Below are 71726 nucleotides of genomic sequence, written 5' to 3' on the forward strand. Positions count from 1 at the left end.
TGATGATTTTAATTTTAATGCTTTTGATAAGTTAACCCATGTCAAAATAAACGTTATTGGAAGAATTTTGTGCAATGCTTAATTTGCATAGAAAGTCCTGTCTTTCTTAACACTGTCATGCAAAAGGAATGAAAAATCGATTCCTGAGCAACCAATGTGAGCTAATTCAGTACAGTACCTTCACTGTAGACAGCACCTTGTAACGTCGGACGTAAGAGGCAGCGACTAAAGAAGACTCCTAAGGGACAGTTCGGAAAACACACTTAGAAAAGAATCAACTTACGTAAGATATATCTTAAGAGTCTTCTTAGCGTTCTAAGAGTGTGCGGGCCCTGGTCATGTGGTATATTCAGGTAGTCAGCTGATTTCATTTTTTGGCCACATTAGTTTCAGAAATCAATTTAGTGGTGATGCAGGACAATAATTTGATCCTTCTGAAATCTGTCCGAAGGATATGCCTTCTGACATTTTTTTTTTTCTAATAAGAAATTAGAAGAGACTTATTGCATCAGTTAGTGGTAAATATAGCGTGGTGGTTTTATTTGGCTGGGCAGGGTATTTCCTTTTATACATCTTTATCCTGGATTCATATAGGTCTTATCTGCAATGACTAACAGACAAATATCCGTGCCTATGACCAGAAAAGGAACTTCACCTGAACAAGAACAGCACCAAAAGAGGTATGTAAGGACTAAACTTGATTGCTGCGAACATGACCAATAGGAGATGTAGGAAGGTAACTTCTTTAGCTTTCACAAATAATCTACTGAATGTTACTCATGAGAAGTTCATGCTTTCAGTCCACTTAAAGACAAGACAGTGTGACTTTTAATAATCCACTGAAAACATGTAAAAATTGTAAGTGGAAGTCTTATTTGATCCAAAATTATCTTGTTTAACAGGAAGCTATTTATTGTTGAAATACCAAAATGTTGTTAAATACAAGTCCTTTAAAAAAAAAAAAAAAAACTGTAAACTTGAATTTGACTAAGAATGCATTCAAGCTTTAGCTGTTTATGTTCAGAAACAAAAAAGTGAGAGAGAGCACACAGCCCTGAGATACACCTACACTAAGGTGGATAGGGTGTCTGATATTGCCCGATCTCTCTCTCTCTCTCACACACACACACACACACACACACAAACACACACACACACACACTTCACAGTTGTTAGAAGTTTTAGGAGATACCTGGAAATGTACTGTAGGGGAAGGGATTAAATTGGGTGATATCTGAAATGACTCTTCTATTAAGAAGATTCTCACATAACTTCCCAGGCTGTCATGATGCTGGCAGTCAAAGTTTAGCCTTACATTTATTGGTTCATCCACTGATCTATTCAATTTGTAGACTGTAGATGGTCAATTAACACATTGTCTTAAAACAGACAGGACCAGGGACAGTGCATTGAACCATACTTATTAGACTCTGCAAAAAGAGCAATCAGTTTATCTGCATGGGACTAGATAAGATAAGGTCTAAGTCGCTTTTATTGTGCTTTTTGAGCATCATATGGTGAGATTCATAACACAATGGTAACACTCTGCATCACAAGTTTCGTTCCCGGGTAATAAGTGTTATTTTTAATTGCTTATGCCTCAAAAGGTAATAAAATGGCTTTTTAAGACCTTGCTTCTGTGACCAGAATGTACCTAAATTAATTATGAAAACAAAGCAATTTTACTAATTGTATCTATTTACCCAGGCACTGCTTCTGCCTAATATTGTTTGTATCAGGTTTTTGTTGGGCAATCAGAATCACCTGTAGTCTATATGAAAGCAATTTGTTGATTCATTTCCCCAGAACTGGAAAAGGTACTCATCTCTTCCCCTGGCTCACATAATGTACCTTAAAAAGGGTCACAGTGCATCTAGCAATGTCTTAGCGCTGTTAGACGTGTGATGAGTACAGCTGGAAAATGAGTGATTTAAATATGGTGATGTTTCAGATGGGTCTTCAATAAAATTGTACAAGTTTTCTATCTTTGTCTTTGGGAAAGCTGGGACACAAAGCACCCTAACAAAGGCAGGACAGGCCTGTCTGAGGTACTGTAAGTCTTCGTCAGACAACAGATAAAGAGCCTCCGAAGAAGTTAACCAGGAAGGAGTAAGCAGGTTGAAACAGCTTTCCCACACTGTTTCAGAGGAACATCCTGAATCACACTGTGTCTTAGTTCTTCAGTCTTAACTATCTCCATGACACAGTGTGATGCGGGATGTCTCTCGAGGCCCATATCATGAATGCTCATTCTAATAAATTCAAGGAGAATACAGGACCATATTCAGGGAAGCAAGGCTATTACTTCCACCAGGATATAATAGACTTTAAACATCATTAACAAAGAACAGTTCTCTGTGAAGGGACCATTAAAATGTAATTTAGTTTGCCAGTTGGATAGTATGGCATCAGTCACAAAATACATAATTTTACAAACTTTTAATCGATTTTTGCATTTTAGGTCAATGCAAGAACACACAGTGTAGTTAAAAGACATAACAGGTTACATAAGCACTCTAAATGTTTGTCAAAAAAAGGACACACATCCATGGTAAAAACAAAAAAAATACTAACATGATAAAAATGCATTTGTAGCTGTTTTAAACCCCAATGTGTGGAAAAGTCATTTCCAAATTGTCCATAATGTACGTCAGAGTGTGTGTTTGCGCCTTGGCACCCCATCCAGGTGTACCATATGCCTTTTGCCCCAGGTTCCCTGTGACCTTACACAGGATAAGTGGTGCAGATAATGGATGGAAGGTGGAAAATCTATGTGGTGCAAGCTAACAGCTGAGTCTTAGTGCACTTGTGTGTACTGAAAGAACTTGAAAAAGTGAAGCTCCGCCCACACTGCGAGCAGTAATATGGTTTCTCTCCTGTATGAATGCGTTGATGTTTCTTAAGAGCACTTTTCTCTGTAAAATTCTTCCCACACTCTGGACATTGATATGGCTTCTCTCCTGTGTGAATGCGTTGGTGTTTCTTGAGAGCACCTCTCTCAGTAAAACTCTTTCCACACAATGGACAGTGATAGGGTTTTTCTCCAGTGTGAAGGCGTTGGTGTGACTGGAGTAGGCTCTGGTGAGTAAATCTCTCCCCACAGTGGAGACACTGGTAAGGTTTTTCTCCAGTGTGAATGCGCTGGTGTCGCTGGAGAGTACTCCGTTGTGTAAAGTTCTTCCCACACAGTGAGCAGTGATACGGTTTTTCTCCAGTGTGGACACGTTGGTGTCGTTGGAGATTACTCTGGTTAGAAAATTTGTCTCCACAGTGTGAGCACAAATATGGTTTCTCTCCAGTGTGGATGCGCTGATGTCGTTGGAGAGTACTCCGCTGAGTAAAACTCCTTCCGCATTCTGAGCAGTGATATGGCTTCTCCCCTGTGTGGATACGATAGTGTTTGTCAAGAGTACCTCTCTCAGTAAATCTCTTACCACACTGTAAGCACTGATGAGGCTTGTCTTGTGTGGACATCCATTGGTTTGCTTCAATATGTGTTTCTGGAGTAAGAAAAGAAACGTTAGAAGTCAAATGTAAAATGCAACTAAATAGTTGCAAAGTTACAGGTAAACATTTTGCTTCTGTTTTGGCAAGAGATTACGTTTGAATTTATGCAAAGTTTTTTTGTGATTAGGTTAATTGAAAAATAGGCTATAATTGAATCATTGAGTTAAACTTCATGCATGCAGCTACATGAGGACGTGGGACATCTTGCAGCATTTAAAAGCAAGTTGGAAGCACGGAGGCAGAATGCCAAAATTAATTTGCAAAAATCTAGTGTAAAGAGGACAAGGGATTTACTGAACAGCCTCTCTGCAGAGAAATAGAACCCAGAACCTTATTATATGTTAACAAAAAATCAACATAATATAGTCAACATAAAGTAGTTCTCTTTCTATTCTCTTAGTAAGAAGAAGGATATGTGAACAATCAACTTGAAGGTTTTAAGGGTGAATTGTAGTATAAAAGATTTAACAATGAAGACAAAGCCGTTCTTCTTCATTCTTCAGTGTACAGTATTTACTGACAAGGCTGTTCAATGTTCATAGCTATCTATGTGTACCTAACTTAACTTCTGTACTGAACAAAAACCTGATTGAAAGGTACATTGACTGTGTCTAGAGAATTGCAATGAAAATGTTTGAATACTGTAAATATTACAGGAAAACAAAAATTTCCAAACCATGGTGAATAATGTCTGGGAGCATTGAAAACTTTTTGGCCTAAGAATATATTGTCATATTCAAAATGAAAAACTCTTTTCCGGATTCATAATGTTAGGTCTGAATTATTAAGGTTCAGACCAATAAATAATTAAACTTTGGCTCTCTAGACACATGTGTTCCTATCCTAAATAATAAATGTTGATTGTTTTATCATCCAGCACAAGACTGAAACTGGAAATTGTACAAAATACCAGAAAATGAAAACTCAACTGAACTGTCCCAAAGGAGTAACAATCATCAAGGAGAGTTTCGCTGAATTGCATAAACAGCATGTTGGTGAAATAAATATCAGCCAAAGACACTCAAAATAAGAGTAACTGCCCAATTAAGGGGATTAAATAATGAACAAGCCTGCTGTGTCACCCACACCCCAACCCTAAAAATTGTCTTCATGATTAATGTTTTCCATTTTTAAAAGAGATGACTAATAAAATTGATTATTTATGGATTAGGCAAGTATACAGTATTGCTATTTCATGTACAGTACTCTACCTAAAGCCTGAATTTAAAGTCATGCAGTATATTTTCTTCCACTCCATTCCATTACATTGGAGTAAAAAAAAAAGCAAGGCAATTATCAGTAGAGAAAATGAGTTAATGCTCTCAGAGGCATTCTTATTTAAATGACTTGGCTGTGCATCTGTATTTCACCGTGCAGCAGTGAATGCTTGGCAGGTCACTTTTTACTGAAAGGATTCATACACTTATTTATTCAGTTAGCAGACGTGTTCGTCCAATGTGACTTACAAATGAAGTAGAATCCAAAGTAAGATTTATAAGTCTAACATGGAGAAGCTGAACATTATCTCTTTGGCACTTTAATTTACAAATTTCCAACCATTGCTGCAGAATCTTAATCTTCAAACTACAATGAATTTGTTGTTCAATAGAGACCTTGTCTCCATGTCAATAACATTTTCTTGCATAGTCCTAATTTTTCTCTCCAGAGCTCGAAACATAGCTTTGTTAACATTGTCTTCCAGCGATGACAAGTTCACCTTAGCCTGTGTCATTCTTTTGGTACAGTCTGATAAATCTTTCTTAATTTCATCAATAGCAGCCAAAATTCCATCCAACCTAGCTAAGACATTAGACTAAGATTTTTATTACTGTTAGTATTGTCGTTAGCATTGGCAAGCGCATCTCCACTTTGCCTTTTGAGCCTTCATGCTAGAGTTTGCATTCTCACTAGCCACTTGCTTTTTAACCCAAAGTACAGTAAGTTAGTTAGTAAGTAACTTCAATTTCTTCTGTAAGATACTGGAGCAGCCACTAGTTATATGTTACAAATATTACAACTACTGAAGTAAGGATTAGTCAGTTACAGTTTATGTGATGTAAAACTAGACAAAATCACCTAAGGTCCACAGTACTAAAGCTACTTCAGCTAGGGGATGATAATTAGAAAGTTTAAATAAAATAAAATTATGTTTAAACATCACCATTTGCAGTGCACTTTTTCTTCCATATGTAACCAAATGCAACGCTGAGATTTTTGCCATATTCCTCAGTGTACCACACCAAAAGCTCCTGTCCTTGTCTAATGGGTCGACAGCAACGGTAGAAAATTCCACCATGATACTGAAATGCCACAAGGTTCTGCTCCTTGTTATCGCACGAACAATTGACAAACCTGAGAGCCATAGACAGAGAAAGTGGGGAAAAGAGATTGACTTGTGTCAAGTGAGATATGTTTTCCCCTGTAAAAAAGAGCAAATAAAGAATTCTCACCTCATCCAGTTAGCATGCACTTCTTTTCTGCCGTCGATGTACTGTTCACACTGACCATCCCTGTGGATCTGTAAAATATATTGCATATGACACGTTTACATTTTACTATCACATAACCAATGCCTTAAAAACGAAATACAATGATATTTTCATGAAAATACAATATTGTTCTAACAAACACAAAGAAGTTAAAATTTGACTTTTCTCACTTTAAATTTTAAATTTATTTACTTTGCATCATCCTGTGTTTGCTTTCTTTCTACTGCATATTTCAAACTTAAAGCATTTTCTTTAATTTTCAAACAATCCTAAACCTGCCATTGAGAAGTCAGCCTTCACTTATCTAAAATAGCTTAAAAAAACAGCCAAAACAGCTCCCCCCCCCCCACACACACATTAGCAATTAACATATTCGCCATACTTTTACTGCAACTTATTTTTATTGTATAACTTTTTATATTTTTAATAACTTACCAGCCACTTAATTAGGTACACCTTGCTTTTCTAAGTATTTTTTCTGCTATTTATACAGTATGTTTTGTACATAATAATAAACAATAAAATGAAGAATGGTCACATGCTGAGAAGGAAAGATTAAATTGTAAAATAACATTTAATATTTTCATGTTTAATTAGGAAAATGACTAACCACCCAAGAGTAGCCACTGTTCATGGCTTCCTTACAGTCTACTAAGTCTCCTTGATAAGGCCCAAAGTGCACACCAACTGGAACAGTCTCTCCCATATTAAACACTCCCAATCCTGCATCACTAATACTGGACTCCTGGACTGCCAGACCAAGTGGAAGTGTTTGCCTAGCTCGATCAGGGACTCCCAGGGGAACAGGGGTATCAGGGATAAAGAGAGCTGGACCGTGAACCTCACATTTGTTAATGAAGAACAATCTGCAACCCTCACAGTCTGGAAGGCAACAAAGTAAAAAAAAATAAAAAATACTTCAGAATGTTAACAAGGAGGAAATATTTTTAACAATTAATACCAGGATGGGTTTGTTTACAGTACTAATTGTAACAATATGTATCTAATTCTATATATTTTTTTCTCACAAGCAAGATCACTGAACAATTTATAAGAGCATGGTACCAAGCAAACAAAGGTACACTGCAGCATGGGGGACTAAAATTACTACATACTACAATCAGCTCACACCAGGGAAGCATGGTCATTAGCTAGCTAACAATAAAAATACAACTCCATAATGTTGGATTGAATGCCACTGCAAAGCTGCTAGGATGACATTCATCTGCCAGCATTAAAAAATCCTTTGTACCTAATTATCTCTTTTGTTTATGTTGTGTCAAACTCTCACTTTCTGTCTCAACAGTTACAGATGTTTGCTTTGCAAACAGAAAACAATGCGTTGTGTGGAAAATTTGTGGGCTGAGATAAAAAGTGGTGAATGGGATTTATCCTTGTGAAGGTATAAATAATGTAAATGTGGTTAGATTTTGAGAAACAGAACCAACTAAGCTCTTTGAAAATATATACGAGTGGGCACAAACTGTGGGAACAGGAAGAAATTATTATTATTATTATTATTACACAATAGCTTCAGAGTATATTAGGCTTTTAATCCTTAAAAAAATCCTACTGATTCATACATTTCAGTTTAACATATTAGGATAATAAGACAATGATTTAATAACCAAGTAAAGCCAAAACCACCAGTTTAAATTGATTATAAATATTTGTAATTTCTATTACAGCAGAGTCACAACCTACCTTTATTAAAGTTATGTTTATTACTGAGCTGTTTATAGGTATTTTATAGGCATTATACTATTGTAAACTGTATTTGTATTCGGATAGATTAAAATAAAAAAAAAAAAAGTTTTACTCTATGGTTTTAATAACCCTAACATTATTTTAGACAGTAATGGTTCTGAAATACATCTGTGGATCTGTAGAACTGTAAAATTAATTTTATAGTTAAAGTGGTCCCTTGATGATAGATCAAACACTCGGTCGAAAGCCCCATGTTGTCTTACAGAGGTATTCATCATCTTCTGGTTCCTCCTTTTTGAGCTGCTTCATCTGGAATCCTCCATCCATCTGATCATCAGGGGTGAAACAGTTTACAGAGTTCAGTGTACCTTCATCTGAAATGGCACAATTTTGGCACAACTTCATTTCAATAAATGGAAATGTGGGTGAAAAATGCAAGCCATCATTTTAGAGTTGTTGTAGTGATACAGATTAACACTGCACTTTTCATTTCACAGTCTCTCTTTCAGTTATTCCCCAAAATATCTTGGTATGCCCTATTTGGACTGAATTAGCTTTTTTTTTTTTTTTGGATTTCTGGAATCTAATTTCAAATCCTCGATCATTGTGTCAGTAATTTCTTACATTATGTCAATGCAGGTTCTGGAATTATTACTCTTGTACATCACTTTCTGTAAAATAAGTGGTAGAAATAGTACTAGCAAATAGATCATAGGTTATTGAAACATGTTATGTAGGTAACATGCTCTTACAGAGAAAGTCCTCATCTTCAGATTCTTCCTGTTTTAAATGTGTTTTTAGGAAATCTCCATCCAGATGCTCCACACTAATGATGGACATTCCTTCATCCAAAGTGATAAAAGCCTCAGTGTGCATATTGTCAGAAAGCTGAAGCACAAAGAATAAAATACATACATAATATATACAATGCATCCTAAACAATTACAATATTATGAAAAGTCTTTGGCATTTAATTCAAAATAAGACACTCATATATTCTTGAATAATTACAGGTAATTCATTACAGGTGCTAAGTTCTAATGGAACAGGAAATCAGCCTATTAATGAAGTCAGCAGATGAAAGCAACATGTGTTCTAAAATCTCCTGTCAGATGGCTGCTTTGACTTTGGACTTAATAAACCACAGTGGACCAGCACCAGCAGATGACATGGCTCCCCAAACCATCACTAACTGTGAAAACTTTAAACTGGCCTTTAAGGGTCATTTTGATTCTTTTATTCAGTGCCTTACACTCCAGACACTGGGACCATGATTTCCAAATGAAATACAACATTTTATTTCATCTGAAATGAGTACTGTGCAACAGTGAGCAAAGGGCCAGTCCATTTTTCCCTAGTTCAGGTAACACACTTACAATGTTGTCTCTGGTTCAGGAGTGACTTAAGACTAGGAATGCAACAGTTGTAGCCTATTTCCTGAAGACATCTGTGCGTGATAGCACTTGATACATTGACTTCACTCCTTCTAAAGCTGTCCCAGGTTTTTAAATGAGCTTTGCTTGACAATTTTAAAGCTGCAGGCATCCCTGTTGCTTGTGCACCTCTTCCAATGACACTGTTTTCATTCCACTCAATTTTCCATGTATATGCATTGATAATGCACTCTGCACAGAGGCAATCCTTCTATTGAGGCCAGGGGTAGCTCAGTGGTTAAGGCATTGGACTACGGTTCAGAAGATCCCAGGTTCAAACCCCACAACCACCAAGTTGCCACTGTTGGGCCCTTGAGCAAGGCCCTTAACTGCTTAGATGTGTAATGAGATAAAAATGTAAGTCGCTCTGGATAAGAGCGTCTGCCAAATGACTAAATGTAAATGTATTGATAATCTTCTGTGCCTTAGCCTCCTTGTGGAGGGTTTTGATGATCATCTTCTGGACAATGGTCAGAAGTCAGAATTCTTCCTAACAACTCGGGTTGTGTGTACTGAACTAGACAGAGAAATACATTGTATTGATTCTGTGGGAATAGTATTTAAATGTTCTAATATTTTAAGATACCAGGGTTTTGATTTTCATGAGCTATAAGCCATAATGACCTAAGATACCCTGCATGTGCAAACAGATACACACACACAAAGATAAGACGATGAACAAAGCAGGTTGTAGAAGTGTCACATGTAAAGATGACAATGAAAGGCAGGGACTTTAAGAGGAAACCCTTAAAAAACCTCAAAAGTAGGGCAAAAAATCATGTAGCAATTATTTAGATGCAAATTGCTATTGCAATTCAAACTGCAATGTGTAACTACAGTATAATTTTTTTTATTTTGTATTAAATCATATTTATCCAGGGTAACAGCAAATAACGACACGAATGACACCAGTAAGCAGATGTGTGCCAATATTTATGAAGCAAGCATTACATATATTCCTGACTATGTGCATATTACCTGTAATAATAACTGTGTACAGTATGTTACCTTTTGTAATTAGATAATTGCCCTGGTCCATATTGTGTTTTCAATTTTTATGTGATTGATTGTGCAGCTCAACTCAAAAATCAAGTATGTAACAAAGAAAATTATCTTTTTTTTTTTTATAAATAAATCACTGTGTATTTAAAAACTGACAGTCCTACCACTTCTTTTTTTCACCATAAACCGGAATGAATGGTCTCTCCAAACACTAGTCTTCAGTAACCAAAATCATGCAATGACCAACATGTACATGTCTGTCCTGCTGTTCAAGGATGATTAAAGTGATAACAATATTAGCTTTTCTTATCCATTAGTGCTGCACAATTAATCAGACAAAAGTCAAAACCACAACACTGACCTGTGTTTTAAAAAAGCTCAAAATGCTGTAATTTATTACAAGAAATATACACATAGTCAATAATTTACATATAGTTTGTCAATAATGTAATAATTTATTAAGGATTTACACAAATCAGTATTCTGATTGTTGTGCTGCTCTGATATACAGTTATTTTGCAGATAAGCTGAAGTGATGCAGGAATACAGGTATGTGTATAGAGGTGCTGAATACACAAAAAGTACTGTAGAAATCAGGCAAAATGGAACGGTAGGACATGAGTATTGCAGCTAATCTAATACTGCTACTGAAACAGAAAAACATTTCTGCTTTTCTTACTCCCTCCTGAAGAGCACGCTGTGGACTGGCTGCAGGCTGACAGAGTTAGAAGGTCTACATCATATTATAAACATGATTCCTGCGTTAGTGGTCTCACTAATCTCAGCTAGGTTTATTATTTATCTACACAAAGTCTTCGTAAAATTCCATATAATAAAAACTGGTGTAACATCATAGACAGTGTAATGGAAATGTAGTGATGGTGTGGAAAAGTTATTTAAAAATGTGGTTATTAATTACACAAATTCCTAACTGTTACCTGTAAGTGTTGAGCAGCAGGAGTGTGTGGAGTTTCTCTCACAGAGCACGGTCCTGCCTCCATTGCAAAGATGTCTGTAGAGTCATGACAGATTCAAGAAATCAGTTCAATTTACCACAAATGATTCAGATTAATGATTCTCTTTTGGAATCAAAACTCCTGCAGAACACAGTGTGTAACCTTCAGTGTAATTATGCTGAACATTTAGACTGTAATTTAGAGTGTAATTCTTCCTCTGTTTCCCTTTCTCTCTCTCTCGCTCTCCCTTACACAGATTTTGGAGGAAGGTAAAAATAGGTGTCTCAGGATTAAAACATTATAACAGTAACAAAACTGCATGTAGTAATTTTGTAATAATTCAGATTAACAAATTGATTTACTAGATAAAATTACAGAATTACAGTACATATATTACTTTTTTTAAATATACACTGCATAATCTTCTATACATATGATAAAACTGTAGACACAAGTCTCTACATTAAAGATATTTGCAAAAAAAAATTAATTTGGGGACGTAAGACAAGTAATAGAAAACATCAAGATTTTTTCCAAAAGTTTTTTGGAATTTTTCTCTGTTTGTTGTTTCTGCATGCATCACGTAAAAACTACTGAACTAATTTTAATGGGGTTTTCACTGATGTATTTGGCCGAGAGCTTTTAACATATGGGCTTTGTTTCATCGCAACCAGCCCATGGGAAGAGAAGATATGCAATCTCACACCTTCATTTTGACAGTATTTGCACTTTATGGTAACACATAAAAAAGTTAGTTCATCCCAAAAATCAACAGATGGCATTGTACAGTACATTAAGAAAAAAAAAAAAAAAACTTATGAGTGTGCACCCAAATTCCAAAGTCATCTAGTAAATAAATAAACAGACGAAAAATTTTAAAGTTTAGCACATGAGGACAATCTTACTTAGCACACTGAATGAAATAAAGTTTTTAATGTTCGTGTGAACAAAACTGATCACTGATCTCTAACAACAAAAGCAAAGCAAGTGTCATTTAAGGGAGCATTTCTGATAGTGTGTGTGAAGTTAATAAAAATTATATATAGTGTATGGAATGTGTTTACTCCTAATATATTGCATTTTAAAATAACCATATTAAACTTTTACTGTGATACAGTCCTGATTCAGTCGTGTGTAGTGTAATATTATACACTGTAATATTTAATAATGGAGGCAGGGGCAGCTATGTGGTTAACATGTTGGACCACTGACAAGGAGGTCCCTGGTTCGAACCCCGACACTGCCAAGCTGGCACCGTTGGACCCTTGAGCGATGTCCTTTCCCTTAAGTGCTCAGATACAATCGGGCTTTAAGCTGGCAACCCGGTAGGTAACTGCCACATGAATTATATATATATATATATATATCTCCAGGGTAGGGAGTATTTGTTGTCTGATGTGTCAGATGCCATGTGGACAGACCCTATCCCTAATATTAAATATGTTTAAATATAAATGCAACAGTAATACATGTCAGACAGACGTGTCTCTGTTTATGATTATTTATCAAAGAAGTCTAACTAAACTAAGGGCAGTGGTGGGTTCAGGCGGTTGAGGCTTTGGGTTGAGCCGGCCTACCTCTGAGTTGCCACTGTTCTGTTTTAGTACTGGAGGAACTCTGATATACTGATCATTATATAATTTTAAGACACATTCTGTAAAGTGAATCTCTATGTGGTATTAGAGGACACTTAACATTTACTCTTTAGAAATATTATGCATCAATCATATTTACTCTTATATGATTTTTTTAGGATTTACAAACAACATAATGCTGCTCCTTGTCCTTTACTCATGGAGCTAAAAAACATTTATTGTGTGTGCGTCTGCGCGCGCTGTTGTTTTGACAGCTTATAAACCGATTAGACCACGCCCCCTACATCATGATGGCTCGTCACTTAAATCAAAAACTGTTATGGAAGATAAATAAATGTCGTCTAAACTCAGACATTTTTAGAACAATACAGTTTAAGCTGTTTAACAAAATAACATACAATAATTCCTCTATAATTACGTCTGGTGTAAAAATTTAATTTTAATGAACTATGAGGTAAAGGAACAAATAAGTGAGATATATTGTAATAAGTGAAATATACAGTTAGCAGCTCAGGTTAGCAGTAACTTACCCCAGGCTTAAAAGCAGAACGGTGTAAAAGGTTCGTAAATCCAGCCCACAGCCAGCTTTCCTCTTTACACTCACAGTCTGGAGTGTGGCTGTAAAACCCTGTCACGGATATTCAGCTGTACAGATGATCCGCTCCTTCACAGACCTTCACCGTCCAATCAGGAAACCCGCTTCTCGCCTTCTTCTTCTCTTTCTCTCACCGCACGGAGTTTGGAGGATTTGGTGTGTGCGTTGCCACCCTGTGGAAGACTGTAAAAACGGAAGAAGAAAAAAACGTCAGAGAGCCACGTTTTGTGGGTAGAGTTGCCGCCTGATAGCAATAAACGGGTCATTCTACAGAAAAAGTGCACTTTGTCTTCTTTCACACCGCTACGTCTTTTTCATTTCTCCTAATAGTTTTCTTTTTTTGGTAAGGGCATCATTTAGATAATTCTGACCCTATGTGGATCTCTTCTCTGCCTCTTAATATTTGCTTTTTACCTGCTCTATATTTGCCATATATGAGGGGAACGTACAGCAGTATAAATAATAAAATCATTAGCTAATGAATTAAAATTATATTTTTAAAATAATATTTTTCTTCTTTTAATATGATTTTTACATAGATCTGTTACATGGCTCATTTATACAGGGACTGACAGTGTCACTGGTGATACTTCTCATCCTGGTAACACCAATGACAGTAACACCAATGATGGTAAAAACCGATGACGGTAATACCAATGGGAGTAAGAATAATGACAGTAACACCAATAACACCAATAATGTTTCAGGAAATTTCTAATTGTCGAATATATTTTAAAATAAAACCCTTTTTTGTGTTACAGTAATACCACTGACATAGGTTGGGGTGACTGATATTTAATTAATGATATTAATTATAATAGATTATTGTTTCATGATTTTAGTGTTTCACTTATTTTATAGAATATTGATGTTTTGTTAATCAGATTTATTTTATGAAATATACCATATAAATATTTTATGAACATATACCAGAAGTGTGTGTTGTGTTAATTGAATTTTATGTTCTATGTTAAATTTTATGTTAACTAAATTATATATATATATATATATATATATATATATATATATATATATATATATATATATATATATATATATATATATATATAATTCACACACTGTGGGGAGTTTGGGACCATTAAACATCATTTACATGTCTTCGAACTGTGGGAGGAAACCTATTGCTAATTGGTACTAATTGGTAGAAACCCACCAAGAACGGGGAGAACATGCAAATTCCCTGGACAGACCCAGACCCAAGGTGGGAGTTTACTCTTCAACCCTGGAGGTGTGAAAATATTACTATAAATATGAATATAAATATATATTAATATGATATGTATGTTTTATATGTTTTATATATATTTATATAATATATATTATGAATACGAATATATATGAATATAAAGAAAAGTATATTAATTTCCTAAAGTTTTGCCTCCAAATTGTTTGTTTTTATTTAGTCCTAAAGTATAGTTCTCCATGCTTCCTGAATAAATTATTTGGCTCTCACTTCCAGTACAGTCCCAGTACCAGTACCTGATCCTGTGGAATTGTCCCCTGGGTCAGAATTCTTTGTTAACAAAAGGTAAGAAGAAAATATCCAGGGTATTCCAAGCTGCCAGGAAGACAGGAACACATATAATTGCTCTCTATAAACGTACAGCACACTGTGCAGAACATGCATGTTTGTAATATTCTGTAGCATACTGTATAAACACTGATTTATGAAATGTTTGACTGTAGTCCTGCTGTGTGTCAGGCATTAATGAAAGCTGGATTTCTAATGTATTATCTAATATTAATTATTTGATTTTAAACCCAAATGTCTTCAATGTGTAGGATAAAGTGTATTGGCCTTGTATAATTCCATACTGAATTTGTCGGGACTTTAGTACAGTATGTATAGATTTTAAACACTAGATGGAGACATTTTGTCTTTGTATTCTATTTTTCTTTTGACTTGCCTTGGTAAAGGTCACCTACTATGCAAAATTCACTTTTTGATCATTTTTGACAGTCTCATGGATCTCTAGAAAAACACATCTCCTCCCATTTTTCTTCTTTAAATTTAAATATTTACTTTTGTTAAACTCCCCACTCTTCAGATATGTATTAATTTGTTACATATATAATATTCCTTAATATACCCTCCTCTGGCTTATACAGGTCATTCTGTACAGAGTTGCATGAGGCCTGGAGCCTATCCCTTTGAACATGTGGCATGGTGAAAGAATGAGAAAGAAAAAAAAAAACTATCACAATTTTAAAAAAACTATCTCAATTTTCTTTTTGCAAATCATCACCTGCGTTTTCTGCCGCTGAAATATTCAGACATTATGTGGATAGTTCTGAATACGCCATGTGATTGAGCAGTGATGATACAAACCAGTACTACCATTCAGGGAGAATGAAGCGACAAGTCCGTCTACACTGAAATGCCTTCCGGTTACACTGAAATGCCTTCCTTTTACACTGAAATGCCTTCCGGTTACACTGAAATGCCTTCCGGTTACACTGAAATGCCTTCCGGTTACACTGAAATGCCTTCCGGTTACACTGAGAATCTCATAGGTGAATGTGCGAGAAGAGTTTGTATGTATGTGCGCGGAAAGTATGTATGTATGTGCGCGGAAAGTATGTATGTATGTGCGCGGAAAGTATGTATGTATGTGCGCGGGCATTTCATATGTAGTTGTTTGAGAAGTTAGTAGTATATATGTATGTGTGAGTGTTTCATATATGTGTATGCAAGTGTTTCATATGTGTGTGCATGAGTAAAGTTTGATTTAAGCCCTATACGGCGCCTCATAACATCACACCAGTCCTCAGGTCCTTACACTGGCTTCCTGTAACATTAAAGATAGATTTTAAAGTATTTTTACTTGTTTATGAATCACTCAATGGCCTAGAACCTAAATACATTGAAGATATGCTCACTAAATATAAACAGACCACTCAGATCGTTAGGATCGAGTCAGTTAGAAATACCAAAACTTCACACAAAACAAGTGGGGTCCGCTTTTAGCCATTATGCTGCCTGCAGTTGGAACCAGCTTCCAGAAGAGATCAGATGTGCTACATCATTAGTCACATTTAAAGCTAGACATAAAACTCATCTGTTTATCTGTGCATTTATTGAATGAGCACTATGCTACGTCCGAACTGACTGCACTGTATTTTATGTTTCTTAAACTTTTAACTGTTTTATTTTTAACTGTTTTATTTTTAACTGTTTTATTTTAAATAAAATTTTAAGTAGTTTTAAAAGCATCAAACTGTTTACAAACTACAATCTACAAACTGTTTTCATTTGAATTTGAATTTAAATTTTAAATCATTTAAAACATTTTATTGATATATTATTTTTTTTAATGATTATTTTCTTCTCTTTTATGTAAAGCACTTTGTGTATGAAAAGTGCTATACAAATAAATGTGCCTTGCCTTACTTTACCCTATTTCTATGTGATTTTAAGCTTTTGGATCTTCTTATTTGCCCTTTTTGGGTATGTTTAATGGTAAATAATTAGAGATTTCTACCAATGCTGTTCTGGTCACCCCAAAGGAATTTCAGAGGGTGTTCCTAAGTTCTGGACTTTGAACTATATTAACTTTAATCACTACATGGAGACGATTATTCTATTCATAATATTCCTTTTTCCATTTTTTCTCAATTTTCCTCTTGAGGCCACATTTAGGGAGGTTGGCTACAGTTCTATGGACCCTACTTCTATTAAATAATATTTGTAACTGTAGTCAACAACTCTTATAGCTTTTACTTGTTACATGATTACTGACAATATTCTTTCTGATTTCCTTATACAACTCTCTCCCTTGCTTTCTCTGGTCCATCTTCAATGTGGTACACACCAAGATCCCAAACAGCAGACACTTCACTTTATTAAATGTTATATTATAATTTTTATTTATAATATTATTAAGTAAAGTGCATATTTATTTTTGCTTCTTTATAAACTCTCCCTCTCTGTCACGAACCAACCGAAGAGGAACCAGAAGACTCAGCAGTCAGCCCGTGTAGTGTGGATGGTGAACCCAAACGTGGAAGTAGCACGAATTGGCAGGATAACCACGCGTATTATTATTAGAACTCTCTCGACGCGAGAGCAAGGGCAACTCAATGCCTGAGCAATGTGATGCGCCATTTTGTCTCCTTTAATGCTTCCTGTGTTGCGACCATACTACTTCTGGGTCCTAGTGCCGGTCGCGGAGCGAGTGCGCATGACAGTACCCCCCAGTCCAGGACCGGCTCCTGACGATCTGAGCCCATTTGAGGGACATTGTACAATCGTCCCGGAGGGTGTCAACGGTGCTGCTGGGTGGCGTAGCGGGTGTAAGCTTGCTGGATAACCCGGTTTGCTTGATTCCACAGCCGCCGGCACCTGTGGACCAACTGTTGGTAATTGAACATCGAAGGTTGGAAACCGTGGCATACCTCAAATAGGCTCAGATTCGTGGCAGACGAGACATGGAGATTGTGGAAAAGTTCCGTCCAGATGAGGTAACGGGCCCATGAGCGCTGGCGATCGGCGATGAAGCATCTTAGATAGCGCTTAAGTTGTTGGTTGGTCCGTCCCCTCCGACAGTTAAAAGACTGCAGGTAAAACTAATGAGACGGTAGAAGGCTTCTTTGGTTCTGGGTGGAGAAGAATTGGAGCGGTGGTGAAGCGGCGACAAAGTTCATTGAAGGCGGAGATGGCAGCAGGGTTAAGATTGAAGTGTTGAGATAATGGATGGGTCAGGGCGGTTAAGGGTGCTGCAACCAAGACTGTAGTCCCGGATAAAGCGATGATAGAAATTCGCAAACCTGAGGAACTGTTAAAGTTGTTTAAGGGTCTTGGGTAGGGGCCAATGACGCACAACTTCTAGCTTCTGCGGGTCCATGGCCACACCCTGGGGTGAGATGACAAAGCCCAGGAACGTGCTAATCGACTGTACGGGAGTAAATGAGGATGTTGTCCAGATAAATGAAAGCACCACCGGCTTAGCATGTCTCAGAGGACATCGTTTATGGATTGTTGGAAGGCTGCGGGGGCATGGCAAAGTCCAAATGGAATGACTAGGCTCTTGTAGTGTCCTGTAGAGGTAATGAAGGCCATTTTCCACTTATCGCCCTTTCTGATGCGCACCATGTTGTAGGCACTCCGGAGGTCCAACTTTGTGAAAATGGTGGCACCAGAGAGAGTGTCCAGGGCTGAGTTGGTAAGAGGTAGTGGATGTCGGTTTTTGATGGTGATGTTGTTGAGCCCCCGATAGTCGACACATGAGCGAAGTTCGCCGCCTTTCTTCTTCAAGAAGAAGAACCCCGCAGCGGGAAGTGAGGAGAAGGGCCGGATGGTGCCTTGGGGAAGAGCGTACATACTCCTCCATCGGCTGTGTCTCAGTGTATGAGTAAAGATGGCTGCGGGACGCGACCATACCCGGCAGAAGATCTATCGCCAGAACGTAGGGGTGGTGAAGAGAAAGTTGTGTGGCACGTCTTTTACAGAACACTTTAGCCAGGTCCCGATAGGCGGCGGGAATGGCATTGGTGTCGACGTCGGGGGCCTCACAATAGACGCAGAGCCCCTTTCTAAATTGCCACTCCCGTTCTCCCGTGTCAACCACGGCGGGAGATGGAGAACCGACAAGTCCGGTGACGATGGGGCAAAGGTAGGTCAGGCTTCAGAAACCGAAACGTGGGAGATGAAAGTGGAGAAGCGGGTCGTGGTATGAGATAGTGATGGCATGGCGGGCGGCAGGGTCTGGGGGGCTGGCTTCGGACGAGAGAGCAGACTATTTGAATTTGAATTAGAATAACTTTTTGGATTAGGCTTTCAGTCGGCGGCGTAACAGCTAACAGACTTAGCAGTTAGCCCATGTAGCGTGGATGATGAACCCAAACGCAGAATTAGCGCGAATCGGCAGGATAACCACGCATATTATTACTAAAACTCTCTCCAAGCGAGAGCAAGAGTTTACACAAATAAACCCGCATTCTAATAACACGCACTCAACAGGAAGAAAAACCCAAAATAGGTGAGTACTTATGATTATGTAGGTAAGCGTCGGAACCAGCATGGGCAACTTAATGACTGAGCGATGTGATGCGCCATTTTGTCTCCTTTCATGCTTCCCGAGTTGCGACCTTACTACTTCCGGGTCCTAGTGCCGGTCACGGAACGAGTGCGCATGACTCTCTCTCTCTCTCTTTCTCTCTCTCTTTCCCTTGCTTCTCCTCCTTGGTCGCAAAAAAGACTTCTGGGATATTATATATAATTTTTTTGCATCAGGGAGCTGGTATTAATATGTGGGAGACTCTCTGAACCTTCGGGATAGAAAGGATATTAATTTCTATAGATTGACTATCATCTGAAGTTAAGCTTTAATTATAACAACATTAGTCATTACAGAAAGCGTGTCAAAAAGAAAGGTAGAATGTGTAACTCTATATCCTTATATGAAACTAATCATAAGAGATTAGAATTAGAGCAGTGGTGCATTATCAATAATTCTAAATTAGTTACAATATTAACCCTGTCTGCAACAAGCTGTCTAACATTTAAATTATTTATTAATACAATGTGTAACACTAATGTTCCACTCTCAGTAAAGCCATGATTTAGATTTAGGCATTTGATTTAGAATTAGATTTTTTAAGAATCGTACAAAAAATCTATAATGTTTAGGCACTAAAATTATAAATCTGATAACATCAGGTTCCAAGAGCACTAAACCAAAGGTCACAGTCTGCAAACGTCACTTGCTGTGTTTTTACTGCTGCAGTTCATGCAACCCTGTGTATAATTTTATCAGCAGCAACATCAGCAGATTCAAGTTCATGTCAGAGATGTAAATATTAACTAGAGGAAAAATAACAGTTGGGATTATATAAAATGAACACCAGCCTTGAAGAAAAGAAGGATGATTATTGAGGAAAGATAGATTTAGCCTGTTGCTATCACTTACGTTGTTCTGTATTTTGCTGTTGCCATGCTGTAATCAATCTAATACAAGAATGTAATCTAAAGACATTAAAAATTTATTACTCCAGGTGTCAAAAAGTCAACCAAAAAGGTCAATACTTTTGTGTTCCCTCAGCTGGCTGGTCACCCCAGAGGAATGCCAGGAGGTGTTCATGTTAGGTAAAGTGGTCTTTTCCTTGAAAGTTTAATTTTTCCATCTGTGAACATACAGGTGATGTAACCAAAAACCACCAAGTTTTGTCCTATCTGTCCAAAAGACATTCTCCCAGATGCATTATTATCCTCCTGGGACATCTTTAATTAGCTCCACTTTTGCTTAAACAGTGTTGGATGGTGCAATGTAACTGATATACTTTGACCTTGGTGTTTACTTGGCATTCCTTTGGAAATTGTCCTTGCATTTCCATTTGTATTATCCTTCTGGGTAATTTAATGTCAATTTCCCTGCCACATTCAGGGAGGTTGGCTACAGTCCCATGGACCCTTAACTTCTTAATAATATTCGTAACTGTAGAAATATTAAGCTGCTTGAAGAGGCTCATATAGCCTTTACTTGTAACATTATTGCTGACAATATTTTTTCTGATTACCTAAAGAGGTAAGGGACATTTTTATTTTTGCTTTTTTTGTAAACTCTCTCTCTCTCTCTTTTCCTCCTTGGTTGCAAAAAATGCTTTCTGGGATATTATATATGATTTGGGGTATCAGGGAGCTCCCAACACCTTTGGTATAGGATGTTTAATTCTATAGGTTGAGCTTCAAATATAACATCAGTCCTTACAGAACATGTGCAAGGAAAAAGGTAAAGTGTGTTCAGAAATTACATTTAGTGAATTATTTACAATATTAACTCTGGCTGCAACAAGCTGTCTGATGACTGTCTGATGATGGCGGCGGGGAAGACCACCCCTCCTCCGAACTACCAGGTGCTGTGTCTCACTACAGCTGATGTGAGGAAAACTCTATGCAGAGTCAACCCACGTAAAACTGCTGGACCAGACAACATCCCAGGCAGAGTGCTCAGAGAATGTGTGGAACAGCTGGCAGATGTTCTCACCAACATCTTCAACATCTCTCTGAGCAGCGCCGTTGTTCCCACGTGCTTTAAGGCCACCACTATTCTCCCGGTGTTCTTAATGACTACGGTCCCGTTGCATTTACACCCACCATCATGAAGTGCTTCGAGCGGCTCGTCATGAGACACATCACGACCCTGCTGCCCCCCTCACTGGACCCACTGCAATTTGCGTACCGTCCTAACCACTCAACGGACGACGCCATCTCCACTACACTCCATCTTGCCCTCACACACTTGGACAAGAAGGATACATACGTTCGAATGCTGTACATAGATTTAAGCTCAGGATTCAACACTATCATCCCCCAACAACCGATCGGGAAGCTGAGCCTGTTGGGCCTGAACACCTCACTCTGCAGCTGGAACCTGAAATTTCTGACTGGAAGGTCTCAGTCAGTACAGATTGGGAACTGCTCCTCCAGCACCACCACAATGAGCACTGGGGCCCAGCAAGGCTGTGTGCCCAGTCCCCTGCTGTTTACACTGCTGACTCACGACTGTGTAGCAACACACAGTTCGAATCACATAATTAAGTTCGCTAATGACACAACCGTGGTGGGTCTCATTAGCAAGAACAATGAGTCGGCGTACAGAGATGCCTATGTGTTTCCCCAGCCTGTCATGCATCCTTTCCCACGCCCCCTTTTCCGCCCCGTCTACGCACCTGTTTCTTATCTCCTCTGCTGATTATTCCAGTGATTTAAGCATGCGCAGCTTTGGACAAAACCCTGGGTATCCCCGCGCTGCCCTTGGAGAACTACCACAAGGTCCAGGCCCTCGGCGGGAGTCCGATCCCATCTATCACCCACAGAACCCCTCTCATTGGCCTAAGGGTCTCAGGCAACCATTTAAAACAGACGACGCTGTTCATCATGCAGGAGACACATGCCACGGTCGTCCTAGGCCTCCCCTGGTTAACCCAACACAACCTGCACATTGATTGGGTCAGGAACTCGATCATAGCCTGGAGCCCATCATGTTTCACATCATGTTTACGTGCCGCCACCCCATGCCATGCCATGGAATACCACGACCTCAGGACTGTTCTCAGCAAATCACGTGAGTACGCCCACAACTCCCAAATCTTAACATCCACTGGTCTGACCCCCTTCCAGTGCTGTATTCCATGTATTCCAGTGTGCTCCTGGAGACCAACCACCCCTGTTTCCATCTCAGGAGCAGGACGTGTCCCAACTACGCCGCCTCGCTTCACGCCCCGCATCTCTATACAGTCTTTATCCGCGCTTGGATTCTTATGGTTCTGCCCCACGCCCGTGACAAAATACAGTATAACAAATCAGAAAACACAAGGATATATCCAGAAACAAATTACCAAATGAAAAAACACAAAAATTCACCAGAAAAGGTAAGTACAGTTTGCAAATACTTATTGCTGATTGAAGGAGACTTGGATCTGTCACTCAAAACATAAAAGAAGTACTATCAAGTGAAGTAAAAATAATTTTTAAAGCACATTTACCACATCTTAGTTGACCAAAGTGCTAAAAAATCCTAAAATACTGAAATGAATCCTTTAATGAAAATACAGTGGAACCTTGGATTACAAGCATAATTAGTTCCGGAAACAGGCTCATATTTCAAAACACCCATAAATCAAATTTAATTTTCCTATAAGAAATAATGGAAAATGAAATTATTTGTTCCACAGCCCAAAAAAATAAATACATAAAAATAATTAACAGAAAATATAAAGAAAAAATAAAACAAATTAACCTGCACTTTACCTTTTAAAAAAAGTAAGAATAAGTCCCGACAGATAAGTGTTTCACGCTGTGTGTGTGTGTGTGTGTGTGTGCGTGAAGCCCCTCCCGTCCCGAGAGAGAGTATGTGAACCGGCACAGTGTCAAATTACACGCACGCACACACAAAAGAGGGTGAGGGAGAAAATATATTTTTAACATTCTAATGAGGCTTTCTTACACAGTAAACCTTTTTCCTTTCTTATTTGAGTTTCACATAAACACACATTAACAGAAAGACTGTTTTGTCAGAAAAATTAGCAAGACACATTGTTGATGACACTTCTGACACATGTTGATTATACCAGTAAAAGACGCGCACTAAAACCCAGCAGGGGACGATTACCCACAATTCTGCAGCACAAGAGAGAGAAAAACCGTTGGCTCAGTTTTGATCACGTGACGCTCAGTGTCAAAACAAGAAGCGCATGCGTGATACATGATACTTGGTACTCGTAAACCAAGGCGTGCTCATTTTCCAAATCAAAATTAATTAAAAATCTTTGCTCGTCTTGCGGAACACTTGCAAACCGCATTACTCGCAATCCGAGGCTTTACTGTACCTCTAAATGTCCGTGTGGCTGCAGTACTTCCTGTATAGTTTGAGTGACAGATGTCTCATCCAATCAGCGGTAAGAATTAACAAGCCAAAAAAGGTAGGTGTGATTTGCGAATGACATTCTTACCGCTAATTGGCTAAGACATCTGCCACTAAAGATCAGCAATAAGAATTTAATTAGCAAACTACACATAGGCATGTAAATTCTCACCACTAATTGGACAACACAACTGTCACTCAAAATATGCAGGAAGTATTGCAGCCACACAGTTGTAGGTGTGTTTTCATTTAAGGATTTATTTCAGTATTTTAGGATTATATATTACTTTGGTCAACTAAGTTGTGTTAAATGTGCTTTAAAAATTATTCTGACTTCACTTGATAATACTGCTTGTATGTCTTGAGTGACACATGTCTCATCCAATCAGCGATAAGAATTTTATTCACAAACTATACCTACCCTTTCCAGTTTGACTAAATTGTTGTTGTGTTTTCTCATTTGGTATTTTGAATTTGGATATGTCGTTGTGTTTTCTGATTAATTTTTTTTTTTTTTGGTTTTGTTTTTTTGGTTTTGTTTTTGTTATTTTGTTTTCTATGTTGTTATTGTTTTCGGTTTTGTTATTTTGTTTTGCACTTCTCGGCCACCGTAGTTCAATATTAACTAGAGAAAAAATATCAGGTGTGGTTATATAAAATCAATATTATTTTTTTTTTTCTGTATTTCCGTGAATATGAAATATTTATTTATTTATTTTTATCAGAGTGCAGAGTTCATGGTTGATTAAGCAGTCTAATAAACATGAAACACACTCCTATAACACATCATGTACTCTAAGGAACTCTCGAAACTGACACTTGATGACAGGAGTTTGATTATACATTCAATTAATTACACAGAGTTAATTAAAGCCACCAGTGTGTGTGAGGATTTTAATTAACACACCATTATGTGTTCATGTGTGTTTCTTTTTCACACACAGATAGAGGGATATGAAGGGAGACAAAGGAGTGTATGATAAATGATCACTCTGTTAAATGTGAATTTTACAGCGTGAAATTTTACACTGTCATAAAACAGATTTACTGTAATAAGTGTATTTACTTTCTTAGAGAGAAGGCAAATAAGATTTAATTAAGTAATGATTAGCGTTATGTTATAAATTACTCTATGCAAGTAAAGGCACTAAATACCAGTCAAGAAACTACAGTACCAGTCAAAAAATGTGGACACAAGTTTGGATTTTTATTTCTCCATTCTAGAACAATACAGAAGATTTCAAACATTTACACATGTGGAATTATATAATTAAGTAACAACTACAACTGTTTTTTTTTTTATGACACAAATGGTCAATTGTTCTGAAATAGTTCTTGCAAGAACATTATTGTCACGTGCATTTGCAAAACCCATCAAGCACCATGATGAACCTGGCTCTTATGAAGACCATCACAGGAAAGCAAGAGGAACACTAACCTCTGCTGGAGAGGAGAAGGTCATTTAGAGTTACCAGCTACCAATTAACAGCACCTCAGATTAGAGACATTATGAAGGCTTTACAGAGCAGACACATCTCAATGTCAACTTGTACCTATATTTTGGATCCCTTTAGAATATTCAAACGTGTACAGTTTGCATACATACATACATTATATTATAGGTTCCACACAAACTGTGTAGGTAATTTGGAGGCTGTATTTTAGGATTATATATTACTTTGGTCATTTTTCCTGTTATGCTCTGGTGCCTTTCTATTGTTGCCAGCATTGGCCTTTTTTGGCATGTTGTGCTACATTGGCTTTTCTTTGTGATTGGACCGGATGAGTTGACATTTACTCCCCGCTGGCATAAATCCTGCTATCAGCTTACTTGCATGTAGTTGAAAATCAGTGTTAATGTATTATGTTTACTTCTAAAAACATTTACTTGATATATAATTTACTTGCTAAATTATTTGCTGAGACTGACTGGTCCATCAAACCAATTCATAACTAATTTGTCTCAATATTGGCAAAATGTTTTCTTCAGGCCACACAAAGTTGCTGATTTTTTTTCTCTTTAAATTAGAAGTTTTTTATTTTTAAATTAAAAATGCTCCACACTTGAATGACTTTATGATCGTACCTGTCAGAAGAGATTAATTTTTGCTTTGTTCACTTTTCTTAAAGTATAACTAAATACTTATAACTAAAGTATTTTCACATTTTTCTGTATACCTGTCACATCTAAGCCAAGCATTCTTAAGTGTATTTTTGTTCAGTATATCTCTGATAGATACATAAAAAAAGTAAACTGACAGCATAATTTCTTCTTTAGTTTACAAGAAGTATACTATTGGCTCACTTAAATAAACCTTTTTGGTAAGGGGCAGGTTCCAAGAGCTTAATCAATAACAAAAAGAATGACAAAAATCTCAAAAGAACACAAACAAACAGTGCAGATGGCTAATTTAACACATTGTGGACATTAAAGCTATGATGAAAACTTAATTGTTTTTTAGTTTAGGATCATTTGAACTAAATGTGAACTATGTAAATGTTCCTGTTACAAATTAGATTGGCAGCTGCCCAGAGGTATGCTAGGAAATATGATATGGTTTAGAGAGAAGAGTAGAATAAGAGAATAGCAGTGTACGTTATTTCAGTTTATGGCTAGTTAGGTTAGCATGGTGTATTCTAATAAAGTTTTATATGCCAGGTATAGTTTTTTTCAGCAGCCTCATCAGAAGATTCAGCTTCATATCAGAGGTGTAAATATTAACTAGAGGAAAATATCAGGTGTGGTTTTACCCTGCGCTATGTCCAGCCAAAACAAACTCAGAGGTTAAATAAATAAAGAAATATTTTGGAAAGACACTGTTACTGAGCCTCATATTTTAGTATTTTTCTGTTTTTATGTTGTTAAGCACTCACGCCAAGCGAATATAAAGACGTTAGGCCTGTTTGTCAATAAACAAAATAAGTGTTTGCATTTGTTCAGTTATTCAAATGAAGATGAACCATCATCTCCTTGGTTTTAGTCACATTCAGGATTAGCTGGTTCCTCTCACCAAACAATTCACAATTGATCATTTTAATTAATAATCTTGTTCACCTAACAAGCGTTTTCAGACAGGGGAGGATCTTTTTACCTTGGAAGACTCAAATATGAGGAACACCAACTTACCTCAGACTTAAATAACCCAACTTTCAGACGTAATAGTTTTAAAGGCAAATGTTTGCCTTTTAATCACATATCTGTGCTTAATCACCTCACCCGCAGTTAAAAATAACTAGTTTAAAGTTGTTCGTTTCATTGCATTTATATTTAACCGCAATGACGCCACAACCTTAGCGACCCCTCCGGGCTCCTACGCGACTGTTGTAGTGTATATCATATGAATAGAGATCGGTGTAATGTCTCCCGAACTGGCAACCTGGAAATCTCTGTCCAGTTACCGCGAGCCGTCACTCCAAAGCATTCACCCTCCCACTCTCTCCACTCTCTCCATATATACTCCATTCCCGCCACATATACACACACACACACACACACACAATTTGTAACTTATATAACTCACCAGTAACTCACTAGTAAACTCTTCAGAGTTCATTTTTAGACGAAGGTAAGAAAAGTTTAATAATCACTGCAGCCACGTGAACCGTGCGCGCTCCCGCAAGATTCCAGTCGTGTTGTTGTTGTTGTTGTTATTATTATTATTATTATTATTATGTAATAGACTGTTTATTATTTCTCTCATTGTTGTAACACCGGTACCTGCGTCACAGTGACCGCTGTTTTAAAAGTAAAATAAACTCTTTTTATTAATGCATTTCGACAGGAGATTTGGGACTTTTAAATCCTAAACTGCTGTTTCTCTTTCCATCTGTATTGTTTAAACTATTCATAATTCTTCCTCTACTTTTTGACAAAATGTAATTCTACACGTTATTTAAAAATGTTCTGAATATTAGTGATGGGAAGTTCAAATCATTTTAGTGACTCAGTTCTTTGAAACTGGTTCATCAAAATGAACGGATCTTTTTTTGAGTCATTTCGTTCTTTTGATCAGAAATGAATAAAAATGTTGCGTTTTCAATAAAAATACCCCCAATACGTCTACATACACAAATTTTGGCTATAGTTTCAGTTATGAAAATATTACAATGCAACCAAGGATAAATTTAAAATAAACAGGATGAGCAGCTCATCATCATATCTTCCAATCTGAGTCGTTCGTTCTTTTAAATCTATTGCACCCCATAGTGTCTGTGGGAGTCACGTGTCAAAAGAGCACAAACGTTCAATACTGTTTGCTGTGTACTGCACTGCATAGCATCTATGGGAGTCACGTGTCAAAAGAACGAACGACTTGAGGCTCATTGCTGAGAATCGTTTAAAACTGTTTCCTGTATGTAACACTCGGACGTTTTGCGATGCTTTGCGCATGCGCGCCCAATAGAAAATGAACGAATCACTCTCCGAGACGACTCGTTCATCTGAGTCATGTTAAAGATTCGTTCAAAAAGAACGAATCGTTCATAAACGAGCCATCCACTGGAGACCATTTATCCACATCTGCACGCGCACATCCACACACTGAAAAAAAAAATTGCATACCACATAAGAAAACCTTTTAATGAAGCTTAATGAGTTATAATGTGAAGTACAATTTACAGTAGAAGACAGATGTAATAAATATGTATGGCATTCACGTGGTATCAATGTATAAAATCTGATCTGATCACTGGAGACACATTCTTAATGGCATGTCTGTCCCAGCAGTCTCTAGTGATTGCCCTAGGAATCAGAAGGGCTCAGGTTTAAACCGCAGCTCCTGCCAATGTTGGACCCTTGGGCAAAGCCCTCAAGTATCCATGTACAAAAAAAATGAAAGTTAATCTGGGTTATGGTGTTGGCTGTAAATGTAATTTATAATGGGGTATGGAAAATTATTTCTGCTGCACAAACTCAAATAGGCATCAGCATATTTCTTTTAGTAACATTATAAAATTTGGGTTGACACCCTTATCCAGATCAAAATTTATCTGATCATGTATCTGACAGTGGCAACTTGGTGGAGCCAGGCAGGGTTCAACCCTGGGATATTCAGATCAGTAGTCCACCACCTTATCCACCAAACTACCCCTGCCCTAATAACACTCAAGACATCTACTGTAACTGACATTGGAAGATTGCATTGTCTTAATCTTTATTAGATTAATTCTGAAACCATCTTTACTTCCTTTTTGTGTGTGTGTTTGCATGTGTGTGCGCGCGCTATTGCTTCCTACTTGTAATTCTAATGCATGGTATGTGCATTATTTGGACAATAACCTGGCAGTGCATTGTGGGAATTTTAGGAATTTTCTTTGTGGCATGGATTCAACATGGGAAAGCATTAAAAAAATTACACTATATAGTGACTAGGGTTCCAAAAATATAACAAACGAGAATAGAGTGTAGTGTTGGGGTAGAACAGAATCATGTCTTATGCAACTAAATATAGACATTTAATAATTGTGTACAATGTCTTCTCTGTGTACATGACTTAAAAGGATGTATGCTGTGATCAAAGAGACAGACAGACAGTAGCATTAGAAAGACAGAAAGATTAATGTACGCACTTGTCCTGTATTGGTTTGTATAGACTCCAGCAGGTGAGCAAGGATAAAACCTTCACATGTAAAAACTCAAAAAGACAATATTTGTGTAAACATTTGAAATAAACCGTTAATGTATTTTATATAACAGATTTTGCCGTGCCCTTTTTTATTTGTATTATTATTATTATTATTATTATTATTTCAGCTAAAAAGTCTTTTGGTCAGGTGTTTATGTTTTCTTATGTTGTTCTTCTTACAGTGATGTCAATAAAAAAAGAGTCCAAGCCAAATCTCAGCCATTCCCAGGTGACAGAAATTATTTCTCGTCTTTATGGGTTAACCGTGTCCACTATACGTCCTATGCCCAGTTACGATGATCAGAATTTCCACCTGGTGTGTGTGGATGCTGGTGAGTTTGTGCTGAAGGTTATGAACTCTTCAGACAGTGAGAACGTCAAACTGCTTGACCTTCAGACACACATCATGAACTTCCTGCAACAGAAAGGACTTCCAGCTCAGAAGGCTATGTGCACCATTAGGGGGGAGATGATGAGTCTGGAGGAGATTGGTATGTTGAAAACATTTACATTTACATTACCTTCTGTGTGCAACATTAGTTAACAATATCATAGAGTGTGCTAGCTGTTCTTTTTTTTTTTTTTTTGCTAATTTAGTCTTGCTCAATTCCCACCCAAAAATCTCCCCTCCCCATCATACAACAGCTACCAACCAGAAAGGGTGTGTATATACCAACATTTGCTGCTTCCAAGACATGTAATACTCGACAACTGCATCTTACAAAGTTGCTGCTCATGCTGTTTAACAGTTAAAATTAAACACTATCTGCCACCTAGTGAGCTAACAGATTAGATGATTGGCTAATATCTGTCTTGGTTCCTGCCTTGGATCCAGCCTCCTAGCCATTCCTCATTGTTTTTTTGACAGAGAGAGAGCTAGAGAGAGACTCCTGTTCCACACAGAGCACATGGTTAGTTTGTATGCTCTTGGACTTTCAAGTATTGAATGGCTTTGGCACTGGCAGAGTTTGAACTTGCAGTTTTTGTAATGTTATTCTGGTGAAGCAGCAGGGTGGTGTAGTGGTTAACACTGTGGTCCCACCGTCAGTTCTGTGTGAGTTTGCATCTCCTCCCTGTGATTGCTGATTTTTTTTTTTTTACCACAGTCTAAATACATGCAGAGTAGGCTAATTGGCATTTCCAAATTGCCCATAGTGTGTCTGCTTGTGCCCTGCGATGGATTGGGACCCCTCCGGGGCGTATCCTGACGTATCCCCTGGGATAGCTTTCAGGCTTCCCGCAACCCAGTAGGATAAGTGTTTGAGTAAGTGAGTTATGCTTATGTTGTTATACATACACAACAAATGTTTGTTTTAACAAATGATGTAATGATGATGATCTGCTCTGATTAATCCTTAGATTGTGGATATGGCCAGCAGAAATATCTTGTACGTTTGTTGACGTACATGCCTGGAACTCCAGTGGCCAAAATAACCTGCACCCCTCGGCTACTGTACGAAATTGGCAAATTGGGTGCCATGCTGGATCAGGTTTTACTGTTGGTGAGGCATCCACATTAACAACTGAGTTTATTTGCATTTTGATCTAAACGTTCTGATTTAAAATGTATGATTACCTAATAATAATTACATCTGACACAAACAGCAGAATAATATATACTGTAATAATTTATATAATATATAAAGAATGAACATAAATAGAAAAATAAGTAAAGAAAAAAACATTGGAATTATTATTAATATCTTAATGAAACCATATTAAATATTATGTTTTGTGGGTTTTTTTTTTCCTGAATGAAGATGAAGCATGAGAACCTCAGTGTTCTTCAGAGGGAGAATTTCATCTGGAGTTTGTCCTGCGTTCCTCTCATAAAGGATTATCTCCCTGTGATTGACGGTGATCCGATGCAGGTCATCATTAAAGGAGTTATTGATCAGTACCAAAATTATGTGGTACCAAAACTCCCTTTCTTCCGAAAATGTGAGTCAGGAGCAGGTGTACATTAGCAAGAGCATGTACAGTAAGGGTACAACAGAGAGACACTGCGGATGCTAATAGTTATCTTAGCCTCTATAAAAGCAGCATAACCTGTTTTACTTTATGTCTATGGCATTTTTAATTAACTTTGTTTTAGCTATTTTTCTGGTTTTAATAGATTTAAAATATCTTCCTGTTTTTTGGGGCATTTGTTGCAGGCATAATCCATGGAGATATGAATGACCACAACATTCTTGTGGAAAAGGATGGACCTTCAAGTTACAAGATCAGTGGGATTCTGGACTTCTGCGATATGAGCAGCGGGTATTTTGTGTTTGAGCTGGCAATCATGATCATGTACATGATGATTGAAAGTGCAAATCCGTTGGAGGTCGGGGGTCCATTGATCGCTGGGTTCGAGAGCCTCTGGCCTCTGACCAGTGATGAAAGAGATGCTTTGTATACACTGGTGCTAAGTCGACTCTCTCAGTCACTGGTGTTTGCACATTCTGCAGTCTTCCAGCAACCAGAAAACGCAGAGTATCTGATGATTACGGCAAAAAACGGGATTAGACTCCTCCAGCTTTTGTGGGACAAAGGAAAAGAGGAAGTAGAGAAAATATGGTTTGATAGAGCAGCAAACATCTCAAAAAATATCTCAATGCTAACTCCTAATTCCTAAAGTCTAAATACCAAATCCAGTGGAACCTTGGATTGCGAGTACCTAGGTCTGTGAGCGTTTTGCAAAATTAGCTAAATTTTAACTTCATAAATGAGTGAGGTCTTGATGTACAAGTAGTACTCATGCGCTTTGTCTGACGAGCGTCATGTGATCACAACTAAGCCAATGGTTCTTTTCTCTCATGCGCTGCGGGATTATGAGTAATCGTCTGCGATGCTCAGTTTCAGTGCATGTACTTATAGTCAACATCTGTGCGCACTGTTTATTATAAAATTGTGACCACATGTGTGCGCGCTTAAAGCAAAAGCAAGTGTCATTAGAGAGGTTCCTTGTTTAAAATTCCGTCTCAGTCTGTCAGAGAGCAGTGATTCATTAGAATGTGTTTGTGCACACATGCGTTTGTGTGCATTTATGTGAAAGTCATCCTACACAGTGGCCTTCTCCTCTCTCGTCTTACTTTAGCTTCACACACGCAGTGTGCACGCATAAACACACACACTAACGGAAACACTGCTCTGTCAAAGTTCTTTTCAAAGGTAAAGTGGAGGCTAATTTGTTTTATTTTTACTTTACATTTGTATTAATTCTAATGTTTGGTTGAGGTACAAATCATCTGATTTTCCATTATTTTTTACTTTGACATACGAGTGCTTTGATATACAAGCATGCTTCCAGAACATATTATGCTCGCAATACAAGGTTTATCTGTAAAAACTGCTAACCCCAGCGCTGCAGATGTTAATTTAACTACAGCAGTCCACATTCTGTACTGGAAAAAAGTGGGCTTGAGTAAGTGAATGTGGGCCTGGTTGTGCAAGTGTAAACCAGGATACTGTAGGTCGTTCTGTATATGGCTGTATTGTTGCTTAAATGAGAACAGGAATACATTTTATCTTGCTTTTGGTTTTCTGAATGAAAAGGCATTACGTTGTGATGTAATGTGTTCTATCTGTATGTTGGTTAATTAAACAGCACTGTAATTGAGTGATTTCTATAAAATATACAACTTCACTGATTTACTGTACAGTAGCTCAATTCTTTAACCTAGTTCTCTGGAGGAAAAGACAGAAATGTGTCCATGTGTGCAGGGTTATATTTACTCATCCTTGCAAACCATTCTGTTCCAGATTTCACATTGGCACCTTTCCAAAGTGAATTTGGAAATATAGAATATTTATCTCTAATAACACTTCTGTCCTAGGGCAGCCTGGTGAAAAACAGGCTGTTTGTGGAGGTGGAATTTTTGTCTGGCAGATTTATTTGCCATTGTTGACGATGTTGAGAAATGTGGTTGCTTCTGAAAGTTCAGTTACTTAAAAAAAATATAACATGAACTAGATGGCACCTAAATAATGTGAAAAGAAGAACACCAACACAACATTAAAGCAACATTTATTAATAGCACTGTTTTTATCTATAACTGAAACACATTTTTTAAATACTCATACAAGTTTTTTTTCTGCATCTATTTATTTATTGCAACTAATGCTAGTAAATTAATTGTTTACCAATGCCCCTAACTAAATATTTATCGCTTGGACATAACTAACTAAATCAATAAAACTAACTTATCCAAGACAAAAAAATTAAGACCTATGCCATTAACAACCCCAAGAAGTAGCTGAAAGAAAAAGAAAAAACTTTCATCAGCACTTTAAGCATGTCAAAGGTATCTGAAATCCATTCTGTGATACCAGACACCGTGTAGTTTGGAGGTTGTACGAATGCCATATTTTAGTACATTCATGTACATACTTAACAAAGCCGCATTATCTACTACAGTGTAGCTTTAGGTTGCTAACCGTTTTGCTAAACTGTACCTTTATTTCCGAGAGTGTATAGTACAGGTATATAAGTGGTTTGAAGCAGTTCCCCAGAGGGGAAAGGTCTAGTCTTTACTGTTAACCAGCTGATATAATGTCCTGATGAGAAAAAAGAAAGAAAAGAAAAATGTCAAAGGCATTAGGGTCACATTTTAGAAAAAAATCTTTTTGTAATATTATTAGTAAACCTAGTAAAATATGCAACACTTATGGCTTATGTTATGTTTGTTAAACTTCATATCCAGTTTTTCATGTCATAACCCAAAGTTAATGTGATTTTTATTTATTTATTTATTTGTTTATTTATTTATTTTGGCGAGAGAGGTGTTTTGCTAGTTCTCGGCACAGTACCAAAAGAAAAATTACAGCAAAAGTCAAAACACTGAACAGAACATAAATATGCCAATTAGGCAAATCAGTTTGCTGTAACTGATCGATTGGTACCTTGTGAATATTACCACTATAAAATTTGTCACGTACACCAATTATGCGATGAGGCCAAAGTTTACATGTTTAGACAGCTTATAAACCCGAGGGGTTTTCAAGGCAAACTGGGACATGCGGTAATATTTCGTATAAACAAAGGCATAAGGCCAGTTTAGCCCAAGCGCCGCTTATCTTTGTTTCTTGATTTTGGCAACACTATTTTCCCAGTCAGTCCCCTGCTCGCGAATCGGAGCAATAACGAGGGTAATTAACCCACACGTTAATAAAAAAAAAACGTGTTGTGCAAATGATCGAAAGGAAACCGATTGCACAAAAGTAATCATTATAAATCTTTTTCTTTAGTTTTTTTTTTTTCAGTGGAGACATCGCCCCCCAGCAAAACCCCGTCCTGGGTCATGAGTCCTGACCAATGAGAAGCCTCTGTTCTCTGTGTTGGTACAGACCAGACAGGCTAAAGGAGAGGAGGCTTATCCTCCTACACATGTTAGTTCGGGGCAACGAAATACAGTTAGCATCCAACCAGAAGTGCATTTTTACAGTGCAGAATAATTTGCATATATAAATATTATAAATGGGGTAGATAAATTACCATGGGTACAAATGACCAAATGATTACACAGTAGGTGGTGCAGTAAGGAAGGTATTGTATACCATGGTAAAGACTATATGTAAACATTATACAGTAAGGGAGGTAATATATGGCAAATGAGCAAATGATTAATAAGTGTAGTAGGAAGGTAACCGATAGAGTATACTATGATAAACAGTATACAGAGGAAGAGTAATGTACAGAGTCCAATGATTTTGTTGCTTACAGTGAAAAAGATATTGTATACTATAACAAATATAAATACATTACCATTCAAAAATTTGGGGTCACTTGCAAATTTCTTTGTTTTGGTTTAGTGATTTATTTTCTACATTCTACAACAATACTGGGGATTTCAAAACTATAAAATAACACATATGGAATTAGGTAATTACGTAACAAGAAAAATAACAGTTAGGCGTTATTTTAAGACACAGAGGTCAGCCTTTCTGTAATAGTTCTTGCAAGAACAGTATTGTCAAGTGCATTTGCAAAATCCGTCAAGCACCATAATGAAACTGGCTCTCATGAAGGCCATCCCAGGAGGACGAGACCAAAACCTACCTCTGCTGCAGACAAGAAGTTCATTTAGAGTTATCAGCCTGAAAAATTACCAATTTACAGCACCTCAGATTAGAGGTGTTATGAAGTCTTTACAGAGCATAAGTAGCAGACACAACTCACCATTAACTGTTCAAAGGAGATTAATGCACTTTTTGGATGCCTTCAGCATTCCTTTACAATGTAGAAAGAAATAAAAATCACGTGAACGGTAGTGTAGTTTGCATATGTATACCGTACACAGAACGTTATATACAGAAAGGGTAATAAACACTGCAATGTTTGAGTGCAATGAAGAAAGTTATATGGCATGATAAAACTATATGCATATGTATATATACAGAAAGGGTTATGTACAGTGAGTCCAATAGTTATAGATGAAGAAACATATTGTATACCATGCTTATGATATTGTAGTAGAGAAGATTATATACAGTACATGTGTGCAACTTGTTATTGAGAGTTTATGGTAAGTAGTGAGGGCAGCAATTTGGGTATTGCAAGGTAACGTATCCAGTCAGTGTGAATGTGCTAGAGTGGAGGCAGAGTTCAGTAAGGAAACAGCTGTGGGGAACAAGCTGTTCTTGAACCTGCTTGTCTTTGTCCGGAGGCTCCTGTAGCGCCTCCCAGAAGGCAGAAGGGCAAAGAGCCTATGAGTAGGTCCTTTGTGATATTGTGTGCTCTGCTGAGACACTGTTTCCTATAACTGTCCTCAGTCTTTGGAAGTAAAGCTCTTGGGCAGCGTTGGGCAGTTTTCACCACCCTCTAAAGCGCTTTCTGGTCCAACTCAGTGCAGGTCCCATACCAGACTGTGATATAGCTGGAGGTGAATCTGCAAATAATCAGATTTCTTTTTTAAGTTAGGTAATTAGGTTTGTACCATCCACCCAAAACATTACATCATTCATTCATTTATTCTCTTCTATACTGTATATCCTGTACAGGGTCACGGGTGCCTGGAGCCTATCACGTTATTAAGACTGGTTGGTGTTTATCTACGTACATGTGTGATTTAGCAGACAATTTTTTAAATCAGAATTTTTTTTACACACTCTGTTACACTCCTTTACTAAAAGATTGACACAAGAGATACAGTGTTTTTTAATATGAGCTAATAGGTCTACATTATATCTGATTATTTATATCATGCTAATTATTACTGATTAAATCACATTCAGCAAAAAGTCATAGATTATTTTAGATACACCTTTTAGATAAAAAATTTGAAGTGAGGTCATGAATTCTCTTTGCTGTTTTTTTCTGTTAAAATACTTTATTGAGATTGACATCATTTAACCTCATCAGACAATGTGATAAAATATGTTTAATTAATGCTGTTTCAGGATCACACAATCCTTGTTGTTATGGTAAAGCTAAACAAAGCTCCTGTCAGACTTAGAACTTCAGATTAAATTACATAAAGCATGAATAAAATATTTTTTTAAACCAGAGTACAGAGTTCATGTTGTATTTAACAAATTAATAATCATGAAACATTTCTGTTCCGATAGCACAATATGCACACTCTTATTCTCTGATGCTGTAACTCATTTATCGCTCTGGATCACAAAGAATTTAGTTCTGAATAATTCTATGGTGTTTTTACAACATTTTTTTTGTTTTTTGTCCATATACATGGAGATTTACCAATCTAAACCTTCATTGATATACTTGGTATGCCCATGTTTTGTTTTAATGACGATGTGCATTTGAGTTTGTGCAAAATCTTTTGATTAATTATAAATCAAATCCATTAGAATGTTGTCTAAACGTATTTCAGTAAAAAACAGTTTTGTATAAAGCAATACAAATATTACAAATTTCAAATGACAAATTTCCTTACATTTAAATATATGATATATGAATATAATTTATTTAAGATATTGAATATTTTATTTTAATTTTCTATCAGTCTGGTAAAAGTTATAAAGCCATTTCTAAAGCTTTGGGACTCCAGCGAACCACTGCCAAAACCGCATGGGCACGGAGAGGGGCCTGAGCTAAGCTCAGCTATATGTACGCTGGTAAAACCCCAGTGGATATATAACCTGATCACGCAGCTCAGCACACTCATTTTTTTTATCCTGCCCATGATGACCATCAGCACACTGTACCTGCTCATCGCCATCCAGCTGAAAAAGGAGAAGATGCTGCAGGCTAAAACAGAGTATGAGAACTATGGCCACAAGAAAACTATTTGTCAACCACGAACCCAAAGACAACAGGTCACTAAGATGCTGTGTGAGTAAAACATTTCCTGTGATCCATTCTTCTGTGAAGTGTTTCAGACCTTTGCAGTGTGTTTCACTCTCCCGTATTGTTTTATACACCCACAGCGTCTTTCGCTCTACACTGCAGTGAAGTCTATCTCACTTTTCTGTAATGTGTTACACACTCCTGTGATGCTTCTTACACTCAATCCTCTTTAGTGCGTTACACACTCTTGCTGCCTCTCACTCTTCTGTAGTGTCTGTCATTCAGCTATATTCTTTCACTCTCCCAGAGTGTTTTTTATTTACATGTATTTGGCTGAAGAAGCACTACATAGCTAATAAGTAATGGAACAGTACGGCCTCATGTTTAGCATTGTGTAGAATATAAATGTTTGTCTTACAGTTGTGTTGGTGGTGATGTTTGGGATCTGTTGGGCGCCGTTTTATACAGACCGCCTCATGTGGAGTTTCATGGATGAGTTCTCCAGTGTGAAAATGTTTCAGGTGTTCGAGTATGTCCACATCTTTTCAGCCGTGTTCTTCTATCTCAGCTCAGCTGTCAACCCTGTGCTCTACAACCTCATGTCCACCCGCTTCCGTGAGATGTTCAAGGATGTGATGTCTGTTCATAAACGAGCCTCTGCCCACAGGAAGTTCTCCCTGAGCATGACACGAGCCACTGTGCGTAGTGTACTGAGCGATGTTGCTAATGGCAACACCACCACTGATGGAGATTATGAGTTTTATGAATGTCATGAAAAAAGTCTGTCAGGATAGGCTCAAGGCCTCCGTGCACGATAAATGGTATAGAAAATGAATGAATGAATGTTATATACATTGATCAGCCACAACATTATTACCACCTAATATTGATTCTCAAAAATAAATAGCTGGTGATCAATATTGTTTAGTTCACCTGGCATTGGCGTTAATCTTATTCAATTCAATTCATCTATTATTTATAGATAGATTTTAACCCATGCCAATTATTGCAAAGCAGCATTACAGAATCAAAAAAGTATTGAAATTAGTTTTAAAAGTGTGAGGAAATACACCATATGGACATAAGAATTTGGCAAAACCTGCAATGGCATTGTATCCAAATACATAGACTTCAAAATGGAGCTTCCGCTGTTTTTGGAAGACTGTCTACAATATTTTGCAGTGTTTCTGCAGGAATTCATTCTGTAAAGCATTAATGAGGGCAGTCACTGATGCTGGACGAGAAGGCCTGGCTTGCAATTCCCGTTCCACTTCACCCCAAAGGTTCTGGATGGGGTTGAGGTCAGGAAAGTCTTGGTATGACTGGAAATGTTCATATAGGGTATTATTTATTATAATTATCAGTTATGTTATGGCTGATCGGCGTAATATATACAAATATTACTTCAGTAAATATCTTGTTGTTCCCTTGTAACCCAGTTATATTGTATTCTCACTCTGATGTGTTGGAGTAAATGTCTTGTTACTTTCACTCATGCATCGTCAGGATGTTGTCTTGCTTGTCTGCTTTCTGTAGCCTGAGAGATGTTTATGAAACTGTTCATGTCGTCAATCAAGTAAAAGTGTGAAGGTAAGCACAACAAAATAACAGGAAATAAAGGTCACTGTTTTAGTGTTTAAAAGCTCCTGGGAACACATTGCACTTTCATACCATTTATAAACTGTGTTGAAGTGCATGCAACTTTTCATGTGCTTTACTCCTGAGGCATCCACATTTTAAATGATTAATTCTAATACTTACTGATAAAAACTAAATAAATATCAAAAAACAATAATTCAGTTTTTATTTCTCATAAAAAAAGACATTCTGTTTTAATAATGATACACTCCAAATACAGCAGCCACACACGCTATACTGTCCTGTAGAACACACACACACACACACACACACACACACACACAAATACACAGTTACACATGTGAGGAAAAAACACAACAAAGCATATGTAAGTGTGTGTGTTTGTGTGAGTGTCTTACATTAATAAAAATGTCTTTAGCACAGCCATCAGTGTCTGAATCCCAGAAACAGCGAGACATCATCCTGAGTGCACACACACACACACACACACATTTTCTATTAATATATACAAAAAACATACAAAATGAACAAAAGTTTATATTATTAAAAAAATTAGAAGAATTAAATAATTATGGATCATCTTTATAAATTTGGCCCCAGCTCAGCATGCATTAAAGTAAAAACCTCTAAAACCTCTAATCCTATATGTATTACATAAGTAATCCAGAGTGTAACTGTAGTCTATGGACCTAATGGTTTCTTCAGTGACATACTGCCTGTCCATCTGTGTACTGTACTCACTTACACTGTTTCACACACCTCCTCCCTGCATCCTTCTTATTCATATGGCACTTTATTTAGTTCCTCTCAGCAGTTTGCATGTTACACTTCTATTATGCACTTCGGATGACACAGGACTAATAATCACCCTCATACATTTCAAGAAGGGCAAAAAAGAAGCCACTTCTTTGCAGGAAAGAATCATCAAGGAGAGACTGCAAAAGGGACAGGGCTTGGACTGCTGAGGATTGGGGTAAAGTAATTTTCTTTGATGAATGCCCTTTTAAATTGTTAAAAAAAAAAAAAAAAAAAAAAGCTTGTCCAGAGAAGAAACGGTAAACACTACACTCAGTCCTGTGTCATGCCAACAATAAAGCATCCTGAGACCATTGTACCTAAGAACACAGCCATGAATGATACAAAAACATGCTCTGAGAGCAACTTCAGCCAACCATCCAAGAACAGTATAGTGATGAACCATGACTTTTCCAGCATAGTGGAGCACTATAGTTGTCATAAGGCAAAATTTATAACTAAGTAGCCCTGGGAACAAAACATTGAAATTTTAGGTCCATGGACAAAAACTCCCCAGACCTTAATCCCATTGATTCTCAAGAGGTGAGAGGACAAACAAAAATCAGCAAATTCTCACAAACCCCAAGCACTGGTTAGGCAAGACTGGGCTGCCATCAGTCAGTTGATTGACAGCATGCCAAGGCAAATCAGGTCTTAAAAAATAGGTGAACACAGAGAATATTAACTCTGCATAAACTTAATGTAATTGTCAATAAAAGAATTTAAGCCTTATGAAATGCTTGTAAATATACTTAAGTATACAATAGTAACATCTGAAAAAAATATCTAAAAACACTAAAGCAGCAGACTTTGTAAAAGAACAATATTTGTGTCATTCTCAAAACATTTGGCAATGGCTGTATTTGGCTAAACAGAGATGTACTGTACTTGACGCTGCAGCCACCAGAGGGCACTACAGCACCTTATGAGACTGAACTACAGCTATTAAAAGGTACAACACGTCATTAAAAATTCTCCAAATAACATGGACAATGATAGAGCATGCTAAAAATCATTGTTTAAGCGAGAACCTCGCTTAAGCGAGAACCTCAAATCATTGTTTAAGCGAGAACCTCAAAACAAGTCAATTTATTGCGTGGCTAAACCTGCTTGGAGCGCAGCCAGGTATCTCTCCTGGTAATAAGGAATAAAAACACTTCAGTTTCATAAAACTAGTAACAAGGATGACAGCAAATCCAAAATAAAGACTGGAAGTGCTTTTCTAATCTGGATTAATTTATTATTGGTGTTGGGAATGAAACATTAGCAAGGATACTCCTGAACACGTATGTAAACATAATCTCTATATAAGTAACTTCAACTTATCATGCATAAAACGAGAGGCCACCATTCCTATATGAAACCATTCATGTACATATGCACCATGAACCCACAATTTCAGAAGAGATTTTCAGTAGGTTGCATTCCCGCCATTTGTAGGTCTCATTCACCCTTACTACCCGTCCATTTCAAGCTGATTGTCCATTCCAGCCTTTCTTAAAAATATCAAATTATTCCTGCCCTGATCTTGTCTTGTCTTTGGCTTAAGCAATTCATACAAATTTAATTGAAGTGATTGCATTGATTACAACAGGACTTGTCAGTTTTGACAAACTTATGCAAGGTCACAACATTTATTTTCACCCAGAGTTTATTAATATTTAGTTGAGGTCTGGAATTGAGGACAGAAGAGTCAAAATTCTTCTCCAGCACAACCCAAAGCCTTTCACTTGGGTTAAGGACAGGACTCTTTGGTGGCCAATATATGTGTGAAAATGATTCCTCAACCACTCCCAGGACCACTAACAATTTGAGCCTAATGAATCTTGCCATTGCTGTCCTGTATTATGCCTGTGTCATCAAGGAAGAAAGGCTCTATAAATGTGATAACCGGGTAATTGAGTGCATTCAAGTCATATGCTGAGTCTGGACTCAGGAGATCACATGGCCATTTTCCTTTGCTCCAAAATCTGATCTTTATGCTCTCAAATTTTTATTTAAGCCTTATACAATAACACAATAATATATTTGTCATGCCATTGGGATGTCTTCCGATATAGTTGTTTAAGAAATGAGAAGCTACTTAATACATCAGTTAGGGTTAAAAGGATTGCTTAAGCGGAAACCTATTGATTATTGCAATATTTATCCAGCTAAATGCTTTAAAATATTTGGTTATTTAAACCTGATTAGTGACTTTTACTTAGCCAGGAACTGCGTAGGTGGACAACATAGTGCCGTTCGTGTGTATTTTGAAGAGAAAAAGGGGGGTCATCATCTTGCAAAAATTTTGTACCAGAATATATGCAGTTGATATAGAGGGGACTGTGTGTCTGTGCCTCTTATCCATGCAGGACCAAAACAAGCGAATCAAAAGCTGGGTCACCCCAAACATACACTTGTGCACTTGAAACATGCACATTCTCCATATAAGTGTGTTTGGAAATGGGATATTGCAAAATAAAAAATGAAAAAATCGTTTTACCCTGACAGAACTAATTTAACAAAATCCTACCTAATGTACCTTCAAAGTAATATGTGTATGTGTGTGTGGGTTTTCTTACTTCACACCCTGCCCCCTCTGTTCTCCGATCACCACCTGCACCACCAGTTTGTATCTGTCCAACTCCAGAGCTGTATACACATGAGCACACATAAGCACACAGACAGACGCACATAAAATGTGAGCAACTTCAGTGTAATTAAATTTGCGTGTCTTGCCAGCTTAAATGAAAAGAAAAAAATATCGACATGAGTTAAAAATATTATATTGTTGTATTATTTATGTACAAAGTGGAAAGTTGTCAAAGTAAACTATATAAATTATATTTAGAATTTAGTCCTGTAAACTAGTGATGGAGTTAGAATAGGAGATAGTCATGGTGTTAGTGTTAGAGCGCTGACCTTTAACACGGTGTTTAATGGCTTCAGCCAGTGTTCGTGTTAGTAACGGTGCTGCCACAGGATCATACTCAACTCCTGATAAGTTCTCTCTCAGGATCTCTCTAATACACTCCCTCACCACCGACACCTTGAACCTGCAACACACAAATACACACACACACACACACACACACACAGACACACCATATTAACAGTACTGAATGCTGGGTGAAGTGACAGAAACACACTAGAATAGTGTAATTTTAGTGATCTGGTCTGATAACTAACTATAAAAATTAGTGGTGTGTTTAAACGCACACATACATACATACATACATACACACCTATAACTCACTTACTGCCTTTAGCAATATGTACCCCGGTTCAGCCACTTTGCTCAAATTAGTTATTCAAAGAATTAATTTAAGTCGCCACTGTGGAAATATCGCGATATTCTGCGAGAACACCTTCCGAGAGAACACGTTTTAGTTTCGGAAACATTCCTATACATTTATAGCGAGCTTGAAATATATTCAGTTACAATTCTGTCTTATTCTCTTAAGAGCCGAATAATTTTCGGAATAAATACATTTTGCATTAAATAACAGTAGACGTGAGAGTTCTTTACCTTTTTTGATAATTGGGTCTGATGAGAAAAGTGTTGGCAATCTGCTCCGACTCGGTCATTGTTAAAGCGGAAACGTATACAAACCGCCGTTACTATAGCAACTGCCAGAATTTCACTTCCGGAGTCAAGCCCAAAACGGAAGTGAATTCCTTCATTCACTCACTCATGGGATATTCGTGATTTTAAAAACTTATTCGTGTTATTAAGATTTTATAATATACAATTCAGACCATAATTTCTCAATTATGTAGCCATTAAAGAATTAAGTTATTTATTATTTACTATTAACAAATTAAATAATATTATTATTTAATACTATTATTTTATGTATTATTGTTTGTGTACATTTATTTGTTTATGAGTTTATTTCTTTATGTTTTATCCACCTAATGATTTTTGTACACTGTGTCTCTGTAAATTATTGATGTTAGATATTAAACTGAATATTTTTGACAGAATGAATATTTAGAGTTGTACAGAAATATTTACAAGACTTAATAACATACACAGTAATTTAGGTTAGCCAGGTGGCATGGATAAACTCCTTGAGAAGTAATGAGAAGGAATACAAGAGGAACCAGACTACATTTAAATTCATGGCATTTGGCAGATGCCTTTAGCTAAATCGACTTATTTCATTTCGCATCTTAGCAGATAAGGATTAAGGGGCTTGTTCAAGAGCCCAACACTGGCAACTTGTTGGTGCTGAAGTTTAAACCTGGGACCTTCCAATCAGTAGTTCAACACTTAACCCATTGAGCTGCCCCTGTCCTTTAAAAGAAAACATATCTCCATTTGGGTAATAATGAACAATAATGAATAAGTCCTTTCCACTCCTGGGTGCTACAGTATATGGTCAAATGTGTATAATAGAAAATTAATTTTAGTTAACATAAAATCCACTTTGTTAAGGTTACCAAGGGTTTATAGGTCTGGCCTTGTATACAGATCTGTTTGTGTCAATTTCAATCCTAAAAATATCTAAGCAAAGTGGCATGGTGATAGAGTGGTTAGTACTGTAGGCTCTCACCTCCAGGGTCGAGGTTTCGTTTCCTGCCTCGGGTCTGTGTGTGTGGAGTTTGCATGACGTGTGCTTGGCAGGTTTCCTTCCACAGTCCAAAATCCTGCAGATTTGGTCAATTGTGTGTGTGTGTGTGTGTGTGTGTGTGTGTGTGTGTGTGTGTGTGTGTGTGAGTGTGTGTGTGTGGGTGTGTGTGTGTGGGTGTGTGTGTGTGTGTGTGCATGTATGTTTATGTGCACCCTGTCCAGGTTGTATCCCGCCTCATGCTTAAAGTCTTCTGAGACAGGCTTCAGACCTACTGTAAGTTTTTCTGTACAGGTTATGCAGTATAGAAGATAAATAAATTCATTCATTCATATAATTAATTTAATTAAAACGCAAGATGCAAGCCATGTTCATAGTTTCTAAGTGGAAACATCCCTACTGATGTAACAAGAAGTAACAAGAAGTAGACCATATGAGGCCATCGTCAGCAGCCTCTCCCTCTTTCTTCACTGTGTGTGTGTGTGTGTGTGTGTGTGTGTGTGTGTGTGTGTGTGTTTGTCCGTGTGTGTCTGTGTGTGTGTTTGTGAGACTCTAGTGGTCTTGCGGTGTAAACAGTAGAAACCAAAGCCCCCAGATTACAGTAAAACCACAGAAGCCCCTTTTCACACATACACTCTTAACTTCTCTTAGAGTGACTTAGCTATTCTGGAAAGTTTAAAGACAGTAACATGACAACAGTGCAAGAAACCCATGTAAAAAAAAACAAAAAAGTAGTTCACAACTTCGAGTGTGGGTGTATGTGTTTTAGAAATCTGATCGAGGGTAAAGCACCTCTTCTATGAGTCACTCAATAATTAAATATATTTCGGTGATATACCAAAAGTTTCACTTTATTTTGCTTTTCCAGCAGAGAGATGGAAATTAGTCACCTTTTTAAAAGTGCCATTAGATTCTTTTATTACCGATAAACACCACACTGTTAAATGTTCTCACACATTTTTATTCCATTACATTAAAAATGTTTTGGTTAAACGGGTTGGGTAAAGCAGGATGGCTTTAAGCTGTAAAAAAGGTGGATACGTTTCTGTGAGTTTCTGTCTCTGCTTGAGTGTGCAGCTTTACACGTAGAAAACTAATACAGATTTCTGTGTAAATGTGGTGGAAAAACTTAGTGTGCTAAGTATCTTTTGACAGGTTTCCTTTTAACACAACTAGTGCAAAAATAATATCAGACCTGCTGAAATCAGATGAGAATCAAAACTTAGTTTCACAAAGACATTACAGCACAAAGATTACAATTAGATAGTAAAAAGAGAGCCACATCTTTCTGCAACTTTGTCATTTGAAATTTGAAAATAAACCAAATCTCTAAACAAATCAGTGACTATTTCAGGTTTCATTTGTACTGAAAATATCTCGTGCAGAGAAAGAGCACCTTAAAAAAGTGTGTGCGTGTGTGTGTGCGTGTGTGTGTGCGTGCGTGCGCATGCACTCATGTACACAGCACACAGGAAAAGGCAGCAGACGCAAACCGTTCTTTTCATTCCGTGTCTCGTCTCAGCACCATGCTCCAGCTGCTAAAGAGGTGTCTGGCTCTCCTGTTGTTATATCAGAGTTGCCTTACAGGTTAGTCTCTTTCTCTCTCTCTTTCTCTCTTTATCTCTGTCTCCCTCTCTTTCTCTCGCACAAACACACACAAACACACACAAACACACCAATTTCACTTGATTTATTTCTGTAATTTACTCTTTATCACTGGATCACCTGTTTAACTTTGACATGGATTCAGTCTAATCGTTTCAGTTCAATTGAATGTCCAACTCCAACCGTATGAAATTAGTATGAAAAGTATCAGTGTTTACATTGTAAGCTTAAATATCTTGTAGTTGTACTGTGTGTGTGTGTGTGTGTGTGTGTGTGTGTGTGTGTGTGTGTGTGTGTGTGTGTTTGGTGCTTTCCTTTCCTTTTGTTCATGGAAACTGTGAAGGTGTGACAGTGTGCTATATGTCACGTTTAACTTTTTATTCACTTTGTAAAATATCATTTTATTTATTGCCATAAGTCATTAAAGTATACTGTGTGTATCACACTTATATAACACACACATACTGTACGTATGTGTGTGTATGAATCAGTGACGCAGTATTATTATCCTAAACTACAGCAATGATCAGAATAGGGGAAAGTCTGTGTGTGTGTGTGTGTGTGTGTGTGTGTGTGTGTGTGTGTGTGTGTATATATATACTGTATATAGACATAGACAGACGAGTAGATCATGCTATTTATCTCAGACGGACATTTCGATATTACAACAGCGCAGGGTTAGAAAGTTCACAAAAAGCAATTAAATATTATAAATGAAATAAAATTAGAACAAAAAGCATGTGATGTGGTGTAGTGCAGTGGAGTGTAAACAGCACACATGAGTGGTTTTAAAGTGTCAGTGGAGTTCACATTTGGTCAACAGTGTAAACATTGTCCACAGTGATACAATGAACAGGTAGATTTAAGATTTAGGTAGGTATAATATAGTAAGGGTGAGATTAATATAGTTAACGTGTGTTTCAAATAAATGCGTGATTATTGATTATAGTGACTGTGCGATTGGGGTTGGTGTGTTGATGCAATAATTGTGTAATTATACTGGAATGTGCATGCAATTATAATGAATGTGTGTGATTTGAGGATTGTATGTTTTTTTTAGTGAATGTGTGATTATAATGATTGTGTGACTATAGCCAGTGTGTAGCTATAGAGTAGGTGAATATAGTGAGTTTGTGGTTATAGCCAGTGTGTGTCTATATTGAGTGTTTGAATATAGTGAGTTTGTGATTATGATTCGTGTGCGATTATAGTAAGTGTATGATTTAAGAGCGTGATCATATTAATTGAATAATAAATGAGAAAGCTGTGTTATGGAATATTAACATTAATTGCATAATCAATAAATTAATAATTAATTTTAATGAATAACTAAAAAGTAGGATGGCAGTGAAATGGTAAATAATTAGAAGAATCGGTGTTTGTTGGTGTGTTTGTTTAAACGATTGACATTTGTCACTGTATCAATAAAACCTAGGTTGTTGTTTTTTTTATCAGACTGTGCAATAGTGTTTCTCTATGTTCTATTATATAATCAAGATGTTCTGAAGGCAATTAATTAATTTTTCTATCTCCTGCTTACATCATCAATCAGCATAATGAACACAAACAAGCCCCACTGTTAGACAGAACTCTTATATGTCGAAGAGATGGTACCTCTTTAGTGATAATTTAACAATCTCTTTAACACATGTCATATTTTCTTTTTTGCATCTTCTCCATCATTCTGTTCCTGGATTTTAGACAAGCAGCCTAGCAGTGTTCACATTAGCACAACTCTGTCATCGGTTATCTTTGGTAACGGGGCGTTAAATAAGTTTAATATATTAAATATGAATTTGAAATTAATGAGTGTGTGTGTGATTATAGTGGGTGTGTGATTGCAGTTGGTGTATAATTATAATAATTGTGTGATTATAGTGAATGTGTGTAATTGTAGTTGGTGTGTTGTAAAAAATTGTGTGATTTTTAGTGAATGTGTGATTATGGTGAGTGTGTGATTATAATGTATTTGTGTTTGTAGTGATTTTGTGGTTATACTGAGTGTGTGATTATAGTGAGTATGGATTTTAGTGGTTGTGTAATTGAATGGATAAGTATAGCAACTTTAGGGTAATAGCCGGTGTCTACCTATAGTGAGTGTTTGAATATATTGAGTTTGTGATTATATCTGCTTTTCTTTTAAACCTCACATCTTGGTTATTTTTTTCACCACCCCCACCATCCTGTTTGTGGATTTTAGACAAACAGCAGTCCAGTGTTCACGTTAGCTCGTCGGTCATCCGTGGTCATGGGGCACTAAATCAGTCACATTAAGTGTTCTGTGTTTTAAACACATTCACCCAATTTAATGTGGGATTTGTGTGACAGTAAAATCAAGTAAAACATTGTACAGTGTATCTCTAGCTAAAATCAGGGTTCAGGGTCAGGCATGATTTGTACAAATTAACGTTCAAATCATGCAATTATAGCAAGTTATTATTAGGTATTTACTAAGTAATTACTACTTATTTACTGCTTATTACTAAGTATGCAATTATACTAAACATTTGATTATAATTTGTGTATTATTATAATGTGTGTTTGATGTATGTGTGTGTGTGTGTGTGTGTGTGTGTGTGTGTGTGGGTATGTGTGTAAATAATATTATGTAATTATAATACAGTATATTGTACTAGTCAAATGTTTGGATGCACTTTCTTAGTCTATGTTTTTTTTTTTTTTTTATTGTTTTCAACATCTTATATTAATAGTGAAAACAGTGAAATAAAGGCAAAAAGAAATGGCATTCTCTTGGGGATCATGAGGTAGTCACCCGGAATGGTTTTCTGACAAATCAGCAGTTTCTCTAGGATGGTCATTGTAATAAACTAATTCGTTTATCATATTTTTAAAATAATAAAAATAAGGAAAGACACTGAACGTGTATCCAAGCTTTTGACTGGTAGTGTATGCATGTTATATATATATATAAAATCTGTGCTGTGTGTGTGTTTCAGTGTACTGTGATGATGTTGTCTATATGAATGGAATAGAAGGACAGAATCTGACAGTGCCATTCACCTTTAAGAACACAATTCAATCCAACAGCCGTGTGTACGTATACCAAGACAGCACAAAGACTCACTCCTGCAACATATCCCAGAAACTTTGCTTGCCTTCTGTAAACCATACACTACTCACCATCTACATCAAGAGTGTTTCCCAGGGAAAAATCTGTCTGATTTTCCCACATCTCGTGCACAGTGGAGTATATAACCTTGCTGTATTTGCGGATATAAATATGGAAGAAAGCAACAAAGTGAACTTGACTGTACACCCTGCTAAGTACACAACAAACACCACAGGTATATATTAACACACACACACACACACACACACACACACACACAAACAAAATGTGAATGTAAATGCATGTTTATGTTCAGTTGCAGCTGCCTCACCCAATAACACATCCTTCCAACTGGAGCAACTCGAAAAGAACCTCAGCATATGGATGTTTGTTCCTCTGCTGGTTGTAGTGGTGATGTTGCTGATTGTTCTGTTTGGCACATTTTACTGGAGGTACAGGTGGAAAACAGGTACAGAACTCCTGCACTTTAATACATGTACACACATAAAAATAATTAATACTAAATATAAAGTAAAAATAAAACAAATTAACCTGAACTTTACCTTTGAAAAAAGTAAAAAAATAAATCCCGACAGATAAGTGTTTTCGTTTTTCCTGCGTGTGTGTGTTTGTGTATGTGTGTAAAGCTAAAGTAAGAGGAGAAGAGGCCCTTCTCTCTCCCCCTTTCTTGTCTTACACAACTCTTCCTCCTTTCTTATTTGAGTTACACACACATGCGCGCTCACACTGATGGAAACACAGTTTTATCGGGAAAATAAACAAGAAATCTCTTTAATGACACTCGGGTGATCACACACGCACACACACAAAATTCAGGCTGTGACAGAGAGAAAAAATGTATCTTTAACCTCTCTAACGAGACTTTCTTTTGCTTTACAAGAGAGAGAAAGTGACGCTCGGCATCAAAACAAGAAGCACATACATGATACATGATACTCGGTATTCGTAAACCAAGACTTGCTCATTTTTCAAGTAAAAATATAACTTTTTGCTACAGTTTCTAAAATGGACCCATGAAATCTGTGACATCTTAGCAAGTGAAATTATCTTCAATGTACTGTAGTTACATTTCTATTTAAAATTGTCATTTACTACTTTGGCCACCATTGGGTACTGTATGTTACAGAATACAGTGTAGCCTGTACCACAAAATATGGTGAAGAACATGTTATGTAATATACTGTTTAGTATGTTATGGACTATACAGCAAATTCCCCCCCCCCTCCCCCAGAATTATTGGAACAGCAAGATTAAATACTTCATTTTGCTATACAATTAAGACGTTTGAGTTTGAGATCAAAATTTTCTGAAATTTGGTCTTTATTTTCAGATATATAGATCTGTTAAAGCGGCAGTGTGTTTTGTGTAATTGCCCTGCTGCATTACAAAGTTTCCAATGAACAGATTGGACGCATTTCTCAATAACTTCTGAGACAAAATGTTTGTCTATTAATCTATTAACATCTGTATTATACTTTAAAGTTTGTAAAGATTAGTGAGCTTAATTAGTGAGATTCCAGAAGCAGCCATGCAAGCCCAAGCCATAACACCATACTTGACTTGATGAGATGTTGATGTTTCTTAGTATTATAAATTATCATTTCTTAGTGCTTAATCTTGGTTCCAGAAATTTTGTGGCTTTATTTATTTATTCTTTATTTTAGATTCTTATTGTTTATGGGTCTTTTGGTTGGCAGTATGGCCTCTATAGTCTCTGAAAGTCTTTTTTAAGTAGTGGATAGATACTTTTGCTTCAGGGTTTTTCTTCATATAGTTCTTACAGTGCTAGTCGTCACCTATTATAGTTTTCCTTGGCTTACCGTTATATTCTGTAACATTATATTTTATAACATGTAACACATTCTGCACACTATGCTTTATACTATACATTATATTACATGAAAAAACAACCCTATATTACAAAATATAACGTTTGTTATGGAATATAGTGTAATGTGTGTTTCTAAAAAAGGTGCTGAATGTTTAGCAGAATATCATCTAGAGCATATTTAATGGAATGGACCTATGAAATCTGTGACATCCAAGCAAGTGAAATCATCTTTAATATACATTTAAGTAATATCACACAAAAGAGAGTGTGAAATTTTTGCGAATGAAACTCTTACCACTGATTGGACGAGACATCTGTCACTTTAAGACAGAATACAAAAATTATTGCAGCCTGTCACAGTTGATTCATGTACAGTATGTATTAATATGCAAACATGAACTGTCCTTATTGTGGATTTAAATATTGTGTTTTGCCAAATTTCTGCAGTTTTCCGCACTCCTGGGTGAATTGTTTTTTTTTTTTTTTTCTTGTTTGTTTGTTTCTTTGTTTGTTTTGGGATTTCTTATTTTGTTTCCAGTTTTGTTAGAATTTTTGATAGAATCGTTCAAGCACCACCAGGTTGGATGGACAGTCTCTCCAGAGATGCCCTCCCGAGCCTGGGTTTAGATCTGGACTCTGGCTGGACCACATCAACACTCTCTGAAGCTACTCCTGTGTTTACTTGGAAGTATGCTTAGGGATGTCATCTTGTTGTAAACTGTCGCCCCAGCCGGAGATCTCAAAGCACTCTGGGGAGGGTTTTCACTTAATTTTTCAGCATAAATTTCCATCAATCTGATTAATTTCTCCGTCGCACAAAAACACCCTCACAGGATGTTATGATGATGCTGCCACAACCGTGTTTGGTTGTTGAGATTTTTGGTTATTTGAGATTATTTTTTACAGACATGGCAAGGAGAATTTTGTCATCAGACCAGAAGCTTTTGCGTCTTAAGGCCTGAGAATACTTCAGACAACCTCCCAGCAGTCTGTTATGTGCCTTTTATTGGAGAATATTTTGTTTATGGTAACTCAATGCTGCAGAAGATCTGCTTCTTGATCAGATTTGTTTTCACTCTGACATGCACAGTCTACTGTGGGACCTTATATGGACAGGTGCATGCATTTCCTAATTATGTCCAAGAAAGTTGGGCACAGGTGGACTCAAGTCACGTTGTAGAAGCATCTCAAGAAAATGCACCAAAGCTTATTGACATGTGACATAGATTTGTCAAAATATTTATGGAAATGGGATATTTTAGTCTTTTTAATAGATTAACAAAACATTGTCATTGTGGACTATTGTGTGTAGAATTATTAAGGGGGGAAAGGATTCAAATCTATTTCAAAAAACATTTTTAAAAAGTGTGAAACCTGAATGGTCTGTTACCTTTCCATCTGCACTGTATGTAACAAAATAAAGTGAAGAGTGTGTACCAGAACATAGTTCAGAATGTGTTATGCAATATGTGAGATGGACCATATTGTAGAGTGTAGTATTACACTGTTTAAAATGTGTTGTGGACTATAGAGTTTAAAATGCAGTGTAGATCACGTGATAAAATATAGTGGAATTTGTGTTACATAATATAGTGTTGTGTGATATATAAAATAGTGTAGAGTGTGTTATGGTATATAGCGTCAAATTCGTTATGGAATACATTGAGGAGTGTGTTATGCACTACAGTGCAGAGTGTAGTGAAAAGTGTGTTGTAGAACCCAGGGTAGAGTGTGTTATGAATTAAACGTCTTTCACAAATAGAGATGAATAAATGATGGAAGGAAACAGATTATGGGGCTTACTGAAACTTGTTGCTATGGTAATATGGTTGCGGTTGTGTGGTTGCATTCACACACACACACAGGAAACAGAGACGGTGTATGTGAGACAGCATTTTGCTTTGCCATAATAACAGTCAATTTTGAGAATGTGTGAGTAAGAATGTTAAAGTATTAACATGTAAAATGTATTTACAGAGAAAACTGCAGATGTAAACTCCACATCACCACCACAGGTAAGAGAGCTTAGATTAATCATTCGTCACACTCGTCTCTCTCACCTTAATCCTTATACTCTATTCATTTGCTGTTTGGTTATGTGTGTGTGTGTGTGTGTACAGGTGATTCCTGATGTTACCTGTGTCGAGTACTGTGTTCTGGATTTTCCGGATCGACCTGGAGAGAAAGTGAGGAGCTCAGAAGACCGAGTGGAGTACTCCCCTATCATGTTTCCGCCAAGAAAACCCGCAGCACGAGACAATGAGACAAAATCAACCACACAAAAAAGCAAGACAAAAGTGACAACACTGCAGCATGAGGCGAGAGAAACAGGCAAAGTGTCTGACAAACCAAAAGCATCAAAACCTAAACACCAGAGAGGTCAAAAAAAAGCACAATGTCAAGTTCAAAAGGCACAAGTGTGATTCATATAAAGAGATTTTAGGCCATTAAATCTACTGTGCTCCTTTTTAGTTTTTCAGAAAGTATTTTTTGCCAGGCATATTTCGGGACTCACTGCTACATCCCTGATGCTCGCGGCTCATCCTGACCAAATGTCTCTTCAGGTGCTCTGTTTTAAGGTTCAGTCTATTACAGTTTAATCATATTCCTGCAGTGGTGATAAAGTGCCTTTGTTCACTTTCATTCAAAATCTGCAACAAGAAACATGGCACAACAACTGAGAAAATTCATAGAATGTACTGTAAAAGTGAACATTTTTTCCCTTAATTGGTTCACAACTGTTTGTGCACCCTACATTCTACATAATCCTATTGCAGTGCTGATACTGTATCTCAGTGTGGTCACACACATCTTTATGTCATTAGTGTTATTCTGCAGTTCGTCTTGTCCTGCTACAGTCTGATAAGCGCTGATACTTTACCTTTTGTAATAAACGATGATGGGAATTGGATGAAGGAATTAAGAGGGATGTCGCAGTGGGTTTCAGGAATAAAACATACCCAGAAAGCTTTGCTTTACTTGAGTACTTCTTACCCAGTAAAAGTGGGTAAGTTACTTACCCACTTTTGAGTGAAGAAGTAAAGTGGTCAAGGCCACATTGTTAATAGTATTGAAACACAATGATATGCTTGGTGTGAGGATACAAAGAGAATGTTTGTGTGCATTTGGGAGAAATGTTGCTGTTTAAATACACCACACACACAAAATAACAGCAAAAAAAATAGACTCTGTGTGTGTGTTTGTGTGCATTGCAGTGCAATGCGCCCTTCATTCTTAAGTGACAACCACATGCACCATGGTGTGAAATACCTAATGGCACCCACACACACATAAACACACACAGTTGTCTATTTTGCTTTATTGTTGTGTGTGCCTAAATCATCACGCATAAACTGCTACACCACATTTTATTAAATGTAGTAAATACAGTATATAGTCAGACTGAAAAGTCAATAACCAATGTTAATGTATTGAACAAAAACAACAATCTTAATAGGTTTTGTTAAATCCTCAAAAACATAAAACGGGTTAAGAATGTGTGTAAAGGTTAACATGTAGAAGTTTGTAAGTCGAAAATGCAAAATTAAGTTTATATAGTTTTACTCTTATTGGGTCCTGTCTTTTCAGTCTGCCTGCATTCTACTAGTATAGCAAAGAATATCAGTATGATGATATACAACAATAATCTATTATAGGTATTTTGTACCCGTGTATATGCTGCCAAACAATTAGGATCTGCAAATTAAATCAAATTAAATCTGCAAAAAAAAAAAATCTTTCTCAAAATAAAACTACATTGAGAGAGTTTTTAACATTTTGTGTTACATGCTGTAAAGAGTGTCTGAAGGGTTACTGTATATTTAGTTCATGCGCAGAACACACTCTTTTTTCATACCCTTATGCCAAAAAACTTACTTTGTATGTCGATAAAAGATTTTTATAGCATCTTAATTAATTAGTTTATTATTAGTAATTAATGCACAATTCTTAGTTACTGAAATATGAACAATTTCATATGTTTTAATATGTAATAATGAGATTATATTGTTATTGTAGAATAAATTATTCTCACTGTCTTACCTTTAATATATTTTTATAAAGAACATATAATAAACACTATGCTGAAATATTACCTTGAGTGTGGTGTTGTGTTTTTATGTCAGTTTTATCAAGCTTAGCTCTTTGTAATAGCCAGAGGTAAAGCTGTAATTCTACGTTTTTCTAACATCTGTGTAATTATTATATTTTAAATATTTCTATTTTTATTATATTTTATTGTAACTTGTAATTCTTCAAATTTGTAGATTTTGTACATTAAATTTATTTTTTTAAAACATTTTTCCTAGTGCCATTTTTATTTTATTGCAGAAAAAAAATTTCCTATTCTATCAGATTTCTGAAGACTCTTTACTTTTTTCTGATTCTGGAGATTTATATGAGGTGTGCTGCATGAAACACATGAGATATGCTGTGGTAGGGAAAAGTGGCACAAGTAACACCACTTTATCACATGGAGCTTTATCACACCACCCCATCATTTATTTCTGTGTAACACACACACACACACACACACACACACACACACACACATGCGCTTGCACACACCGTTTATTACCAAATAATTTAATGGTCAATATTTGCTGGTAAATAATCAATCACTCAAAAATAGTCTGGCCTTCTGTTGCTCATTGATTACTTATTGATATTATGTCTATTTTCCTAAAATTAACAAAGTTGTAGCCTGCTTAATTCTATTTAATGAGATTACCATAAACATTCCAAATTTTACTGTTATTTACCATTATTTATTTTTGCTCAACTTAAATAATTTATTTGTGTGGAAACGTTTGTCATTAATTTTAATATGTTGACACATAAATCATTTCCCCATAACTTCCCATAGCTGTGTGGGTTTCCTTTGGGTTCTCCTCTGTTTCCTCTGGGTTTCCTCTGGGTTTTCCTGTTTTTGGAGGGTGGAAGAAAACATGCTGATTGATGAATAGACTATTTTTTTGAGAAATGCCATGTTGATGCTCTTGATATGTGTGTAGGGATTTTCATAAAAATATAAATAAATAAATTATTATTATTATTATTATTATTATTATTATTAATACATTTACAAAATGTGAAAGTATGCGGTATGCGAAATAATCCCAAACTCTGCCCCTTAATTAGTCACATGTCCTAAGTTTCTCTTCTGAAAATTAAATTTAAAAATGATGAAACTTTCTATAAGTAAGAGTGGTCACTGAAGGTGTGGCAGGGTTTTATTTTAGTCTTTTCTCACACTGTGTGCTTGGATACAGTGGTTCATTGTTTGTGTGTGTGTGTGTGTGTGTGTGTGTGTGTGTGTGTGTGTGTGTGTGTGTGTGTGTGTGTGTGTTAATGCATTTGCAGAAGAAATGCTGAACTTTTACACAGCTTCACTCAGTAGCATGCAGCAAAATGCAGGCGTGTGTTTGTGCATTTTACGGTGGGGATGACATATCACACCCCCACAGCAGAACACCAAAAAGTTTCATAAACATCTTATCTGATTAAACTTCAGATGAAATATCTTTATCTAGAATTAATATCTTTATATAGAATTAATATTTAGTAATATTATTACTTCTTGATTGTTTTAAAAATTCTATAACCTCTTTTTTAGGACTTAATTGTGTATCAATAATTAGGTCAAAGTCAGTGATGAGGTTTAATATGAGAGCACCTTTTCATATGAGGATGATTGTGTCAGGAAACATTCAGTTTTTGCTTGCAATTGCAGTTTATTATCTGCAATTGCACAAGAGAGAGAGAGAGAGAGAGAGAGAGAGAGAGAGAGTATGGTATAGTGTGGAATGTGTAGAAGATTTCATTTAATTATCTTTTATTTGCTCAGTCCTTCTAACAGTTTGTGTGTGATGGGTGAAAGTTTTTTTTCCCCTCCAAATTTTAAGCAAAAATGTATTTGGATTTATTTATTTTGTATTTATTACTTTTCATCACTTGGCTAGTTAACTCTTGTATGTTAGTCATTGCTTTTACGTTCATGATTTTTAATTATTTACTTGTTAAGTGTCAAGCAGTGAAAGGTGATGTTACTGTAACACACTATGACTAACTTATGTAATTTGTACAATGAACATTATTAGATTTAAATGGTCACACAGAAATCAACTGAATTTATGTCTGTGGTCAACGGTTAATCTGATCCAACCTGATTTCCCGTTATGATTACAAACTTAGCTTCTTTAGATTTCCAGTTATTATCTATGTGTACTGTATATTTTTTCCAAGCTCACAGTCAAATTCTTTCAAATTACTCTCACGAGTTATGTGTTATTAAAGAGTAAAAGCCTACACAAAGCTAATGTGTTTTCAGCAAAACGGAAAAATAAATGAAATGTCTTCCTAAACATGAGTCGTCCTCTAACATTTACTGAAAATGAGCACACATTACATTTACACACTAATGAGAATCTGAAGTCAGGTTTGACACTGTCATCTGATGGAGATTGACATCATTTTAAGGTATATCATAATCATTTTTGGAGCCAAAGCTTTTATTATTATTATTATTATTATTATTATTATTATTACTAGTAGTAATAGTAGCAGTAGCAAGAGTAGCAGTAGCAATGTAAAAATAATACTTCAAGGAAAAAAATGCTTTTTCTTCGTTACCTGTTTTATGTTAATGTTTCTTGATTAAAGGTTTCACTGTCATGTGTCTTTACCAAAAATAAAATCTGATAACATTTTACTGAGAAATAAATGAAAGTGTGATGTTTCATATTGAATGAGAGAAATGAAGCAATCAGGATACAAACAGATTTATGCATTTACATTTCACGTTATTGTATGTATGTACAGATAGATAGATAGATGGATAGATGGATAGATGGATAGATTACTGTATATTATTATAATATATGGTTAATAAACAAATTCAAATTCAACTTTTTTTGTCATACACAGCATGATAATGCAGTAAAATGCTTATATGACAACCTGTGACCTAAAATTATAAAGTAGAGTATTCAAAAAGAGAAATAAAATATGAAATAAGAGAAACTTATACAAATATAGAAAACCTTACGTGGAAAATGTACAATATGTACAAGGCTACTAATAAAATAGAATTAAAATTGAAGTATATGAAATGTTAAGTATGTTATACAGGATAAGCTACAGCTGAGTCAAGTTAGGCCTCATTTGTGTGAAAAATTAGCAATGTTCAAACACGACCAGAACAATGCGCCAGAGATGTGCAACATGTACAGTAAGCCATGTGCAAATGTGCGTGAATGTGCAAAAATGTTCAAGTGTGCAACATGATGAGTAGTTTGTTACATCCTGACTTGGTGTGTTAGAAGAAGTATAGGGAGAGTGTTATGAGCAGTTATGAACGTGTGTTTGAGAGAAAAACTAAGATGCGTGCATTTCTGTGTAGGAAAAATCCGATTTATCATCATTCCACTTTAACAAAAAAAAAAAAAATTAAATGGGCCTGATAGAGAGGTGAAAGCTTTTCCACTCGGCCCACAAAGAACCACAGAACAGCAACTTCAGCGTTTCCACATATCTCTCTCGCTCTCTCTCTCTCACTGTCTCTCTGTCTGTGTGTGCGTGTGATTAACCACAAGGTAGAGAGGAAACACAGACATGCATACACAGGTTTGAGCTTTTTTTGGCAAGGAATATTAAAATGCTGATGTTTTTCTTTGTCCACAAGAAGAATTTGTGTGTGTGTGTGTGTGTGTGTGTGTGTGTGTGTGTGTGTGTGTGTGTGTGTGTGTGAGAGAGAGAGTGTGAGTGTGAGTATGTGTGCGAGTGTGTAAAATGCCTTAACAACTTTAGATTAGCTTAGTATGAGAAGCAGTGACCTCCATACATGTCCTGCCTCCCCTCTACTAAACTGCCATTTCCATGTTTTTCCACCTATTTGCATACTGTAATGTGTTTATCTCTTCATTTTTTTCGATTTCAAGGTTATGCTTCCTTTGCTGTCAAATATACAACATTAACTCAGTTTGTACACTGAATCTGACTTCAAATTAAAATAGAAGGGCAACAAATATTTTTTTGGTCTTTAATTCCATACAATACAGTAAATGTGTAAAAGAACGAGGAGTTCTGTAGCTCTGACTGCATATGCCCACTGTTTACTGTATTGCTTTTAGATCATACAGTTTTAGTGGCATTCATACTGGTGCAAAGTGTCAGTTTTAAAAAATACATACATAGACGATGTGGTGTATTTCAATAACAATAGCACTCTGTGTGTGTGTGTGTGTGTGTGTGTGTGTGTGTGTGTTTGTGTGTCTATATATATATATATATATATATATATATATATATATATATATATATATATATATATATATATATATATAAAGCTCTAGAAAAAAGAAGAGACAACTTTAATGTTTTATTCTTACAGGTGCATGTATTGGTCAGATGAACAGTTTTGTTTAATTTTTTGTGAACTGCTGACAATATTTTTTCTAAATTCAATATACAACTATTAAATACATTTAATAACTTCAATAACTTAAATAAAACAACATGCAAATGATTCGTAAACAAATTGTGTTAATGCTTTGGCTAAATAACATTAAGAAATCAGTATTTGGTGGAATAACCCCAATTTGCAATTACAGCTTTCATGCGTTTTGGCATGCTCTCCACCAGTTTTTCACATTGCTGTTGGGTAACTTTATACCACTCTTTTTGCAAAAAAGCTAACAGTTCACCGTTGCTTTATGGTTTGTGACCATCCATTTTGTGGTGGACAACTAACACTGCACATCACCCTGAACATACCATCCCCACCGTAAAACATGGTGCTGGCAGCATCATGTTGTGAAGATGCTTTAACCCCATTAAAGTCGTTATAGAGACAAAATTTCTTGGTGTCACCCTTGATAGCAAATTATCTTTTATTACACACATTAAACTTCTTAAAAGGAAATGTTTCAAAGCTATGAATATTTTAAAGATTTTATCCAAAACCAAATGGGAAGCAGACAGTTCAACTTTGATAAACATATATAGAACTTTAATTCGATCAAAACTGGATTATGGAAGTATAATTTATGGTTTAGCCAGGAAATCATATACACACCTTCTGGACACTGTACATCACCAAGGCATACAACTGGCATTAGGAGCCTACAGAACATTCCCAATCCAAAGTCTGTATGTCGAAGCTAGTTAACTCTCTTTGGAAAACAGACGATTAAATTTGGCACTACAATATACAATCAAGCTGAGAACAAAAAAGGAAAATCCAGCATATTCAGCAGTCTAAACAAATCAACATTTAACAATCTATCAAAAGAAATCAAACTATATCCGCCCACTTGGTTTACGTATTAAAACACATCTAGAGAACCTGAAAGTTGACTTGAACACCCTAGAACAGACACATTTTTGCAGTGTTGCCCCATGAAACCTCAAAAAGCCTAACATCTACCTGGATCTAGGAAAAAAACAGAAGTCTAAAACCCATCCAAACAAATATCACCAACAGTTTCTGGACATAAGAGGAAAATTACCACAGCATACCCTAGTATACATGGATGAATCAAAATAAGGAAATAAAGCGGCAGCAGCCTTTGCAACAAATCTACTACAGCAGGGTGTACTCATTCCAGATCAGAGTTCACTTTTTACTGCAGAAACAAATGCTCTGCTCATGGCTTTGAAATTAATTGAAACCACATCACAAAAAGATTACCTAATAATAACGGACTCAAAATCATGTCTCCAAGCATTAGAAAATATAAAAACAGATCATCCAACAATAGTGGAAATCCTAACCAAGGTATCATTCTCAGAAGCCAATAATTTTGACATAGTTTTCTGTTGGATACCCAGACACTCAGGAATCCCTGGTAATGATAAAGCGGAAAGAGCTGTCAAGGAAGCATTGTCTAAAAGACAAGTCAAATGTTTTATTCCCTCCTGAGATTTGAAGCCAGTTTTGAATAAATACATCAAAAATAAATAGCAACCCTGTCGATGAATACCCTGTTGTTCATCAAACATATTTTATTTGACTGTAACTCTTTTACTCCTTTAAGTAACTTGTTTTACTCTGTCGACACTTGTTAAAAAGTTTTTAAACAAGTAAATCTAAATATGGTTTTAAAATTCTTAGAATTTTTTTTATTTTAAACATCTTATCTAGTTTTTGAATAACAAAAATGCTTGCCGTCATGAATATAGCAATTGAAGCTGGCATGGCGTTAAGAAAGAAAGAAAGAAAGAAAGAAAGAAAGAAAGAAAGAAAGAGACAGGCAATCTGGTTTAAGTTGATAGGAAGATGGATGGAGTCAAATACACGGCAATCTTAGAAGCAAACCTGTTAGAGTCTGCAAAAGACCTGACACTCGGGTGGAGTTTCACCTTCCACCAGGACAATTACACACAGGTGGACTCTTTTTACTAATCAGATGACATCTGAAGACAATTGGTTTAACTGGATTTTAGCTAGGAATATCAGAATGAAATGCACACCACACTTTTTTTTTTTTATAAAAGGAAATTTGAAACTGCTTATCATTTTCCTTCCGCTTTACAATTACAGTATATGCCACTTGTGAAAAAATGTGGAAATGTTCCAGTGGTATGATCATAAAACACTGTGTGTGTGTGTGTGTGTGTGTCTATCTATCTATCTATATATATACTCAGCAAAAAAAGAAACGTCCTCTGACTTTCAACTGTTTTTACTTTCAGTAAACTTAATCTGTAAATATTTGTGTGAACACTAAAAGAGTCAACACCATAAGACATAAACTAAAAATGTTTCACAATGTGTCCCTGAATAAAGGGAGGCTCAAAATCAAAAGTACCAGTCAGTATCTGGTGTGGCCACCAGCTGCTTGAAGTACTGCAGTGCATCTCCTCCTCATGGACTGCCTATTGCGGACAGTCTGAGCACTGATGGACGGATTGTGTGTTCCTGGTGTGACTCGGGCAGTTGTTGTAGCCATCCTGTACCTGTCACGCAGGTGTGATATTTGGATGTACCGATCCGATGTGCAGGTGTTGTTACACGTGGTCCTCCACTGCGAGGATGATCAGCTGTCCTTCCTGTCTCCCTGTACCGCTGTCTTAGGCGTCTCACAGTGCGGACATGGCAATTTATTGCCCTAGCCACATCAGCAGTCCTCATGCCTCCCTGCAGCATGCCTAATGCACGTTCACGCAGATGAGCAGGGACCCTCGGCATCTTTCTTTGGGTGTTTTTCACAGTCGGTAGACAAGTCTCTTCAGTGTCCTGCGTTTTTAGAACTGTGACCTTAAATGCCTACTTTCTGTAAGCTGTTAAGGTCTTAACGACCAATCCACAGGTGCATGATAATTAATTGATTATGGTTATTTGAACATGTATGGAAAACATTGTTTAAACCCTTTACAATGAAGATCTGTAAAGTTATTTGGATTTTTACAACATTATTGTTGAAATACACAGTCCTGAAAAAGGGACTTTTCTTTTTTTGCTGAGTATATATATATATTTATATACCTTCGGTTCTCTGTGATTGAACATTTGCAAATGAAAATCTCGAATGGGCTTAGCTTCGTGGCAGACAAGACATGGAGGTTGTGTGGGAGCTCTGCCCAGATGAGGTAAAGAGCCCAGGAGTGCTGGCAATTGGCGATGAAACATCTCAAATAACGCTCCACTTGTGGTTGGCCCGCTCCATCTGACCGTTAGTCTGAGGATGGTAATCAGATGACTGACTGCAGGTGGAGTTGATCAAATGGCAGAAAACCTTCCAGAAACGGGCATTGACCTGGAGCCCTCTGTCCTGGACAATGCCCTTTGGGAACCCATGTAGATGGACTCTAATATAAGCTCGGCTGTGGTGCACACTGGGCATGCCTGGACGAACTCATAGACATCCCTCGCGATGGATGGCCACCAGAAATCATGTTGAAGGAATTGGAGGGTATGTCGCGTGCTCGAATGTCGCGAAATGGGAGATGAGTGGCCCCACTGGAGGACTTCTGCTCTCATGGAGTTGGGCATGTAGAGTCATCCAGGTGGCACACCTGCAGGTTCGGTGTCTGTGGTCTGTGCCTGGTAGACCCTTTTCAGGTCCAACTAAAGTGGTGAGATGATCTTTGAGGGTGGAAGGACAGGCGCGGGAGTACCAGAGGTGGAAATTGTAATGTTCCAAAAACAAAGCCCACCGCGCCTGCCTTTGGTTAAGCTCTTTTAGGTTCTGGATGGTGATAAGGTTTTGATGATTGGTCCAGATGATGAATGGCTTCCTGGCGCCCTGGAGCCAGTGACACCATTCCTCCAAAGCCCACTTTATGGCCAGCAGCAAATTTTTTGGAGAAAAACTACAGGGGTGTAGTTTCTGATCTGGACCTCTCTGAAAAAGAACAGCTCCAGCGCCCACATCTGAGGCATTCACCTTCACAACGAACGGTTTACTTGCGCCTGGATGGAAAAGAATTGGAGCGGTGGTGAAGCGGTGACAGAGTTTCTGGAAGGCGAAGATGGCGGTGGAGTTGAGGCTGAAAGGGAAAGATGATGAATGGGTCAGGGCGGTTAAGGGCGCTGCAACTGTACTGTAGTCCTGGATAAAGCAACGATAGAAATAAGAAAACCAGAAAAAACGTTGAAGTTGCTTAAGGATCTTGGGTAGGGGCCAATGATGCACAATTTCCAGCTTCTGTGGGTCCATGGCCAGACCCTGGGGCGAGATGACAAAGCCCAGAGACGTGGTGGAGCGCTCGTGAAAAGCGCACTTCTCCAACTTACAGTACAGCTGATGGGCGAGCAATCTCTTTAAGACAGCCTTGATGTGCTGGATGTGTTCATCAACTGTATGGGAGTAAATGAGGATGTCATCCAGGGAAACTAATGCCCACCGGCCAAGCATGTCCCAGAGAACATCATTAACGAAGTGTTGGAAGGCTACGTGGCATTGCAAAGTCCGAAGGGGATGACAAGGCTCTCATAGTGTCCTGTAGGGGTAATGAAGGCCGTCTTCCACTCATTGCCCTCTCTGATGCACACCAAGTTGTTGGCGCACCGGAGGTCTAACTTTGTTAAAACGGTGGCACCAGAGAGGGCATCCATGGCTGAGTTGGTAAGAGGCAGTAGGTGTCGGTTTTTGATAGTGATGTTGTTGAGCCCCTGATAGTTGACACATGGGCGGAGTTCGCCACCCCTCTTCTTCATGAAGAAAAACCCCTCGGCAGCAGGTGAGGAGGAGGGCTTGATGGTGCCATGGCGGAGAGGGTTGGTTATATACTCCCCCATCGCCTGTGTCTTCATAGATGACAATGAATAGAAGTGGCCGCAGAGCGGGACCGTACCTGGCTGAAGGTCTATTGCCAAATTGTAAAGCCGGTGAGGATTAAGATGCATGGCTCGTCTTTTACAGAAAACCTCAGCCAGGTCCCAGTAGGCGGTGGGGATGGCGTTAATGTCGATGTTGGGGGCTTTGGACTCCCTTGAGCACGTCCCAGCCAAAGCCCACAGGCATAGTTTGGTGCAGGTTGTGCCCCACTGTAGAATCCGTTTTTGCCTCCAGGAGATGAGGGGATCGTGTTGAATCAGCCAGAGGTGTCCAAGAATGATGGGAGGTAATGAGATGGAGGTGAGATGGAATCTGATCTGTTCTTGATGTTGGTTAATAGAGAGAGTGATAGGTTGGGGCTGGGTTGTGATGGGGCTGGAGGAGAGGGGCCGACCGTCGACAGATGTAATTCGAACTGGCTGGAATAAGGCCTCGACTTTTACCCCCAATTTTTTGGCATAAGAGCAGTCAATATAGTTGCCTGCGGCACCGGAATCTCAGACATCGTCCGGAGAGCGGTTTCTCCCCAGGTGGTCTGGACTGTGAGGGTACGGAAATCCGCGGTGTAATGGTTCACGGACGACCCTCCCTGCCGTAAGTGGTACAGTTTGGTGTCTGTCTCCACCTTGCTGGCAGGATGTTCAAAAGTAAGTTTCAGTTGGTGGGTGAAAAAAAAAAAGGAAGTTTCAGTTGGTGGGTAAATTCATGGTAGGAGTGCGTTTTGTCTGAATCGGAGCGCAGAACCGCCGTGGCTCACTCAGCTGCCTGCCCGGATAGCAACGAGATGAGAAGGGCTATGCGCAACTGGTCCGTGGAGTACCTGGTGGAATTGAACTCAAACACGAGATCCAGAGTGGTTCGAAAAACACTACACTTCACATCTGTGCCATCCCATTTGTCTAAAAGTGCAAGGTAAACATCAGGATGAGGTGAAGGTTGCGGCGCAGCAGCCGCTACAACGGGCGGCAGGCTAACCGGAAGAGGGGCAGCCTCGCAGAGAGCTGCATTCTCCCACCGCAGCTCTACCACCTTGCGGCGCAAGGCTGCAATGTCTCGGACGCTGCTGCAAAGAGCCGCAATCTCTCCGTTCACCTGCTCGATCAGTTCGGCATGCCTGTTCACCATATCGCAGAGGTGAGCGTAATCCGCAGGGTTCACTGCAGATGTTGGCTCAGTCATTCGGTCACGAACTAACCGGAGGTGAAGCAGAAGACTTGTCAGTTAGCCCGTGTAGCGTGGATGGTGAACCCAAGCGCGGAAGTAGCGCGAGTCTGTAGGATAACCATGCGTATTATTATTAGAACTCTCTCTAAGCGAGAGCAAGAGTTCATTACACACTTACATTACACACTTATCAGGAAGATAAACCCAAAATAAATGAGTACTCACGAATAGCATGCGAGGCGTCGGAACCAGCATGAGCAAACTTAATGACTGAGCGATGTGATGTGCCATTTTGTCTCCTTTTATGCTTTTTGTGTCACGACTGTACTACTTCCGGGTCCTAGTGCCGGTCGCGGAGCGAGTGCACATGACAGAAAAAAGAAAAACCTTAAGTCGCAGTGATGTTTAATATCCTATAGGTGGCAAAATAAAATAGCTTTAAACTTTCTTTTTTGTCCTCTCACACAAACACACATAAATACACACATACGCAGCAGAGATCCCTGCTGAAAAATCCAGCAATGGCCAGCTTGATTTATATGCTGGTCTGTGCTGGTTAATACTGGTTAGTGCTGGTCTGATACTGGTTTAGCTGGTGAACCAGCATAACTTATGGAAGACCAGCATATCCACGCTGCTGAAACCTTACCACCAGCATTGGTCGTGCTGGGTAGTGACGGTCTGGTGCTGGTTTAACTGGTAAACCAAGGTACAGCTACTTTTACTGGGCCACCAGCAAAATTTTGCTAGTTAAAATTGGTTACTATTTTAGCTTATTATCTTGTATTTTAAAAAAGAAAAAAAAAAGGAATAATATGAAAGAAAAACTTTCAGATGCAACATTACCAATATTAGGCTGCGTTTACACTGTCAGGTAAATGCGACTCAATTTCCGATTTTTTGGTCATATGTGACACATATCATATATGTTCTATGTCCGTGTAAACAGGAAAAAAACGCATGCATTCCGATATTTCGAGATCGGTTTCAGGCCTCCTTCATATGTGGAAATAAATCAGATATGTGCTAATGTGATTGTCGTGTAAACAGACAGATTGTATTTCCTGAGTCATTGTATTCTGTACATCAATATATATATATATATACCTTGGATTACAAAATTGGGCTTTTATTTTAAAACACTTGTAAACCAAATTTTCCCATAAGAAATACTAGAAACTCAAATTATTCGTTTCACAGCCCAAAAAAAAATACATAGAAATAATTTATACAAAATATAAAGTCAAAATAAAACAAATTAACCTGTGTGTTTGTGTATGTGTGTGGAACACTCTAATGACACTCATGTCAGCGCACACTAATGTAATCACTGCTGTAAAGTAAAAATAAAACAAATGAACCTGCACTTTCCCTTCGAAAAAAATCATGATAGAACAGCATTAAAGAAAGAGAGAGAGAGGAGAGAGAAAGTGTGTGTGTGTGTGTGTGTGTGTGTGTGTGTGTGAAGGTGTGATGGTGTCCAATGACGCACACACACACAAAGTGCAGGCTGATACAGAGAGGAAGAGAGAAAAATAAAAAAATTTTAACCTTTCTTAAGCGACTTTCTTTTGCTTTCCCCGCGCACACATGTGTGTTATAAAAAACAGTACACGTGCGCTGTACACACACGCATAGAAACACAAAATAAAATATGTTTTACACTCACACGTAGTCACATGTTATAGTAAATAGTGCACACGTGCACGAATGTTAATTATACCAGTAAGAGACGAGCACTTAGACCCAGTGGGGGAGATGATTACCCACTATTCCGCAGCGCAAGAGAGAGAGAAAAAACATTGGCTCAGTTGTAATCACGTGACGCTCGACGTTTTTCAAGTCTAGCGGAACACTCGCAAAGCGCGTTACCCGCAATCCGAGGTTCCACTATATATATATATATTGGTGCAACAGCGTGAGCGTTGTTCCACTTACACGTTCCTACACACCTTGTGTGTAGTGTGTGTCGTCCTTTTTATCTACTTAGGGAGTTCACATCAGTCATAATCAGCGCCGTTTATATTCCACCACAAGCGGACACGGACACTGCCTTATGCGAGCTGCATGAAGCACTCACACAGCACCAAACACAGCATCGGGACGCTGCGCTTATTGTGGCGGGGGACTTTAACAGTGCCAATCTCAAACGCGCAGCACCGAACTTTTATCAGCACATCACCTGCCCCACCAGGGGCAAAAGGACACTGGACCACTGCTACACTACAGTCAAGGACGGCTACAAGGCACAATCTCGTCCACCGTTTGGTAAATCCGACCATCTTCAATCCGGCCAAGATTTTGGCATCTTCCTCATGCCAAAATACAAACAAAGGCTGAAACAGGAAGTTCCGGTTCAGAGGGAGGTCGCACGCTGGACGGACCAATCAGTGGCCACGTTACAGGACGCACTTGATGACGCAGACTGGGACATTCAGGAACAGCTCCGATGATGAGGTCAGCGTTTTTACAGAAGCGGTTGTGGGATTCATCACTATCAGAACGTTTCCCAACCAGAAGCCGTGGGTGGATAAAACTATCCGCGATGCTCTAAGATCTCGCACCGCTGCCTACAACAAGGGGCTCGCGTCAGGGGACATGGAACCATACAAGGCTGCGTCATACAGCGTCCGGAAGGCGGTGAAAGAGGCGAAGCAGCGCTACGGGAGGAAGCTAGAGTCACAGATCTAACAGAGTGACTCTAGGAGCCTGTGGCAGGGACTAAGGACTATAACGGACTATAAAGCACCAACATCCGGTATGACGAACGCGGACGCGACTCTGGCAGACGAGCTGAACACTTTCTATGCTTGCTTCGAGGCTGCAGCTAAAGACGCTAGATCCTAATGCTAGCGGCGCTAACGGCTGCAGACAGGAAGACACTGCCAGGACCGGAAGCGCGTTCATCATCGCCAAGCACGACGTGAGGAGAGCCTTCAAGAGAGTGAACACCAGAAAAGCAGCAGGACCAGACGGCATCTCAGGCAGTATCCTTAGAGCCTGCGCAGACCAGCTTGCACCTGTGTTCACAGAGATATTCAACATCTCTTTATCTCAGTCGGTGAGCCCCACATGCTTCAAAGAGTCCATTATTGTTCCTGTCCCAAAGAAACCTCAACCTGCTTCTCTTAATGACTATCGCCCTGTAGCCCTCACCTCAGTAGTGATGAAGTGCTTTGAATGACTGGTCAGAGACTTCATCATTTCTTCACTACCGGACACACTCGACCCACTACAGTTTGCATACCGCCCAAACCATCCTATTGATGATGCCATCTCTCACCTCCACACATCACTCACTCACCTGGACACTAGGAAAGGGAATTCTGTTAAAATGCTCTTCATCGACTACAGCTCTGCATTTAATACCATAATTCCCTCCACACTCACCACCAACCTGGAGCACCTGGGACTCAGCTCATCAATGTGTCAGTGGATCTCCAACTTCCTAACTTCCTCAGCCTCCCTCACTCTCAGCACTGGAGCCCCCCAGGGTTGTGTTCTGAGCCCCCTGCTGTACTCTTTGTACACATTTGACTGTGTGGCCACTACCAACTCCACCGCCATCATCAAGTTTGTGATGGGCCTGATCACAAACGACGATGAGTCGGCCTACCTAGAGGAGATTGGAAATCTGGAGAAATGGTGCCAGAGGAACAATTTTCTCCTGAACGTCAGCAAGACAAAGGAGCTGATTGTGGACTTTTGTACAAAGCAGGAGAGGAACTACCAGACCCCAGTCATCAACAGCAGCCCAGTGGAGAGAGTGGACAGCTTTCGATACCTCAGTGTTCACATCACGCAGGACCTGTCATGGTCCTGTCACATCAACACCATGGTAAAAAAGGCTCGGCAGCGCCTCTACCACCTCAGACGCTTGAGAGACTTTAGACTGCCCTCCAAGGTGCTCAGGAATTTCTACTCCTGCACCATAGAGAGCATCCTGACGGGAAACATCACAACCTGGTTCGGGAACAGCACCATGCAGGACAGACGAGCTCTACAGAGGGTGGTGGTGCAGGCCATAAGGTCTCTCAACCACAACACAATACAGGACTAATATCATCTCTTTTACATCCAACACTGGGCAATCATGGACACTATGGACACATTCATGCACACGTTTTGCTTATACTTTCATTTATGGACCACTGCATAAATCACTTTAATAATAAGACACTTTAAGAAGTCACTTTATGCATATTTGCCCACCTCAGTCATTTTTACGTTTCTTATTTGGACAAATTTCTATTTTCTTTTTTTATATTTCTATATTATATCTATTGATATTTTGTTCTTATTTGTACAGTATATTTTTATTTTATTTTACTTTGCACAGTATATTTTACTAGTTAATTTCATTTTCTACCACATTTCTTTTACTGCAATATATCTTTATTTTTATGTGTACAGTATATTTTACCAGTTAACTTTATTTTCTACCTTATTTTCTTTATTCATATTTATTTCTTATGTTTAAGCTTTAATTTTAAGGTCACTGGTAGTCAAAAAAGCTTTTCACTGCATATCGTACTGTGTATGACTGTGTATGTGACAAATAAAATTTGAATTTGAATTTGAATTTTGATCTTGCAGATCCAGGTCAGCTGCCATTAGAAAGGGGGAAAAGTGATCTCAGTGATTTTGCCTATGCTATGACTGCTGGAGCCAAACGGCTGATCTCCTGGGCCATGCACAAAAAGAGATTATTTAGATTAATGTAAAAAACAACTGGTTGTGCTACAATCTTTTCTAGGATCTTGAAGTTGATGGGGAGATTAAATATTGGCCTATATTATAGTTGGTCAGCTGACAGACGTCAAGATCAGGTTGCTTTATTAGAGGTCTAGTTTAAAATATTTATGCACACAGTCATTGCAAAAATTATTTGAGTATTTTTAATCAATAATAAAAAAATTGAATTGAATTAATAATTGAAAAAAAATTCTACTACACAAGTTTATGATTTTGCTGAAGTTAATGGAAGGGGAATAAAATCTTCCAAATGCGTTACTTCTTTCATGTCCCACCTGCCCTTTCTCAACTTTAAACTCTCTCTCTCTGATTTATAGGTTTCGTTGCTCTGGATGTGGTCGTTCGTGGCCCTCTAAGCGAGTGATGGTGGTGTTTCATTTCTCACGCAAGTAGGCGGCAAGTAGGCGTGGCTCTGTACAGATACGTTGCTGTAAGCCTGAGTGTCGCTGTTGCACTGCTCCCCGCAAGGAGAATCCGACATATAGTAAAAAGAACATTGAGGTGATCCTGGAAAAACTGATAGAGAAGATTAAAATTAAGTGCTTTGGGGCGAAAGTGAGACACCACCCCAAATCTCCCCCAATTATCCTGGGAGGACATCCATCCAGGTTGTTATCCAGAACAGACCTTACACACTGGACAGATCAATTAAGTTTATGATTATTAGATTATGAACTTTTTAGGAGGCTACGGCGTGCTTTGGTCATTTACATTTCAAATGTAGACCACTCAACTGGTTCCTTTAGATAGCATGCTCTTTACATCTGTTCTAACCTACTTTTTAATATTTCTATCTTTCACTGAACCTTTTTTAGGAAAACCAAACCCCTTCACCCACAAGTTAAACTGTGTTAAAGACTGAGGACCATAATTTGAAAACATATGTTTAACATTAGGGTGATGTTAGCTGATTAGGAAGTTTTTAAGGAAGCAGATTAGGAAGTCTTTAAATAAAATAAACGCTCATAAATTGTGTCAGAACTTCCATAAACCACTATTTTAAGACAATTTCATTTTAGTTTCGTTTTTCTTTTTTAAGTTTCATTCTTGGTTTCTAAGTTTAGGGAAATTATTCCATGTGACCTCAGGAACATGTTCAGACTACAAAAAAAGGGAAAGTGAAATAATATGAAAGTAAAACATATAGTTTACATTATCTAATGATGACAAACAAATAAAACAATACAATATCACTGTACAGTCTTAAAAATAAGTTATAACAGTGCAATAAAAATGTTGTTAAAAAATAATAGATAGATAGATAGATAGATAGATAGATAGATAGATAGATAGATAGATAGATAGATTTATTTATTTATTTATTTATTTATTTAACATTTAATACCATAGTTTGGTGTGTGTGTGTGTGTGTGTGTGTGTGTGTGTGGTCAAAATAAGTTTCTGTTTCCTTTCTCCAGAAAGTAGCTATGCTTTATAAATACAGCTGGCAGGCAGTGACAGCAAAGGGAAGAAGAGGCAAAGAGAGAGAGAGAGAGAAAGAGAGAGAGAGAGAGAGAGAGATGG

General features: G+C 37.6%; 6 protein-coding genes across 6 annotated transcripts in view; 4 read left to right on the forward strand and 2 right to left on the reverse strand.

Annotated features, from left to right (window-relative positions):
* Positions 1 to 2393: 2393 nt before the first annotated feature.
* Positions 2394 to 13383, reverse strand: LOC128542594 (histone-lysine N-methyltransferase PRDM9-like). Its single transcript, XM_053512516.1, has 8 exons — positions 13220 to 13383; positions 11077 to 11150; positions 8456 to 8591; positions 7967 to 8077; positions 6607 to 6878; positions 5958 to 6025; positions 5669 to 5859; positions 2394 to 3500 (listed from the first exon to the last, which is right to left on the reverse strand). The coding sequence occupies exons 2-8, from the start codon at positions 11137 to 11139 to the stop codon at positions 2770 to 2772; spliced, it is 1572 nt and encodes a 523-aa protein (XP_053368491.1). The 5' UTR covers positions 11140 to 11150; positions 13220 to 13383; the 3' UTR covers positions 2394 to 2769.
* A 13741-nt stretch (positions 13384 to 27124) lies between these two features.
* On the forward strand, positions 27125 to 32925 carry hykk.2 (hydroxylysine kinase, tandem duplicate 2). Its single transcript, XM_053512488.1, has 5 exons — positions 27125 to 27232; positions 29473 to 29781; positions 30650 to 30792; positions 31051 to 31231; positions 31447 to 32925. Exons 2-5 carry the CDS (start codon positions 29475 to 29477, stop codon positions 31908 to 31910), a joined length of 1095 nt encoding a protein of 364 aa, XP_053368463.1. The 5' UTR covers positions 27125 to 27232; positions 29473 to 29474; the 3' UTR covers positions 31911 to 32925.
* Positions 32926 to 35796: 2871 nt separating this feature from the next.
* On the forward strand, positions 35797 to 38320 carry LOC128543245 (neuromedin-U receptor 1-like). The gene is made up of 3 exons (XM_053513609.1): positions 35797 to 35834; positions 37288 to 37571; positions 37947 to 38320. Exons 1-3 carry the CDS (start codon positions 35797 to 35799, stop codon positions 38318 to 38320), a joined length of 696 nt encoding a protein of 231 aa, XP_053369584.1.
* Positions 38321 to 39307: 987 nt separating this feature from the next.
* Positions 39308 to 43513, reverse strand: dynlt2b (dynein light chain Tctex-type 2B). The gene is made up of 5 exons (XM_053513796.1): positions 43432 to 43513; positions 42825 to 42958; positions 42485 to 42554; positions 39524 to 39587; positions 39308 to 39406 (listed from the first exon to the last, which is right to left on the reverse strand). Exons 1-5 carry the CDS (start codon positions 43488 to 43490, stop codon positions 39359 to 39361), a joined length of 375 nt encoding a protein of 124 aa, XP_053369771.1. The 5' UTR covers positions 43491 to 43513; the 3' UTR covers positions 39308 to 39358.
* A 2440-nt stretch (positions 43514 to 45953) lies between these two features.
* On the forward strand, positions 45954 to 54900 carry LOC128542668 (uncharacterized). Its single transcript, XM_053512621.1, has 5 exons — positions 45954 to 46063; positions 49039 to 49386; positions 49468 to 49620; positions 52981 to 53018; positions 53124 to 54900. Exons 1-5 carry the CDS (start codon positions 46003 to 46005, stop codon positions 53424 to 53426), a joined length of 903 nt encoding a protein of 300 aa, XP_053368596.1. The 5' UTR covers positions 45954 to 46002; the 3' UTR covers positions 53427 to 54900.
* A 16777-nt stretch (positions 54901 to 71677) lies between these two features.
* The window catches only part of LOC128543250 (receptor-transporting protein 3-like), a 1927-nt gene continuing 1878 nt past the window's right edge, over positions 71678 to 71726 (forward strand). The window contains exon 1 of the mRNA XM_053513616.1: positions 71678 to 71726. This exon is cut by the window's right edge and continues 139 nt beyond it. Within this exon, the coding sequence (XP_053369591.1) occupies positions 71723 to 71726 (4 nt within the window). The 5' untranslated portion in view covers positions 71678 to 71722.

Source organism: Clarias gariepinus, chromosome 15 (genome assembly GCF_024256425.1).
Source record: "Clarias gariepinus isolate MV-2021 ecotype Netherlands chromosome 15, CGAR_prim_01v2, whole genome shotgun sequence".
Taxonomy (NCBI): Eukaryota; Metazoa; Chordata; class Actinopteri; order Siluriformes; family Clariidae; genus Clarias; species Clarias gariepinus.

Excerpts from the sequence above, each read along its gene's own strand:
- LOC128542594 (XM_053512516.1), bottom strand. The coding sequence starts at position 11,139 with ATGGAGGCAGGACCGTGCTCTGTGAGAGAAACTCCACACACTCCTGCT. Across the intron at positions 6,879-7,966 it reads AGAAGATGATGAATACCTCT|ACTGTGAGGGTTGCAGATTG; the intron begins GTAAGACAACAT and ends GTTGCCTTCCAG. Across the intron at positions 3,501-5,668 it reads GAAAAAGTGCACTGCAAATG|AAACACATATTGAAGCAAAC; the intron begins GTGATGTTTAAA and ends TTCTTACTCCAG.
- hykk.2 (XM_053512488.1), top strand. The coding sequence starts at position 29,475 with ATGTCAATAAAAAAAGAGTCCAAGCCAAATCTCAGCCATTCCCAGGTG. Across the intron at positions 29,782-30,649 it reads GATGAGTCTGGAGGAGATTG|ATTGTGGATATGGCCAGCAG; the intron begins GTATGTTGAAAA and ends ATTAATCCTTAG. Across the intron at positions 30,793-31,050 it reads TGGATCAGGTTTTACTGTTG|ATGAAGCATGAGAACCTCAG; the intron begins GTGAGGCATCCA and ends TCCTGAATGAAG.
- LOC128543245 (XM_053513609.1), top strand. The coding sequence starts at position 35,797 with ATGGTAAGTAGTGAGGGCAGCAATTTGGGTATTGCAAG. Across the intron at positions 35,835-37,287 it reads AGCAATTTGGGTATTGCAAG|CGAACCACTGCCAAAACCGC; the intron begins GTAACGTATCCA and ends TTGGGACTCCAG. Across the intron at positions 37,572-37,946 it reads ACAGGTCACTAAGATGCTGT|TTGTGTTGGTGGTGATGTTT; the intron begins GTGAGTAAAACA and ends TTTGTCTTACAG.
- dynlt2b (XM_053513796.1), bottom strand. The coding sequence starts at position 43,490 with ATGACCGAGTCGGAGCAGATTGCCAACACTTTTCTCATCAGACCCAAT. Across the intron at positions 42,959-43,431 it reads AGACCCAATTATCAAAAAAG|GTTCAAGGTGTCGGTGGTGA; the intron begins GTAAAGAACTCT and ends TGTGTGTTGCAG. Across the intron at positions 42,555-42,824 it reads CATTAAACACCGTGTTAAAG|CTCTGGAGTTGGACAGATAC; the intron begins GTCAGCGCTCTA and ends ATGTGTATACAG.
- LOC128542668 (XM_053512621.1), top strand. The coding sequence starts at position 46,003 with ATGCTCCAGCTGCTAAAGAGGTGTCTGGCTCTCCTGTTGTTATATCAG. Across the intron at positions 46,064-49,038 it reads ATATCAGAGTTGCCTTACAG|TGTACTGTGATGATGTTGTC; the intron begins GTTAGTCTCTTT and ends TGTGTGTTTCAG. Across the intron at positions 49,621-52,980 it reads GAGGTACAGGTGGAAAACAG|AGAAAACTGCAGATGTAAAC; the intron begins GTACAGAACTCC and ends ATGTATTTACAG.